This window comes from Pleurodeles waltl, chromosome 2_1 (assembly GCF_031143425.1).
Source record: "Pleurodeles waltl isolate 20211129_DDA chromosome 2_1, aPleWal1.hap1.20221129, whole genome shotgun sequence".
In the NCBI taxonomy this organism is placed as follows: domain Eukaryota; kingdom Metazoa; phylum Chordata; class Amphibia; order Caudata; family Salamandridae; genus Pleurodeles; species Pleurodeles waltl.
Window position 1 is genome coordinate 553,036,959 of NC_090438.1, and position 72,089 is coordinate 553,109,047.

The following is a 72,089-nucleotide window of genomic DNA, read 5'->3' on the forward strand; positions in this document are numbered from 1 at the left end:
AGTGTTTTTGATAGCAATCCTGTTAGAGAGCAAGATTCCAGAAACCTGCATAAGATAGTCCCCCCTTACAAGGAGGGGTATGAAATTAGCAAGTGGTTTGCTGCATTTGAGAGGGCCTGTATGGTGGAGTGGGTCCCTCAGAGGCAGTGGGCTGCTATCTTGTGGTTAACTTTCACTGGTAAGGGTAGATATAGGCTTCTTACTGTCAGAGAAAGTGATGCTAATAACTACAAAGTTTTGAAAGATGCACTCTTGGATGGATTTGGCTTAACCACTGAACAATACAGGATTAAGTTCAGAGACACCAGAAAAGAGTCCTCTCAAGACTGGACAGACTTTGTAGACTGTTCAGTGAAGGCCTTGGAGGGTTGGTTGCATGGCAGTAAGGTGACTGACTATGAAAGCCTGTGCAATCTAATCCTGAGAGAGCATATTTTTAACAACTGTGTGTCTGATTTGTTGCACCAGTACTTGGTAAACTCAGATCTGACCTCTCCCCAAGAATTGGGAAAGAAGGCAGACAAATGGGTCAGAACAAGAGTGAACAGAAAAGTTCATTCGGGGGTGACAAGGATGGCAAGAAGAAGGGTGGTAAGTCTTCTGACAAGGGTGGGGACAAAGATAAAAAACATTCTGAGTCTTCATCAGGCCCGCAAAAATCCTCTGGGGGTGGTGGGTCCAAATCCTCTTCTCACACTCAGAAAAAGCCCTTGTGTTATTTATGTAAAGTAAAAGGCCATTGGGCAAGTGATGCCACTTGTCCAAAGAAAAGCACCAAGGCTCCCACCACCACAACCCCAACTGCAACCTCTAGTGCCCCCAGTAATATCAGTGGTGGTGGGAAGTCTACCACAAATAGCCAATCCAAGGGTGTAGCTGGCCTTACTATTGGCAGTGTAGTTGGTGTTGGTCTTGTTAGGTAGACCACAGAGGCTGTTTTAGTCTCTGATGGTGGCATTGACTTTGCCACCTTGGTTGCTTGTTCCCTTAATATGGGTAAGTAAAAGCAACTACCCCTAATTAATGGTATTGTGGTTGAGGCCTACAGCGGCACAGGAGCCACTGTAACTATGGTTATAGAGAAACTGGTTCACCCTGATCAACACCTGCTTGGTCAGCAGTACCAAGTGACTGATGCTCACAATAATACACTTAGCCACCCCATGGCTGCTGTGAATCTCAACTGGGGGGTGGGGGTTACTGGCCCAAAGAAAGTTGTGGTAGCCACTAATTTACCTGTAGATTGCTTACTAGGCAATGCTTTAGAGACATCAGCTTGGGCTGAAGCGGAGCTGGAGGCTCATGCAGCAATGCTGGGCATTCCTGGGCATATTTTTGCTTTAACGAGGGCTCAGGCCAAAAAGCAAAAAGTACAGGGAAACTTGGATCCTGGAACAATGGACCAAGTGCTCCCAAAAGCTAGGGGTAGGAAGGGTAAATCCATGCCCACTATCCCTCCCTCTCCAGAAGAGATTCCCCTTTTGAGGAAGAGGAATCCTCTCCCTGTGCAGAACCTACTCCAGATGAGCTGGCAGCAGACACTGCTGAGCTTTTGGGTGCAGGGGGGCCTGCTAGGGAAGAGCTGAGTGTGCCACAGCAGACCTGTCCCACACTAGAGGGTTTGAGACAGCAAGCTGTCAAACAGCAGAATGGGGATGTCAGTGATAGCCATAAGGGGTATTGGGAAGACAAACTCTTGTATACTGAGTCAAGGGACCCTAAACCTGGAGCTGCCAGGAGATTGGTCATTCCCTTGCAATACACAGAGTTTCTTCTTACCTTGGCACATGACATTCCCTTGGCCATTTGGGCCAAAGTAAAACTTGGGACAGGCTTGTTCCCCTGTTTCATTGGCCTCATATGTCAATCAATCAAAATCAATCAATCAAAAAAATTTGTAGAGCGCGCTACTCACCCGTGAGGGACTCAAGGCGCTGGGGGGAGGGAAATCAGGGGGGGCAGGGAGGGTCACTGATCGAACAACCATGTCTTGAGGTTCTTTCTGAAGAGCAGGAGGTCCTTGGTTTTGTGGAGGTTGGTGGGGAGGGAGTCCCAGGTTTTGGGGGCGAGGTAGGAGAATGACCTGCCTCCTGTGGTGGTGCGTTGGATGCGGGGGACTGTGGCTAGGGCAAAGTCAGCTGATCGGAGGTTTCGTATGGGAGTGTGGAAGTTTACTCTTTCGTGAATGAGGATCTTGAATGTGATTCTCTTGTCTATGGGGAGCCAGTGAAGGGATTTGAGGTGTGGTGAGATTCGTTCGTGGCGGGGGAGGCCAAGGTCGAGGCGTGCGGCTGTGTTCTGGATTCTCTGGAGTTTGCGTTTGAGTTTGAGTGTGGTACCGGCGTAGAGGGCGTTAGCGTAGTCCAGTCTGCTGCTGATGAGTGTGTGGGTGACTATCTTCCTGGTTTCTGGGGGAATCCATTTGAAGGATTTTTTTAGAGTGCGGACTGTGTGGAAGCAGGAGGAGGTTAGACCATTGATTTGCTGTGTCATGGAGAGGGAGGGGTCCAAGATGATGCTGAGGTTGCGTGCGTGGTTTGCAGGGGTGGGTGCGGGGCCTAGGGCGGTGGGCCACCAGGAGTCGTTCCATGTGGTTTTGTTGGGGCCGAAGATGATGATCTCGGTTTTGTTTGAGTTGAGCTTGAGGTGGTTAGTGGTCATCCAGTTGGCGGTGTTGAGGAGAGCAGCGTGTAGGTTGGTTTTGGTGGTGGTGGGGTTGCGAATGAGGGAGAGGATGAGTTGGGTGTCATCTGCATAGGAGAGGATAGTGATTCCGTGTGCTCGGAGGATGTTGGCTAGAGGGATCATGTAGATGTTGAAGAGTGTGGGGCTGAGGGAGGACCCTTGGGGGACTCCGCAGGTGATCTTGGTAGTGTTGGAGTGGACGGGTGGAAGGCGGACTTTCTGGTTCCGGTCGGTGAGGAAGGAGGTGAGCCAGTCTAAGGCTTTGTGGCGAATTCCTATGTTGTGGAGGCGTGTGCGGAGTGTGTGGTGGCAGACGGTGTCAAAGGCTGCGGAGAGGTCTAGGAGGATGAGTGCTACGGTCTCACCTTTGTCGACTTTGGTCCTGATGTCATCAGTGCATGCGATGAGGGCGGTTTCCGTGCTATGGTTCTTGCGGAACCCGGATTGTGAGGGGTCAAGAGTGTTGTTTGCTTCGAGGAAGTGGGATAGGCGGACGCTGACTAATTTCTCTGCAACCTTGGCGGGGAAAGGGAGGAGTGAGATGGGGTGGTAGTTGGAGAGAATCTCCGGGTCGGCTTGTTTTTTTTTTAGGAGAGCAGTGATTTCCGCGTGCTTCCAGGGGTCTGGGTAGGTGGCGGAGTCGAAAGAGGAGTTGATTATGTTGTAGAGTATGGGGGCGATGGTTGGGCTGGCTTTGTTGTAGATGCGATGTGGGCAGGGGTTGGAGGGGGAACCGGAGTGGATGGAGTTCATGTTTTTTTTGGTTTCTTCATGTGTGGTGGGGGTCCAGGTGGAGAGTGTGGTGGGGGGGTCAAGAGTGGGGGTTGGGTTGGGTGAGTGAGGGGTGTGTGTGGTGGGTGTGTGTGGTATGAAGGTGTTGTGAATGTCCAAGATTTTGTGGAGGAAGTGGTTGGAAAGGGTGTCACATAGGGGCTGTGTGTGTGTGGGGTCTATGTTGCTGGCTTTGGGTTTGGCAAGTTCATTAATGATGGTGAAGAGTTCTTTGCTGTTTTGAGAGTTGTTGTCACGGCGTGTCTTGTAGTGTTCTCTTTTGGCAGTGCGTATGAGTTGCTGATGGGTGCGAATGGTGGTTTTGAGGGTGGAGACGTTGGTTGTGGAGGACACTAAAGAGTTTTGCCGCTCTTGTGTGACCTGCCAAGCCAGTGGCAAGACTGGTGGCACTCCGAAGGCCCCCTTAATTCCACTACCTGTGGTTGGGGTGCCCTTTGAAAGGGTAGGGGTTGACATAGTTGGCCCCCTTGACCCTCCAACAGCTTCAGGCAATAGGTTTATCCTGGTGGTAGTGGACCATGCCTCTAGGTACCCTGAAGCCATCCCCTTAAGGACCACTACAGCCCCTGCAATGACAAAGGCCCTCCTGGGAATCGTTTCCAGAGTGGGTTTCCCTAAGGAAGTGGTATCAGACAGAGGTAGTAACTTCATGTCTGCATACCTCAAAGCAATGTGGAAGGAGTGTGGTGTAACATACAAGTTCACTACAAACAAATGGTCTGGTTGAGAGGTTTAATAAAACTCTCAAAGGTATGATAATGGGAAAGGAGTGGGCTTCAGCCACTTTGAACTCTTCTTTAGGCACCCTGTAAGAGGTCCCCTTGCTATTGTTAAGGAGGGTTGGGAACAACCTTTAAAAGCTCCTAAACAGGACATTGTGTATTATGTACTTGGCCTAAGATCACGAATGGCTGAGTACATGAAAAAGGGCAGTAAAAACCTTCAGGCCAGCCAGGAGCTGCAAAAGCAATGGCATGACCAGAAGGCTGTCCTGACACAGTACCATCCAGGACAGGAGGTGTGGGTATTGGAGCCTGTGGCCCCAAGAGCACTCCAGGACAAATGGAGTGGACCCCACCTCATTGTTGAAAAAAAGGGTGAGGTTACCTACTTGGTAGACCTTGGCACTGCCAGGAGTCCCCCTAGGGTGCTCCATGTCAATCGCATGAAACCCTACTATGACAGGGCTGATCTCACCCTGCTCATGGCAACTGATGAGGGACAGGAAGAAGAGAGTGTCCCTCTCCCTGATCTCTTCTCCACCATAGAAGCTGATTGCTTAGTAGAGGGAGTAGTACTGGAAGATTGTCTTACCGCTGAGCAGAAAGATAACTGTGTAAATCTCTTAAGTCAGTTTTCTGAACTCTTCTCACTGATACCAGGTACCACTACTTGGTGTGAGCATACAATCAACACTGGAGACAGTTCACCTGTCAAGAGTAAGATTTATAGGCAACCTGACCATGTCAGGGACTGCATTAAACAAGAGGTTCAGAAAATGTTGGACTTAGGAGTGATTGAGCCTTCAGAAAGTCCATGGGCTAGCCCAGTGGTGCTTGTCCCTAAACCTCACAGTAAGGATGGTAAGAGAGAGATGAGGTTTTGTGTTGACTATAGAGGGCTCAACCAAGTAACCAAGACAGATGCTCACCCTATACCCAGGGCAGATGAGATGATTGATACACTGGCTTCTGCCAAGTATTTGAGCACTTTTGACTCAACTGCAGGGTATTGGCAGATTAAATTGTCAGAAGATGCAAAACCTAAAACTGCATTCTCAACCATTGGAGGGCACTATAAGTTCACTGTGATGCCCTTTGGTCTGAAGAATGCACCTGCCACTTTTCAAAGGTTGGTGAACACAGTCCTGCAAGGGTTGGAAGCTTTTCTTCAGCATATCTGGATGATATAGCTGTCTTTAGCTCCACCTGGGATGACCACCTGGTCCACCTGTGGAAAGTTTTGGAGGACCTGCAAAAGGCAGGCCTCACCATCAAGGCCTCAAAGTGCCAGATAGGTCAGGGGAAAGTGGTTATCTGAGCCACCTGGTAGGTGGGGAACAGATTGGACCACTGCAGGGGAAGATACAATGGGCTCCCTCTACAACTCAAACCCAGGTGAGAGCCTTTTTAGGCCTCACAGGGTACTATAGGAGGTTTATTAAGAATTATGTCTCCATTGCAGCTCCTCTTAATGACCTCACTAGTAAGAAGATGCCTAAAAAGGTATTGTGGACAGCTAGCTGTCAAAAAGCTTTTGATACGCTCAACAGGCTATGTGCTCTGCACCTGTCCTAAAAAGCCCTTGCTACTCCAAAAAGTTCATAGTCCAGACTGATGCTTCTGAATTTGGGGTTGGGGCAGTGCTATCACAGCTTAATACCGAGGGCCAGGATCAACCTGTTGCTTTTATCAGCAGGAGGTTGACGCCTAGAGAAAAGCGTTGTTCTGCCATAGAGAGGGAGGCCTTTGCTGTGGTCTGGGCACTGAAAAAGCTGAGACCATACCTGTTTGGTACTCACTTTATTGTTCAGACAGACCACAAACCTCTACCTTGGCTAAAATAAATGAAAGGTGAAAACCCTAAATTGTTGAGGTGGTCCATATCCCTACAGGGAATGGACTATACAGTGGAACATAGACCTGGGAATACCCACTCCAATGCAGATGGACTCTCCAGATATTTCCACTTAGACAATAAAGACTTATCTGGGCAAGGTTAGCCTTATTGTCCCTCGTTTGGGGGGAGGGTTGTGTAGGAAAGTACCATCTTGCCTGGCATGTTACCCCCATTTTTACTTGTGTGTATGTTTGTTTTTGCCTATGTGTCACTGGGATCCTGCTAGCCAGGACTCCAGTGCTCATAAAGTATGCCCTGTATGTTTTTCCCTGTGTGGTGCCTAACTGTACCACTGAGATTCTGCTAATCAGAACCTCAGTGTTTATGCTGTCTCTGCTTTTAAAATTGTCACTGCAGGCTAGTGACTAATTTTACCAATTCTCATTGGCACAATGAGAACACCCTCATAATTCCCTAGTATATGGTACTTAGGTACCCAGGGTGTTGGAGTTCCAGAAGATCCCTATGGGCTGCAGCATTTCTTTTGCCACCCATAGGGAGCTCAGACAATTCTTACACAGGACTGCCACTGCAGCCTGAGTGAAATAACATCCATGTTATTTCACAGCCATTTTGCACTGCACTTAAGTAACTTATAAGTCACCTTTATGTCTAACCCAAACTTGGTGAAGGTTAGGTGCAAAGTTACTTAGTATGTGTGCACCCTGGCACTAGCCAAGGTGCCCCCACATTGCTCAGGGCAAATTCCCCGGACTTTGTGAGTGCGGCGACACCATTACACGCGTGCAATACATATAGGTCAATACCTATATGGAGCGTCACCATGGTAACTCTGAACACGGCCATGTAACATGTCTAGGATCATACAGCATAGAACCGGGTACTGCCAAACTAACTTTCCGGGTTCTCCTCTGCAGCTACCGCTGCTGCCAACCCCTCAAACGGATTTCTGCCCCCCTGGGGCCTGGGCAGCCCAGTCCCAGGAAGGCAGAACAAAGGATTTCCTCTGAGAGAGGGTGTTACACCTTCTACCTTTGTAAATAGGTGTGAAGGACCTGGGAGGAGTAGCCTCTCCTGGCCTCTGGAAATGCTTTGAAGGGCACAGATGGTGCCCTCCTTGCATAAGCCAGTCTACACCAGTTTAGGGACCCCCCCAGCCGTGCTCTGGTTCAAAACTGGACAAAGGAAAGTGGAGTGACCACTCCCTTGACCAGCACCTCCCAGGGGAGGTGCCAAGAGGTCCTCCAGTGTGTCCCAGACCTCTGCCATCTTGGATGCAAAGGTGTGAGGGCACAATGGACAGCTCTGAGTGGCCAGTTCCAGCAGGTGATGTCAGAGACCCCTCCTGATAGGTGCTTACCTTTCTCTGTAGCCAATCCTCCTCTATGGACTATTTAGGGTCTCTCCTGTGGGTATCTCATCAGATAACGAATGCAAGAACTCACCAGAGTACCTCTGCACATCCCTCTTCGACTTCTGCCAAGGATCAACCGCTGACTGCTCCAGGACGCCTGCAAAACTGCAATAAAGTAGCAAGAAGACTACCAGCAACATTGTAGCGTCTCATTCTGCTGGCTTTCTCGGCTGTTTCCTGGTGGTGCATGCTGTAAGGGCTGTCTGCCTTCACCCTGCACTGGAAGCCAAGAAGAAATCTCCCGTGGGTCGACGGAATCTTCCCCCTGCCAACGCAGGCACCAAACTTGTGCATCACTGGTCCTCTGGGTCCCCTCTCATCTTGACCAGCGTGGTCCCTGGAACACAGGAGCTGGATCCAAGTGTCCGCGACAGTCCAGTGGTCCTTCTGTCCAAATTTGGTGGAGTTAAGTCCTTGCCTCCCCACGCCAGACAGTAATCCTGTATACTGCGTGAACTGCAGCTGCTCTGGCTTCTGTGCACTTTTGCATTCTTACTTTGTGCACAGCCTAGCCCATGTCCCCAGCACTCCATCCTGCATTGCCCACCTCGCTGTGTTGGACTCCAACGTCCTGGGACCCTCTTTTGTTGTTCTGAGTCGACTGTCGTCCTCAGATCTTCTAAACACCAGTTCAAGTGCTTCTGCGGGTGCTGGCTGCATCTGCATGGGCTCTCCATATTGCTGAGTGCCCTTCTGTCTCCTCCTCCAAGAGGTGACCTCATGGTCCTTCCTGGGCCCTGGCAGCACCCAAAATCCTCAACTGCGACTCTTGCAGCTAGCAAGGCTTGTTTGCAGTCTTTCTGCGTGGAAACAACTCTGCATCCTCCAGCACACCATGGGACATCTTCTGACCAAAGGAGAAGTTTCTGGCACTTTCCGTTGTTGTAGAATCTTTGGCTTCTTCCAGCTGGCAGCAACCCATTGTGCACCTTCCTCCGGGGTTTAGTGGGCTCCGGCCCACCTGGACACTTGCATGACTCTTGGACTTGGTCCCCTTCCTTTACAGGTCCTCAGGTCAAGGAATCCATCTTCAGTGCTTTGTAGTCAGTTGTTGTCCTTGCAGAATCCCCTATCTCGACTTTTACTGTCTCTCTGGGGTAGTAGGGTAACTTTACTCCTACTTTTCAGCGTCTTGGGTGGGGTATCTTGGACACCCTCAGTGTTTTCTTACACTCTCAGTGACCCTATAGACACTACACTAGTCCTGGGGTCCATTCGTGGTTCGTATTCCACTTTTGGAGTATATGGTTTGTGTTGCCCCTAGGCCTATTGTCTCCTTTTGCATTCTATTGTGTTCTACAGTGTCTGCACTACTACTCTAACTGTTTACTTACCTGATTTTGGCTTGTGTGTATATTTTGTGTATATTACGTACCTCCTAAGGGAGTATATCCTCTGAGATACTTTTGGCATATTGTCACTAAAATAAAGTACCTTTATTTTTAGTAACTCTGAGTATTGTGTTTCTTGTGATATAGTGCTAAGTGATATAAGTGGTATAGTAGGAGCTTTGCATGTCTCCTAGTTTAGCCTAAGCTGCTCTGCTATAGCTACCTTTATCAGCCTAAGCTGCTAGAACACTACTAATCTACTAATAAGGGATAACTGGACCTGGCACAAGGTGTAAGTACCATCAGGTACCCACTGTAACTCAGGCCAGCCTCCTACACCCACCACCTTGGAATCCAACATGGCAAAACCCAGGGCCACTCTGGAGGAGCTCTGGGCACCAACCCTTGGGTAGTGATGGACAGGGGAGTTGTCATTCCCCTTTCCTTTGTCCAGTTTCATGCTAGGGCAGGGACTGGGGTCCATGAAACCGGTGTGGGCTGAATTATGCAAGAAGGGCACAGTTTATGCCCTTCAGAGCATTTCCAGAGGATCTGGGAGGCTACCCCTCCCATGCCTGTAACACCTATTTCCAAAGGGAGGGGGTGTAACACCCCTCTCCCAAAGGAAATGCTTTTTTCTGCCCTCCGGGCTTTAAGCTGCTTGAGCAACAGGAGGGAAGAAACGGCTGTGAGGTGGCAGCAACTGGGGCTGCCTGGAAAACTCCCAAAGGCTGGGATGGCAGTACTGGGGGTCCACTGTGGAGCTCCCAGAGTGCGTGGAATTATACAACCAATGTAAGAATCAGCGTTGGGGTATAATTCCAAGATTTTAGACACCTTACATGGCCATATTCAGAGTTACTATTGTGAAGCTGGACATAGGTATTGACCTATATCCAGTGCACATGTAAAATACACTCACGAAGTCCGGGAGAATGGTCCTGAATGATGTGGGGGCACCTCTGCTAGTCCAGGGGTACCCTCACACACAGGTACTTTGCACCCAGCCTTCAGGGTAGGAAGGCCCTGTATATGGGTGACTTATAAGTGACCTGGTACAGTGTAAATGACTGTGAAACGGTGCATGCACAATTTCACACAGGCTGCAATGGCAGTCTTGTAGAAGCCTTTGCATGTGCTCCCTATTGGTGGCATAAGTAATGCTGCAGCCCATAGGGATCCTCTGGAAACCCAATGTCCTGGGCAGAAGCCCATGAAGTACTAAGTACTAGGGACTTATAAGGGGTGACCAGTATGTCAATTTTGGATGAAATACTGGGTTACCAGTATGCAGTGACAAAATTGAGAGGAGAGAGAGCATAAGCACTGGGGTGCTGGTTAGCAGGATCTCAGTGACACAGTCAAACATACTGACGTCAGGCAGAAATTGGGGGTAACAAACAAAAAAGAGGGTACTTTCCTACACATATATGCAGAGAGTGAGAGTGATTGCATGCAGTCAAGTCCGAAACGTATTCATGGAACGGACAAATATCACCCTTGCCACATTGCTGCATAGACTTCCACATGTAGCCATACCCTTTATACTACATTGCAGCACAGCTCAATTCATATGTTTGGTGAATCGGGGTTCAGTCAAGGAAAATGCAAAAAAACACGCAAACAAAAAATGAGGCACAAAAATATGACACAAATGCATCAGAAACATCCACCAACGTAAAGAAAATGACACATGGGCCATTAGCGGGAATTCAACTTTCACACTCCTCTTAATGCACCCTTGTGAGAAATCAAAGGATAACCGTTGGCCTTCGTTATTTTTCACGTATACACATGGTCAATACAAGTACTATCACCAAAGTGATGCCTAGCCCCAGAAACTCATTCGGACGTCCACAGGCTTTTTGATGCCTGGACCAGATGGAATCACCACATTACCATCATGCATCAATAAAAATTACTCATGGCATCAAGTGTCTATAAAATGACGCATAAGTCTAATGCATCAAATAAAAAGACGCAAATCTGAAAAACGTGACGCACACACCCAGGAAGTGATGTAACATGAAATCCTGTCTACAAGCATAATACAGTGGTTGTAGTTTTTACTTTCTCTTTACTGTCTGTTTCTTTGTGACTGTGTGTGGTTGTGATTTGGAGCTGGTGTTCGATTGTTGAGTGTGTTGTCAATTTTGTAGTGTCCAATGTGCTGTGTCCTGTGTTCTTTTTGTGGATTTAATCAAATAAGTTGTATTTTGTGTAGTGATTGTACAGTTTTGTCATTGAGTGACTTTATGGGGTAGTTGAGGTAGTTGGGTTTAGTTAATGGGTTTAAGTTTCCTTCAATTTTTCTCATTGTAAATTTTGTGAACTCCATTCATCAGTGGCCATGCCCGGCAAAGGGAGGATGAGCAGGATGTCTGCGGTTGAGCTGGGGGGGATTTATATGGCTCGTGGCCCACTACCTGCCAAAGATACTGCAAATGGGTGGCCAGGTGATCCTCGGCTACGGGACGGAGGCCAGATGGTTGCGGTGGGGCAAGGTGCTCCACCAACTGAGGCGCATCTATAACTCAGGATGGAATGACCACCAGATCAAGCATCGCTGGGCAGATCTGGTGGCCAGGAAGCAGGATATGCTTGATCACTTGGGGATTGAGATTGGCGGAACTGTTGGATAGTTTCCCATTTGCATACAATTGACTGGTTATTGCTTTCGAATGACAGTAGCAGATGAGTTGGAGTGCTGCATGCAATGCTTGTGAACAGGTTGTATGCAATCTGTATGAAGAGTCTCTGCGCCAGTTCAAGCCTGGAGTTCACATGTCCAACAATGAAACCAATACAGGTCACATGTTTAATGAGTCCTGCACAACCATCACAAAGGCATACATTTCAGACCCCATAGCGCCACCTGTGCACTGGCATTGTGTCATGTATGAAACACTAAGGGACCGCTACCCTACCATTTTTCCCAGGATTGTGTCAACAAAGTGGCACAACTTTGTCAACATTTCACACACATGAGCCCTGCCCTAGGCATAATGTTTGCAAGGGGGGGGTCTTCCCTCTCTAAGGGGGCAATGAATATGACGCAATTGATTTAATGAGATAACTTTGCCACATTAGTCACAAAAGTTTTACAGCATGATCATTGGAGACATTCAAAAGAGCCACACTTCAATTACAAAGTGCCTCTGGGTGCCTTGCAGGACTAGCATAAGTACTTGAGATGTAAGTCTTGCAAAGCGCCAGATTAGTGTCAGGTATTTGCAGCACAACTCCCCCTATCACCATGGTGCCCTGTTTTGTAAAGACGGCCCACTCATGGTGTTGTCAGTGGTGTGCTAAGGGGCACTCTTCATGTGGGGCAGCACGAGTGGCCGGATTTATGAAAAGTTAGCGCCGCCCTTGCGTCATTGGTTGACGCATAAGCGGCATAAACTTACAAATTACACTTATGATTTGTACGTTTGTGTTGCTTTTGCGTCTGAAAATGCTGCAAAGGCAGCTCTCAGTTTTCATTAATCAGGCCCTAAGTGCTGCACCACTGTAATCCTATAGGCCCCTTCATGTTATTAGGCAAGGCCATGTAAGGGAGCATGAACATGAATTGGGAAAAGACTACTGGCAGTTCAGTGTTTCAGTTCATTATCTATCACAGACAGCCTCTACCACCCCCATACCACACACGTGTGCACAGTCTGTTCCATTGGCCTACAGCTCCTCACTGACAGTATGGGGCTCCACTGCATCAGCTCCATCTCTGCCACATCACTCACTAACCTGCAACACCAGATGCATCCTCCGACCACAAAGCATGTGTGTCTGTGTTGAGCACTATTTCTATGCCCATGTACTACCTCACTGGATTAACAATGGTATACAATGGCGACAATGGCAGGCTACCCACTATTTGCAATACATATGTGTTTCAATTCAGTCAATGTGCAGGTAGGTAAACTAACTGCACATGAGTCTGCAGACATAGCAATTTACAAAGTGTGTCTGCCTTGTGATGGAACTTTGTTCATGTCAGGGTATATAATGCCAATCCTCAACACCTTGCAATACACACACAAGCCCAGGGTAGTAGCGTCTCTTTGAGCTATGATAATGATGTAGATATTTTTTACATCTTTTTCAGGCAGAAATGCTATGTGTGTGACAATGCTCCTGCCACTACAACAAGCAATGATGGCTATGGGTGTGACAATGGTCCTGCCACTACAACAACTATAACATGGCCCTCAGATGGAAAATACATGATCAAACAGTCCCATTTGGTAATGGAGGTGTTGTGTCCAGTTTGGCTGGGTCCAAACTGGAATGGCATTGGTGGCAAACAAATTATGGAATTAGGCTCAGATCTCTGTACTTGGGGTGAATGTTTGACATTGTTCAGCATTCCGTCCATCACTTGTTCTTTTTTGCATTTGTTACCGCAAGTGGGAAGGGTATGCCCAGACATGGGTCCCTTGCTCCCCATGCCACCAGTATGGGTGATGAAGGGTGATGCCCTGAAACTGGTCCTAGGATGCTTGTTTCCGGTCCAGGGAGGACCTGGCTTGGCAGTTCGGGATGAACAGTTCCCTTGGGGAACAGGGTCAAGGCTAATTTGCATATGGCTGGGTCGAAACTGGAATGGCTTGGGTGGCAAAAAAAGATGGATTTAGGCCCAGATCTCTGTACTGGGGTTGAATGTTTTGCATTGTTCAGCATTCCATCCATCACTTGTTCTTTTTGCATTTGTTGCCACAAGTGGAAGGGTATGCCCAGACACGGGTCCCTTGCTCCCCATGCCACCAGCCTGGGTGATGAAGGGTGATACCCTGAAAATGGTCCTAGGATGCTTGTTTCCAGTCCAGGGAGGACCTCCTTGGCAGTCCAGGCTGGACTGTTCTCTTGGGGAACGGGATCAAGGCTGATTTCCATTTAGCAGGGCCCAAACTGGAATGGCATGGGTGGCAAAAAAATTATGGATTTAGGCACAGATCTCTGTACTGGGGGTGAATGTTTTGCATTGTTCAGCATTCCGTCCACCACTTGTTCTTTTTGCATTTGTTGCCACAAGTGGGAAGGGTATGCCCAGGCATGGGTCCCTTGCTCCCCATGGCACTGGAATCAAGCTAGCCTGGCTGATGAAGGGTGATACCCTGAAACCGGTCCTAGGATGCTTGTTTTCAGTCCAGGGAGGACCTGCTTGGCAGTTCAGGCTGGACTGTTCCCTTGGGGAACGGGGTCAAGACTGATTTGCAATTAGCTGGGCCCAAACTGGAATGGCATGGGTGGCAAAAAAACAATAGATTTAGGCCCAGATCTCTGTACTGGGGGTGAATGTTTTACATTGTTCAGCATTCTGTACATCACTTGTTCTTTTTGCATTTGTTGCCCCAAGTGGAAAGGTATGCCCAGATGTGGGTCCCTTGCTCCCCGTGCCACTGGAATCAAGCTGGTCTGGCTGATGAAGGGTGATGCCCTGAAACTGGTCTTAGGATGCCTGTTTTCAGTCCAGGGAGGACCTGGCTTGGCAGTTCGGGCTGGACTGTTCCCTTGGGGAACAGGGAGAATACTGATTTGCATATGGCTGGGTCCAAACTGGAATGGCATAGGTGGCAAAAACAACGATGGATTTAGGCACAGATCTCTGTACTGTGGGTGAATGTTTGACATTGTTCAGCATTCCGTCCATCACAAACAGCCTCATGACAATGCCACATATAAATGTTACAAAGTTTAGCACCGTAGGAGTATCTGGCCTAGCGCTAGTGCTTAGATGCGTGGCTCTACCTCATCTGAGTGTATGCGTTACCGAGTGATCACAGTGGTTTGGTGATCTGTTGCTCTGATCTTCAACTAGGATGACCAGCTCACTCCGCTTAACTAGTTTACACTAAACTTTGTTGTCCACTTGCAATGACTTTGCATTTATAGTAAGCATGGTTTACCATTCATGTCTTAAAGATGGACCAGCCCCCCCTACACAATTTGTTAAAGTGGCACGTTTTGAAGACCCCAATGCATCCAGTAAGTAAAGAATGTGTGTTCTGTGTAGTAATCCAGGGTTTGGTGCGAGTCATTTAGGAGTGTGGAATGCAATACCAGATGTTTCAGTCTTTCCAATGATCAGATATCACAGTAGACTGGATGGTGACATAATGGGCCATTTTTAAGAGCACCAAGTACCACCAGAGGGTCACATCTTGGGAGACTTGTGGTGCACTATGGCCAGCACCATGTATACAAGGTGGTGTCAAGCCACATTTAGGCCCACATGTAAACAAAAATGATGTGTGTGATGCTGTGGCAAAATTGGCAGTGCTGCACTCGTCATTTTCACAACGCAGGGATGCGCCATATTTATTTGTATAAAGTGCACCCCTGTGTTGTTCCCTGCATTGTTGCTAAATTTGCAGCCAAGCCCCAATGTAGCCACACTTGTGCCATGGTGCACGGATGGCTGCAAATTTAATTATGACACAAATGCATCAGAAACATGTATGTTTCACTTTTGTGGAATGCCATTGGCTTACATGCAGGTCAAGGCCCAATGTGTGCTGGCATGAAACTGTGTATAAAAGAAATGGTAATGGCAGACCACATATTTATGGGTGTCTACATCTGGCACATGAATGCAGATGTGATTGACCTTTGGATATCAGCTCTCTAGTTGGCATTCCCCCTATCAAATTGTTCACTCCTTGAGTCCAGGAATAAGTGGCCAGGCCTTGGCGGATGACCAGGACTGTTGAGATGCTCAGACAGAGAGGAATACCAAACTTGTAGAAAGACATGATGCTCACATTGTAGGTGACAGTTATGTTAATCATGCTTGCATGTGTTCCTATCAGCTCTGATCCCTTTTGGTTACCACCATTTCCCCTCCTCCCACTGACATGTACAAGATACTGGTGATGTATGATTGGAAACAGACACGGATGAGGAGGAATGTTGTCTTTGCTAGAATGTGTGTTGGAGTGTATGTTTAATTAGCTGTAGCAGTGTATACTGGTAATCTGTACAGACTCCACCCAATGCTAACACTGATAGTTGCTTGTCTTCATATTACAGCTGCTAACATGACAAATGAGGAGAGACCTGACTTCCACAAGAGGGCAGTACGTTACCACCACATCCTGGAAGTAGAGTGAGGATGCCGCCACCTGGCTTCCTGCTTCTGAACAGAGAAGGCTACTGGGGAATGGCGGGCATTCCCACATGGGGCCCCCACACAGCCTCCAAAGGTTCACCAAGGTTCAAGCTCCTCAGAGGTGCAGGGGTGCACAGCTGTCCCCACCCCAACCACATTATCTGCACCAGTCACCACACAGGCACAACTGGTCACACCACCTGCTGCCAGTTCGTCACAGTTGATGGAAGATCTATGTAGGGAGGTGTCCCTCATACTAACACATTTGGACAAGTTGGAGGGGGAAATAGCGGACAACAAAAAATTGTTGAAATACATCAAGAGATAAAATTAAGAAGGCCAAACTTTGACTTTATTTGTCACTTGACTACCTCCCAGTTCATTCCCCTCCCTTATGAAGTTGCCATATATTTTATTGTGGGTGTTAGAGAGTTAGTGTTAGGTTAGTATACGTCTATAGATTAGTTAGGATAAGTATAGTTGGGGGTGAGTTTTTTCTTCTAATGTGTTTACTGGTGGGTGGTTGGGTGGGGGGTCATGTTGGGCTACATATGCATTTTTTAAAAGTAAAAATATCTAAAAAAATAAAAAAATGAAAAAATACAAAAAATATATATTTATTTAGGATTAGTTAGTAAATGTGTAGTATTAGTAATTGTTGTCCTGCTTATGTCCTGTTTCTTAGGAGTTGGAGGGCCAACGTTTACAATTTGGTGTTCAATCTGTAAGTTAAGTTTAGAATGGGGTAGATAGCTTTAGTTGTTGGATAAGTATAGTTAGTATAGGTTAGTTTAGGATAGGATAGGTTTTAGTTGTTTTTAGGTTTCTTGTATTTAAAATAAATATTTTTGCATTTTCATATACAATTTGTATAATATGCTTGAGTCTCCGGGTCTTCCCATGAGTGTACAGGGCAAATTGGGGGTTGGCCTAGGGAATCTGTCCTGCCTTCAAATCCCTCTCTTCACATGTGTGTCACCTATTGACAATGGAGCTGGCACATTGGCTTCAATATAACATCTACTAGCCAATGCATCTGCCATGCAGCACATCCACCATTCATTATGTCTATGTATGGTTTCTCTTGGACAGGTAAGTCTGGTCCTTCAGCTGTCATTGTTGGGGTCATGTTTGGACAATGTTGAGAATTGTGATAGATCTGACATCAACCCCCAATGGTACTTTATCCTGCAACATAGACCAGTGTTGATCACTGTTGAGGTTAGCTACCTCTGTACCACACCAGTGAGTTATTCAGATATTCCCAGCTGGCTACATTGCCTTTTACTTGGTTTTCTGCCTGACCTGCCGTATATCTTGACCAAAGTCTATATGTATTGATCAGTTTATGAGGAGTCTACATCATACACCATTGTCATGTTTGGATCCTTGTGTGTAGCTGTGTTGCCCCAGAGTTCAGCACTCATGTACTGATCTTCTGAAGTCATTGACATGGATTCACACAATAGTATTATTTCACTGAGTAGATGGATCACAGAAAACATTGAGATAGAAAATGTGTACAAGGTGTTTATTTACAGGTTAAAATGCCTAAGTGAAATATCAACAATGTCCAGGTGTGAAACCCCATTTGTGAATAACAGTTTTTTGACACAATCAGAGTCCAGGGTTGAGGGGCTTCAGAGTAGTGTAGATAAGTGTGGAGGAACACAGATTGCCTATTGGTAAGTGAGAGACAATAACAGTCCAGAGCAGACACGTCAACAGTGGGCGGGTGAAGAGTGCACATATCCTACTGTGACAACACTGGCATGATCTTTAGCCCAGAACTAAGGAGAACACTGCCCATGTGGCATTGACTGGTGCTACTGGGTATGTTTCTGAGCAAAAGTGATCTGTTCCACATCCTCCAATGTGTGTGGTGGCTCCTGTGCCATTGGTGGTGGTGGTGGAGAGATAGAGGGGGCCACACAAACTTCAGTGGTTAAAGATGTGGAGTCTCAATTCCCATTAGCTGCCATTTGTGGTATTGTTGTGTAGCCGTTTTAGTTATGGCTCCATGCACATTATTTTAGCACACTAGGCCTGCCACTGTGCACTTTAACCTAGATATATTTTATTCAGATTTATTTATTATTTTAACAGAAGCCACATTTGTGGTCTTGTTTTATTTCTCTCTACCTGTTTGTTGCCTAGGCCAGCACTGTGTTCTTTAACAAAACATTTATTTCACTCTGTGCTTCTCTCAAGGCTACAGTAAGATAGGTTGCCGGTAAACGTGGTAAATGTTTTGTCTCTGGTATTCCTAGAAACACACATATCCTTACGTAGGGACATTTTCTCAGAACATCAATTGTTTTATTATAAAAACACTTCCCTGTCCCATACACATTAGAGGGAGATTCCAGCCAGATGACCACAACCGTATACTGATTGCTGAAGCTTCGCTACCGCTGCTTATGCAGACTTCAGGCCTTTGCTCAGGTATGGGGGATGATGTCTTCCCTGAGGAACCTGAACTTGACTCTAGTGACAATATAGTAGCATTATTTCTATGCTTTACTCTCCTTGTCACAATTTTATTCTTGTCAAGCTTTATTGTCCTGGTTATTGCAGTACATGCTTTATTGTCTAAGATGTAGTTGCTTCATTAAAAACTTATTGAAACATAAACTGCCTATACTCGCCCTTGTATATGTGAGACTAATGTAACTGAGAAAAACGGATGAGATCTGAGTGACCACGATTTCCTTGAAGAGTCAATTGTATCATGCGCTCGGCTGCCCAATCATCCCTGCTTTTGGGTAGAGGTGAGGCACTGCTAGTTAGCCGGAGCAAAACCTGGATTGGTGTGACAGGTGTCACCTGTAGTGGGTTAAGACTCAGTCTCCCACACCGCAGGCGATTCTGCCACTCAAATCCAGAAGTCTCATTAGAATAATGAAAGCCTACCCGACATGGCACCGCCAACGTTTGGTCAGGCTCTTAAGTATCTCTGTCTCACTACATACAAAGACACCTCAGTAATATATACGGAGATGTCCACGTGATTGAGGATTTTCCTACTCAGCTAAGTAGGGAACACTTTTCTGATGCTGTAGGTTGTTCAAGCTTGAACTCTAAAAGGATAATCCCCATTTGGTGTGCTTATCTCTGAACAAACTTATCATTCATTATGGCGAATCCACAACAGATAGCAATTGAAGTTAATAAGAGACCACCCCTTACTGCACATTTACTGGCACATGGCCTAACAGCCCAGGGGGGTCCAGTCACATTTGTTGTTGATGCACACGCAGCCTATAGAACAGAACCTTTTAATTTTTGGGTCACATTGCCAGCAGTTGATGGGAACACAAATACATTTAATCACTATACACCTGCAAACGTACCTGCACAATACAGAGCATATGCATATTTAGAAATACCTCTATCTTATTAAGACATAATAATTGGCTTGATGACACCCTACCCCACACAATTTTACACGTAAGGTTAGGACCTCTAAGCAATGAAGGTCCTTCCTGGCCTTTATTGGCCTCTTATACACCTCACTCTACTGCAGCAAACAGAACGGTGGCTGAAGTCTGTCGCTTATATGCTGACCTGACGACAATATACAGACGATTAGTACAGTTTGTAATACAAATATTAAACACAAACCCAACACGTGCTGCACCAGCGCAACCACATGCAGTAACGGCAGGTATTAACCCGGTGACTGTACATTCGATCATGGGTAAAGTACCCGCCAAACGAGAAGAAATTCTGTTTTGGTTAGCTAAAAAAATGAATGCACTGGAAGCATAAGGGACCTCAGGATAAACATAGAATATTAACAATGTAGAATATTAACAATGTGCTTGCCATTTGGGATGGCTCCCACAGTAGATAACTGTAATACATGGGGTACGGTATTTATCACGCTCTATATTACCGCACATGGTGCACCGACACTTGCCAATTTGCCAAAAGTGTTAAAACAAATTATTGATGAATACAGGGCTGCCCCAGCCCTGGACTTGGGGATGCAATTAATGGGGAATTTCACCACAGTATCCTCAATTATATTAAGTAGCCTGAAAGGGAAAGCGGTTGCACTAGCGCTGCGCATGTTCCTCCACAGGATCAAAAATACAAGCTGCCAAAGATTATCACATAGACCTACTCTACCATTGGTCGAGATAGTCTGGGGGCCAGCCCCACAAAACCACAATTTCAAGGTAAATCTAATAAAGATTCTACCAAGCAAGCTCCTGAGGGTACTAGAAAACGCTGGTATAAAACACAACAAACATCTAAGAAAGAAAGGGTAGAATCTCTGCACACGGAGACCCCACAGATTACATATAATCCCAGAAATAGATATAATATAAAAACGCCTGACAGATATCAATATACTGATCCATGCCAATCTCATTCCTTTCAGGACTCATCGTAAAAACGCAGTGAGAGAGGTGGGCGGTCAGAGCGAAGAACTGAGTACGTGAAACGGAGACAGGAATCACAACGCTCAACAGAAGCTTCTGTTAAAAAAGTAGAGAAACTTCCCCAGCAAAAACACAATTTAAAAAGAAAAAGGTGGCAGTAGTTGCAGGTCGACATGCCACTGAAGAAGAGGGCTCTCTTGAAGAACACGGAGTGGCACTAGTGCTATTAGATGGCCCGGCAGAAGTCACAATAGTTAACCAGAATCTTCTAGAGCATCTGGAGGTGAAAGCAACTGATGACTTCCTATAAGTAGAGGACATGCAGGTCTCCATATCTGACAGGGTGTACAAAGTAGCGTTAAAGTTAGAAGGAGACATTGAGCGCAAAATAGATGCAATCTTTTGGGACTGCATTGTAAACATATATGATATTTTCCTGGAAAAGAATTGGCCAACTGAATTTATCCATACATGCTCATATGGGGAAGATGCTATTAAACCTTCTTTCTCACCCCTTGTTCATGAGGAGTTTGCAGAATCCTATGCCATCGATTGCGCATTGGCGCAGGCACCTGCATTATATCGCAACCACGTAGGGTGGGATAAAGATTCCCCCTATTATGTAATACCGATCAAAAATCAACCCCAACCTCAACCCCAATATCCAATCAAACATGATGCTATCCTCACACAACTGGAATACCAGGGCGTAATCGAACCCTGTGTCTGACCAATGAATAATCCCTTATTCCCAGTAGCTAAACCGGACCATTCGTACAGAATAGTTTCAGACTACAGACACTTAAGCAGTCATACACGCACATATGCTATACAAAACTAATATAGCACAGCACTTATGAACAACATAGTGCACAAAAAATACAAAATAACACTGGACATTTCCAATGGGTTTTTCTGCCAAAACATAGTACCTGAAAGTAGAGACGTAACCAGTTTCAGCGCACTGGGCTCCCATTAAAAAATTCTGTTGTTTACCCCAGGGGTACAAGAACAGTACAGGGCTGTTCGCGGCTCGTGTGACTTCAATATTGCACAACAATGACCCTGAAGCAGTGTCCTATGTAGATGATACCTATCTAATGGATGATGAATTTCTGCAACATTTGAGACGGGTAGCCCACATTGTTGTAGAATTTGCCAAGTTCGGCTACAAACTCAATTTAAAAAAATCTAAAAAAGGCTTCCATAGCGTCCTGTTTTTGGGATATGAACTATCCAGTGAAGGAAAGAGCCTAGCGGCACAATTCTTGAAAAATGCGCACAGTTATAATCTCCAAATACAATAAAAAAACTCCAATCCCTATTGGGTTTCCTAAATATTGGCAGAACATACATTCCAGATTATGCATCACGCATAAAACCTTTACATGACTTTATACGTCCTAACTTTTCAAGTAAATTTTGGACAGTCAAACACACATGCATACTTAGAGCTTTGCAAACAGACATGCTTGCAGCAAAACATTTTCACACAATGGACAACAAAACACATCTGGTCATCAGAGTAACTGCTGGTGCCGTTGGTTTCGCCTATGTAACTTTCAACGAGGGTGAGACAGTCCTGATAGCATACAAATCACATTTGTACTCAACAGCAGAACAATGCTTTGCTCCCACTGAGAAAATTCTCACTGCTGACATTAAGGAAAGAACTCTGGCTCAGGGCAAACACATTATTGTTGTTTCTCCAATTTCAGCCCTTGAGGTTGTTACCAGAGCCAGAGTTCCAAATGCTAAAGTATTATATCCACGTTGGATTCAATGGGCAAGGTCTTTGATGGCCACTGATGTTGACTACGTTGTTTTACCTAAAGTTACAAACTGAAGAATTTTTGCAACATGAACTGGAAAACCTCAGTTCCAAAAAACCCACTGCCTATTGATCAATATCAAAGAGTCATGTATTCCGATGGCTCAGCACAACTTGCAGTAGGCACGAAACATCAATACTCCACTGCTTGTGCAGTCATAAGTGGCTACATGGAGGATAATAAATTCTGCCCCCAGCATACAAACCCTAGGGGATTGCACAGCACAGCTAGCAGAGCTAAAAGCTCTGGTGATGGCACTGAAACATATGGATCCTGCACAGTTAACACTGATTGTTTGTGATTCCTACTACTGTGTCCAGTCCTTCAATGAATACCTGCATTACTGGTTCCAGAATGGGTTTAGAGATTCTAAAGGCAAAACAATTAAACACAGACTTCTGTGGGAGAAAGTAGCGTATCCAAAGGAAACTCTACCCAACGTCCATGTTGTACATACACTTGGACACAAGCACGTTGGAATACAAGTTGCTGGAAATACACTGGCTGATGAAGCCGCGAAATCAGCTGTAGCTACGGCTACTGTTGCTGCAGTAACCCGCTCAGGAGCGATACCGGACGATGACAAATGGGCTGCCGTGAAAGCTACAGCCTAAGGCACTCCTTATCCAAAATAATTTCCTGCTAAATATTCCTACGAATGGGAGGCTGCCTAGACGCTGAAGTAATGATATTAGGCGTAGGGGTTCGGGTAATTCCCAACAAACACATAAGATCAGAGTTGATTTAAGCAGTGCATGAGGGGGTAGCCTCTGCTGATGCTGGTTTGGCGGCTACATTATCATTGTTGCAAGCCCATTATTGGTGGCCAGGTCTATGCAGACAGGCCAAGCAATATGTCCTTAGCTGTGACATCTGCCAACAAATTAAGGTTTCCACTGCTAAACATCCAACGCAGACACCCCTCTTAATTTTCAACAAACCATTACAATGTATGTACTTGGAACATTGTGGTCCCCTAACACCGGATAGCGCATACAAATACATGTTAGTCGCTGTTGACTCCTGCTCTAGATTTCTATGTGTGTTGCCACAATGCTCAGGTGACGCTCGGACTGTTATTAAAGATTTGCGAGTCTTTATCAGTACATATGCAGTTCGGCTTTCTATCAGACCAGGGCCCTGCTTTCACCTCAAGGTCATTCAGGAAAGCCATGGCCTTGTTAGGGGTCCAACTCCATAATTCGTCTCTTTTTCATCCCGAGAGAAATAGTGTTGTGACGCAACAAAACCGTAATTTAAAGCAGTCATTAACGGCCAAAGTCTTCGGTACCAGTCGTAGTTGGCTTAACCACCTGTATGGAGTCGATAGAGCATTTAACAATCTGCCTACAAGGTCCCTGAGGGGGTCGTACTTCATATGAGTGCCTGCTCGGAACTCAAATGTATGTTCCAGATCTTGATGGTCCTGGTGTGGAGGTGGCAGAAACACCCTTCGACATAAATGAACGTGTCACTGTCTTACAAGAATTACAACAGTTCAGTGACGACAACGCTTGTACAAGTGCTGCCTCCGCAGGAATTAAGGATGTACCAGACACACCTACAGGTTGGATTCCTAAAGTTCGGGATCTAGTATGTGAAAAGGTTGCTGTGAAAAAGGAGTTCAGACCTTCTTATCGTGCACCAGTCCCAGTCTTGGGAATACACAGAACCAGAACTGTCATTCTGCCACCGTTGGCGGGTGCTAAAGAAAACTGCTTCGTATCTATCGATAATGTCAAGTTACACCATGTGGCCGATCCTGCACAGCAGACCAAGAGGAACAGCCAGTAGTTTCCGAATCCCTCTTACTACTGGTCAAGAAGTCCGTTTACAAGTTGTGAACAGCAACACTAACACCTCTCCGAGTTTGGGGAGGGTGGAAAATGATCTTGCATTAGTTCCACTTACATCTGTTTTAACAAATATTACAGAAATAATTGATCAATTTGACACAACCTTCACACAGACGGGGGCGTGGCCAGCAGCCGATGAAACTGCACGTGTAGCATGGCGCTCCGAGGCTGAGAACGGGACCCGGTCAAAACCTAGCTTCAAACAAGCCCAGACAGCCCTAACAACAGAGGCCCCAACCTCAGTAGACCCCCGAGCAAAAGTGGGAGCAGTAACAACATCACCGACCGGACAAGCAAGGAGAAAATTGCGAGCTCTCCCCATGACCCCAAAGATTCAAGATGGCGGCCGCGTCGGAAAATCAGCCCCGCTGAGGTGAGACAGCGGAGCGCCCGACTCGGAGTCCCAGGACGGGGAGTACGGCACCACTTCCCAACTAGAAGGAGGGGAAGAACTGTGCCCAGGTCGCCGACCTGGGCAAGAAGTGAAGAACAGAGGCGCGAGCATGGGATCCAGACGAGGACGAGGAGCGTAGCAGATTGGGGGTAGCAAAGCAGCAAATAGTCTCCGGAGCGGCAGAACACGCTGAGGCCCGCAAACCCAGACCCTATGAGGTGAGGAGCCGCAACAATTCCTGGACTTCCCCATTGGGCACAGCGGGGAGTTCGCAGCCACGGTGAGGAGCTTTTGGTCGTATCTACGGAGGGAGCTGGAAGGGGGAACGGCGGGGGCCCTTCCCCTGAGAGCGCTGCACCACTGCCCCATCGGGGGGGTGGAGAGAGCCAAGGGCGCCTGACTCCTACTGTGGTGGAGGAATGATGACGAGAGCAAATGCAGAGGACACGGCGACTAGCGGCAAAACAGAGCAGTTAACCAACACTGGAGCTCCAGGAAGCAACTGAATCGGACATCATCAGGCCTCGACGAGGGCTCCCCGCAGGGCTCTATCGGAGAATTCTTAGCCAGAAACCACAGAAGCTGGAGTGCCATAAATGAACACCCAGCATCGCATACTGGGCCCCACCTCACCCACATAAACCCACTTGGATTATCACCCCCACTACCAAGAGCAAAGATACAGTCCCCAGACGCATGTTCACTACCACCCCCCGGCCCACCAAGGTGCCGTGCACGGACAGGAGTCTACCTCGGATCTTTACAACCCGACGTCACTTACACCCCCCGCGGGGACCCCCACTGCCCTAGCCGTCGAACTGAGAGCTGACCCCCACTCATTAATAACCCTTCTTCTAATCAGACGCTCGACGTAAAGTTGCAAAATGCACAAGGTGATCTACCCTGCAGCAGTACCTGAATCCTAGAACACCAGATCGCCACAACTGTAACCCTCTGCCTCGGCCAGCCCACGACGGGCCTCACAAAATGGGCAAACCCAAAAAACGCGATGGACAGGACCAAGACGAATTGGTGGCCAGCAAGATGCCCGGACAACCTCCACACTTGTCATCCCAGAATGCACCTATTCCGCAAAAAAACAACCCTAGACACTGTCCTACATGCCATTAGAGAATCCAGTGAAGCACTTGAACAAAAAATAGACAATCTGACAGTGGACTTATCACTGCTGCGAGACGACCATCGTAAGCTCACAGAAAGAGTGGGGGGCAACAGAAAAAAACATAAATCTGGTGACATCTACACAGAAAACAATGGCCATCGAAACAGCCGAACTAACATCCCGAATCAAAGCACTGGAGGCCAGAGCGGAAGATGCGGAAAACCGCTCCCGTAGAGGCAACCTGAGACTAATCGGAGTACGAGAAGGTGTGGAGTCCTCTGCGGCAAATATGGAAACATTTCTGGAAAACTGGCTCAAAGAAATAGTTCCACCTGAAGGCCTCTCAGCATTTTTTGCGATAGAAATAGCCCATTGAGTTCCCGGCAGACCTCCCCCACGAGGATCCAGGCCGTGCCCGATAGTGGCAAAACTATTGCACTTCAAGGACAGGGACTCTATCCTCTCGCAAATTCGCACAAGAGGTGAAATCACACTAAACAACCAGTGTATCATGATATTCCCGGACTTCACCAAAGGAACCCAAACCCAGAGAGCCTCCTATAATGACTACAAACGTACTCTAAGTGAAAAAGGCATAAAATATGCAATGCTCTTCCCGGCCAAACTTAGAGTACAGCATGAGGGCAAGACACACTATTTTTCAACCCCACAGCTGGTGGGAGTCTGGCTGGAGACCATAAACTTTACACCTCCAGATCCCCGGATCAGAACCTCCCATACACCAGGCAGAAAACGTAGTAGATCCACCAAAAGGATACTGAAAATAGCGCCTCTTAAACATCAATCCCAACAAGAAATGCGCAAGGCAGTGGATGCAGCAGCGGCCTTGAGCGGAAGGACTTTTTGCCACTCGCAAACCTCAGGAGATGCCTCTGAGCACGACTCGAGTTGCGGGAGTTCCTCAATTTCATCGCAAGACACTTGTACTAACCTGCCAAAAGTAACTCCCAGAACAGCAGAAGAAATCATTTAATTCCCCATGAACAGAACAGAGAATACCCAACTAACCCATCGAACATTAACTACATACAACACTTGCCAGAGGAAAGTACCACGTAACCACAAGGAAAAACCAAACCTCTAATGCACCTCCATGGGCAGCAGATATGCGTCCGCCGAGTCCCCGGAGCGGCCTGGAGTGTAGGCTCTCGGTTCTGACACGCCACCCACCAATAGGATTTAAGATAAGTTAAAATGGTTTGGACGGGGAAAGTTTTGGTATCCGGTCCTGGGGAGAGGGAGTTGGGAGAAGTTTTCATTAAGATGAGAAATGGGACAATTCATGAACATACAATCACTAAAGTTGACAGGTCTCAAACCAGAGCTTTTCCATTAATCCAGACTTCTAATATCGCAAAGCACACACTTAACCCTGTCAACACAGTTAAGACAAACCAAGATAATGACTACACAGTATAAAATAATAACCTGGAATGTAAGAGGCTTAAATAATATGTCCAAACGATATAAATTGCACAACTATCTCAAATGCAGAGGGATACACATAGCCCTCTTACAAGAAACCCATTTGATAGAGCAGGAAGTTAAAGCCCTCAATAAAAGATGGAGAGGCCAAATAATTGCCACTAATTACTCAGCTTACGCTAGGGGAGTGCTGGTGTGGGTTCGCCCCGGGGTCCCTTTCCAAATACTCCACAAGATCATTGACAAGGAAGGAAGATACGTGGTGATAAATGGAAGACTAGGAGGGAGAGAAGTGACCATAGGTGGTGTATATGCACCGAATCACGACCAGGGGAAATTCTTAGATAGATTATCTCTAGAAATAGGCCCTTTCCAGCAAGCGTAAACATTATTGGGGGGGACTTTAACTGTATAGGAAGCAACACCCTAGACAGATCACACCCACCAGTGTTGCAATCCCAAACTTTAAAAACCGCTAAACTGTTCACGGAATGGCAACCACACTGGCAACTAATAGATAGCTGGAGAACAACCAACCCACACTCAAGAGACTATTCATATTACTCACCTGTGCATGATTTACATGTTAGGCTTGACACCTTCTTAGTATCCCCCAAAATTCAAAAGGACATGATAGCAGCTGAATATCTTAGCCGTACAATATCCGATCACAATCCCTTGATATCGTCCTTATCTTGGGGCAGGGAGAGACCGACAATCCCAACCTGGAGCCTTAGTGCTAAAATGCTCGAAGACGAAGCATTCAAACACACTTTACATACAGCTATAGCTGAATTTTTTAAACACAACAAGGGAACTGCATCTACCAGGTCTATCGAATTGGAGACTTTTAAAACTGTAATTCGGGGTAAGTGCATTACCAAAAATATGTAGTGCATTCCGAAAATCAATAGAAATAGAACTCCAACAATTACAAGATTCCCTTAGAAACCTGGAGAGAAGACGCCCTACACAGCCTGATCTACACCCCATTCTAGCGGAAACCAGGACGAAAATACACGAGGTTAGCAACAAGCTAGCACGCTTCGATTACCAGCAATATTTAACTAGGCAACACTCGGAAGGTGACAAAACTAGCGCTTTACAAGCCTGGCTTGCGCAACTCCCAAAAAAACAAACCGTTGTAGTTGAAGTCGAAGACTCTCAGGGCAAAACTGTATGCAACCCAAAAAGAGATAAACACCGTCTTCCATGAATACTATGCAAACTTATATGCACCTCCCACTGAAACACTGAGCACCACCCAGATATGTGAATTAGAGGCCCTCACTCTCCCCAACCTGACATCAGAAGAGAACTCGGCCTTAGCATCACCAATTTCGAGCGCAGAAATAAAATCCGCAATCCAAAGCATGGCAAGGGGTAAGGTCCCAGGGGCGGATGGGCTCCCATTAGAGTTTTACCATCAGTACCAAGACTTATTAGCTCCCCACCTTAGCACACTATATGCAGAAGCATGGAGTAGAAATACCCTCCCCCAAACAACCAATGTAGCTATCATGATCCCCCTGCTGAAACCTGACAGACCCGCTACAGATGTCCGCTCCTACCGCCCCCTCTCCATGCTTAATATTGACTACAAAATACTGAGCCGGATCCTTGCTGATAGATTACTCCCCCATATGCCTTCATTGATACATCAAGACCAATCAGGCTTCAAACCCAAATGCAGCACATCTCAAAATATTAGACGCCTCATATCAATACTCCACTCCTTACCCCCGACTTTGCCACAGGCGTGGATCATCTTGGTCGATATAGAGAAGGCATTCGACAGCCTAAGATGGGACTACTTAGAGAATTCCATGCTAAAACTGGGACTGGGGGAAGGGTTTGTGAGATGGACCAAACTACTATATTATGCCAATCCCACTGCAGGAGTAAGAACAGGCAATACCATATCACCCTCATTCCAGGTTGGAAGGGACATCAGACAAGGATGCCCACTATCCCCCCTTCTCTTTGCAATCGCAGTAGAACCCCTAGCCCAAATGGCGAGAACCGGCCTACACTTTAAGGGTATCCCAATTAATAGTTGGACCCACCACATCGCTATATACGCAGACGATATGCTGCTCCTTCTACAAATTCTAGAAACAGATCAACCAGGGCCTATGAAGATGCTGGAGAATTACGGAGCAGCCTCCGGACTCCGGATCAACTGGAGGAAATCCTCCATTTTCCCAATACATAAGGACACCCCTGAGCCTAATAACACAAGAGGTCTACCCTGGTCCCCTAGTACGTTTAAATACTTGGGAGTAAAGATTTACCACAAAATAGATGATCTACTAGAAGGAAATATACAGGGAGCACTCAGAGGGATTAGAGCTGTATGCGCTTCTGGGAGACTTTACCCCTGACGGTCACAGGAAGAATTGGCCTACTTAAGATGATAGTGCTGCCCAAATTGCTATTCTGTTTTTCAACCATCCCACTCATAATCCCGAAAGCGACGTTCAAAGAGATAGAGTCCATGTCAACAAATTTCATATGGGGATCGAGTAGACACAGAATAGCGCTAAGGTCCCTTCAAAGACCTACGACCGAGGGAGGCCTAGCCGCTCCAGACATGGAAATGTATTATTGGGCAGGGCAACTGCAATGGATTGCAAAATTAATCAGCAGCCCTCCAACCGCAGCTGAACTATGCCTCTCCTTAAATTGCTCAATGGACAGAATAATGGGCATACTACTAAACCCCCGGAAATCTAAACAACAGTTACCAATAGAATGGGAGTCATCTAGACACTGTTGGGACCAGTACCTAAAACGTTCTCGCACTAAAACACTGTATGCACCAGAAGCCCCACTGTCCTGTCTGAAACATATTTCGGGGAATCAAACACTCCCAGGTCTTAATAAACTAGTAACACACAATATTACAAAACTGGGAGACCTATACGGCGGAGGGAAACTTCACACCTATACTGAACTACAAACTCAATACGATCTCCCCCCTGGTTTATTCATCACCCACAATGCCATCATTAAGGTCGCTCAAAAATCATGGAGAACTGGAACTCTTGAACCCCCCACTCATAATAGCTGCAATATTATCTGCTCAATAGGGGATCAGAAAGGAGTGGTTTCAGGAATATATAAAGCACTGCTAGCTAGCACACGCTTGCCTCTAACAAAACTTAAAACCAAATGGCAATTGGAATTAGATATCACATTGGAAGAAGCTCAGGTGGACCAGATCACCTCCCATGTCTACTCTGTATCCAGAAATGCCAGATTCAAATTAATAAATCTATACATCTACCACAGGGCCTATCTAACCAGGCAATTTATAGCTAAAATCTACGGCACACACACCATAGGCTGCCCTAGATGTGCTGAACGTGCAGCAGGCCTCGTACATATGCTCTGGAGCTGCCCCCAGCTTAACTCATACTGGGAAGAGGCACTCAAACAAATCTCAACCTGTACTGATAGAACACTGAATAAGTCTCCAACAATGGCCCTATTAGGGGACTTCCCGCGTCCTGCAGCCCTTAAAATCCTTAAATATCCAATAAGTTCATAGATTAGCCCTGATCCTTGCCAGAAGAGAAATCACCTCAAATTGGAAGGCCCCGGCAGCCCCACAAGTAAACAGATGGCAAAATGCATTGGAGAAATGGGCAGATACAGAAGGAATAGTATTGCTACAAGAAGCACTACGAGGGCAAAGCCCCAGAGACGATGCCTCACAATGGGACTCAATACTTGAAAAGCTGAAAACACCCAAAACATCCGATGCAGAAGCGAACACAACCACCTCGGCCTCCGAAGCAGAATCTGACACTACACCGAACCCTAATGCTTTGCGAGAAGAGAATGTAAAAATCGACTTAATGAGACTTGTCAACTGTGAACCATATTATACAAATGTAAATGCATGTGGGGAGGGAGGGGGGAATGGGTGTACAATTGAAGAATTTACTATATTATTGTTACTGATAAGTTCAAAACTATAATAAAATATATATTTTTTTTAAGTTGTCTCTTCTACATCTGAACTGTCAAAAACACGTAAGCAGATAAACTGGCTTTATGCAACATACTTTATTCTCGCATGGAACTATCTGTGGCTTTCCTTTACTATACTGGCTTTCCTTCTTTGGATTGGTTTTGTTATAACATGCTTTTTATTAATACATGGTAATTTTCATCCTGAAAGATCAAGTTGAACTGGTGGATGAGGTCCTAAAACCCAATTTTTCTTCTCACACGGTCCGCAGAGACTTGTCTTTTGTGAACAGTTCTGCTATACCAATTCCTGATGGGATTGTTTGGGATGAAGTAACATTTGATATATATGGCCCAACAGAGGTCATTCAAATACCATATGTGTTTAAACTTTAAATGATCAATGTAATAATACCCGTAGTTGTTTCTGATGACTGGGATGTGAAAACAGTTGATTCTATGATGACTGAATTGCAGTATTATACTGTATTTGAAAGTGAAGATGTTTATCAATCTAAAGAAAATTATGATGATACATTTTGCTATAATTATTATTGACACTGTTTCATTCACAGAGCATGTACGGCAAAGACTATTTTTAATTACACACAATGGGAACATTGTCCAACCCCACCACAAGGGAGTTCTAAAACATACTCTGCAAAGTTTGGATATTTTTATGGGCATGATATTAAGAATGCTGTGTTGTATTATTGTAAATTGCCATCAATGGAAAATGTACACATACTATTGACAGATAAGAAATGTATTTATTTGCATTCCTTTTTTACTGGTTGGCTATAGAAGGCTATGAATATTGGCCGAAGTCGACTGACTTAAAAAGTGTGTCAGGAACTAGAAATTGGCAAATAAGAGGGAAGGAAGCTTTATTTAGAGCATGTCTGATACCTGCTCAAATTATATGAACAAGTTGTTTAGGCTTAGCAAACATTAAGGAATTGAATGCGCCCAATATTCCTGACCCTGCAAAATTTCACAAATGGCAAAAATATATAAATGCAACTGAAGACCAGCTCAGCTCGATGAATGGGTCCAGAATGGCATGTTTAATGTTTCACTCTCACGTCCTGGCGGGTGGTTATTGTAGCCAATAGGTACCAATGGGTGTCATGAACGTTTTATAAACTCCATGGGTGGTTTTAGAACTAATAGGCTGGACCCTCGCTATGTATCATCCGAACATGCGGGCATAGTAACAACATACAGTGTAGGGAAACTATGCCAGCAATGGTTGAAGAGTTCCTCAGTAGATGCAGTTTGAGAACACCTCACTCTCCTGTCTAATAACACTGACTTACAGGACTTCTTGTTAGGCTCCAGAAAACAATGCAAAAATCAATTCTTATATGAAGTATATAATGACAGTTGGGAGCTTTCTCAACAAGAAGCTGCTGCCCGGTTAAGACAACTAGACCAGGAACATTTACAAGAGGCATTAGCTGTTGTAGACAATGGGATTAATACCCTGTCTGACCGGATATACACCTTAACTAACATCGTCTCTTCTGCAATAGACATAATACAAAGTGATATGTCTTCTTTACAACATAGACAGAGTCAACTAAGATCCATAATGCTGTTGGGTTGCACACTTCAAACATTGAAGGCAGGTCGCGTTCCCTGGCAAAACGTTAGCGCAAGGGACATATTTTCAACATTTAACTTAACGCGACAACAACAACTAATGCTAAGAAAGAAGCAACTTATGTCATGTTAAACATCGAAAAGTTAGAAAAGTTGACTTTTAATGTGGCCGAAATACCATCTGCTGAATGCTTAATACATGGGGTCAATAATCTGCCTATTTAAACACTCCAATTTTCATCATGTTTAAAACACATTCCAGTAGGCAGATATGAAAGGCTGGGAGATAGTTACATCCATGAGGTGTGGGAGCTGCCCTTCTCATACAAATGTCTCAGTGGCATGAAAGAGGTCTTTCTTAGCAGTGGTGAATGTGAGACTTCTGTCAGCCATTCAATGGTTTGTAAACAGCTGTCCTTGCATGGGGCATGTAACGCTTCGGCAGCAAACTTGCTTGTGATCTGAAGGGAGTTCCAGTCCCCTTGATTAGATCAGTGTTCTAGGTGCTTTCAAATGGCAGCTATGTTCTCCTCAATAGTGAAGAATGTTGTGGGATGCGAGCTGGAATAGTTTATGCTGTTTTGGTCTCTAAGATTGTTACATGCTGTGGGAACATACTTTTTCCTCCCACTAGACAAAAAGAGGTAGCTGACATTTGGCCCTATATTGCTTGTTCAAATGTGAATTTTGACAAGTTGAGAAGACTCAAGGCTTTATTGTTTCAAAAACATGTGGCGCTCACATCTGCACACGAGACCTACGCACTTCAGGTGGCAAGGTCATCAGCTAAGATACAGTCCCTTTTAAGTACCAACTTTCTGAGACACTATAGTGAACGTAAGGGACGAATATTTAATGAGTCCAGCACTACTTGAATAGCAAATTTCTTTAAGGCTATTGGATCTGGTTTCGTTCACACCTTCTCCTTCATATTCAGTGTAATACCATCAGCCATCCACTCAGTATTCTCCAGTATTTTCAGGAGATTTCCAATAACTTTGGATATAATAGGCGGCATTTTGCTATTGCTACTTTTTTTGCCCAATGGCTGACCGCCGCAACAAGGAGGAATGAAAGCGCTCCCACCAGCACAGCTGTGTCATGAGCACATGATGCAGTACTTCGGAGCAACACTCCTGGAGGAATTGGAGTGTTACTGGTCTCTGTCATTCAGACCAGTTTTGGATTGTGTTTCGGTGTCTCTGGTGCTCATTTGAACATGCACTGAGGGTTTGTCTTTCTACGCAGCGCTTGCTTTCATTGGACGCTGATCTGTTGATGTTCTCGCTGAGGGCTCATTACTGGACATGAACGTTGAGGGTGCGTTTGTTAAGGGAATCTGCTTATGAGTCGCCCTTCATGGAGGATGGGGCTCTGACCTCATTATTGGGCACATCATGAATGCTCCTGCCTTGGCTGAAGCTCAGGCTATGGAACACAAATGCTTCTTGGTCCTTCTTGATGATGCATTCCCAACTCTAACACCTGCAGAAGTGGAAGATTTCCTTTCTTCAATTGTCCTGGATTCTATTGGCAACTTCCAAAATGACTCTGACTCTTGAAATTCCGCCTTTTTACGCCACAAGTTAACATTTTTAAATTGTCCTTTTATATATGCTCAAGTGTCCTTTTTAACTTGTCATTATTGACATGTTTATATATATATCTTAAGTTGAGGTTTAGTAGCTTTTATACATAATTAGGCTTTGAGCTACCTTCAACCGGCAATCAGAGGGTGTTGTGTAGCCTTTTTAGTTATAACTCCATGCACGTTATTTTAGCACACTAAGCCTGCCGCTGTGCACTTTAACCTAAATGTATTTTACTCATCTTTGTTTATTATTTTAACAATAGCCACATTTGTGGTCTTGTTTTATTTCTCTCTTTCTACCTGTTTGTTGCCTAGGCCAGCACTGTGTTCTTAAACAAAACATTTATTTCACTCTGTGCTTCTCTCAAGGCTACAGTAAGATAGGTTGCTGGTAAACGTGGTAAATGTTTTGTCTCTGGTATTCATAGAAACACACACATCCTTATGTAGGGGCATTTTCTCAGAACATCAGTTGTTTTCTTCTAAAAACACTTCCTTGTCCCATACACATTAGAGGGAGATTCCAGCCACATGACAATGGCTGTATGCTGATTGCTGAACACTTCGCTACAGCTGCTTATGCAGACTTCAGGCATTTGCTCAGGTATGGGGGATGACGTCTTCCCTGGGATACCTGAAGGGCATAACTAGAGCTTAACATGCTGTGCTCTAATATAGCCTAGGTAGGAAATAGTCTATTGACTCTAGTGTCAATATGGTAGCATTATTTCTATGCTTTACTCTCCTTGTCACAATTTCAAGCTTTATTGTCCTGGTTATTGCAGTACATGCTTTATCGTCTAAGATGGAGTCGTTTCATTAAAACCTCATTGAAACATATACTGCCTCTACTGTACTCATCCTTGTATATGTGAGACTAATGTAACTGAGAGAAACGGATGAGATCTGAGTGACCACAATTTCCTTGAGGAGTCAATTGTGTCATGGGCTTGGGTGCCTAATCATCCCTGCTTTTGGGTAGAGGTGAGGCACTGCTAGTTAGCCGGAGTAAAACCCGAATTGGGGCAACAGGTGTCACCTGTAGTGGGTTAAGACTCAATTTCCATCATCGCAGGCAATTCTGCAGCTCAAATCCAGTAGTCTCATTAGAATAATGAGAGCCTACACAACAGTATGACATATGGCATCACTGCAGCAAGGAGGAACTGCTGATCTTTCAAAAAGGCAGCAACATTCCGGTGGTTGGCAACTGTGTCTTCCCTGAGGGGGGCCACTTCACGTTGAATGGAGTCTTGTACTCTATCATGCTGCCGCCAGTTTGGGAGGGCAGTTGTCGTGGCCTCTCCGTCATGGCAGCAGCTATGTCCACCAGCTACAGCTGGACTCCATGCAGTGGGGAGTGTGAGCCTCAGTTGGCAGCTGTGTGTTCATTACCTGTCACAAGGTACATGCGTATTCCCTCTAGGCTGTCTGCCACAGTCTCCATCCCCACCCACACCTGCTTAGCCAGCTCCTGCTGCACTCCTACCACTGTCCACTGGAAGCTTGTCCTTGATCTGTGAGCTGTGTTTGTACTGACAGGTAGTACATTTTGGGTGTTGGCTGGGTCATCTGGGATGGCTGCAACATTGGTTGTCCTCCTTGCAACTGGAGGTGGTATCTGGAGGGATACCAGGACATCCTGGAGAGTCTGTTGGCTGATGGTTGTCATCTGGTCATCCAGGTCATCAGAGAACTCCAGAACAGGAAGATAAGCAGGAGAGCCATCATCCTCTACAATGAGATGGTGTCAAATCAATCAGTTGACATGTCACAACATTGAATTGCTATTGGAGTCTCAGTGACAACTTACACCCCAAACATTGTTCTTGTACATTATGGGTGGACTTTGTCAGCCCTTTGCCCCACCTGAGTGTCACATAAAGGGAAGCTCAGGTAGCGCAATAGGCTGGCGTCATATTTAGAAGGTGTGATGTACTCCCTTTAGGTGGCTTGACACCATCTTGTGATTGTGGCCCCTTCCCATACATCAATTTGCATGGTAGGACCTTGCAATGGTTGTTGCAGTGGTCAAGCCACACCAACACACATTGCAATTTTCCCTATCCCAGTTGTATGTGTTTTTCATACACCAGGGTGGCACCAAAACCTTACACCGCCCCAGGGATGGCATTACCAAGGCACAATATTGTAGTTTACTTTGATTGCTCCTCATGTTGATGTATGTGTACGTGTGCTACATTCTATAGCACACATGGACCTAGCAGATTGCCATTTCAGTTTCTGGTTGTGATGGAAGGTGCTCCTCCTACATTACTATTGCCTCCCGCTCAATGCAGTCAAATGTGCACTATGGTGCAAGGGGTACAGCATTGTGGCAGTGCAGCTAATTTACCACTAGCACAGGGGTGGACCCAGGGATGTCCAGCATGGGTATCATTTGTTGATGTGAACATCATTTTGTACATGGCAGTGCCTGATGCCAATGAGTTATGGACATAGCCAGTTGACTCATTTTCAACTTTGATCAGGGCCTCAAGCTAGTTTGATGGAGATTTTGAAGCTAGTTTTACTGGTACATTAATGGTCTCTCATTACAAGTCTGGCAGTCTATGACCACCAGATTGCCATTGGCACTATGACCATCGCCAACAGCGCAGGTGGAAGTGGGACATGTTGACCATGGGGAATGCCCCATGGGCAAATGGCCTGGCTCTAGCAGGTTGCCGGCAGCTTACAAATTGGCAATGCCCCTGTCTTGTGACACCAGCTCAGTATTACGATGAGCTCTACCCTCCAGGTATGTTCCTGCTTTTCCGCTAAGCCTTTGCATGGCGGTCCAACCACAAAGGTTGGTGGTAATGTGGTGTTTTGTGACCCTGGGTGCCCCTGCTCAGCCCATGAACCTGGTATAGGCAGTTCAGGGGGTCCCATGCCCAGGCCTTTTGCACTTTCCACTGCCTGATTTGCAGTGGCAAGTGCAGCGTGTGCTATCACACCCAATCCTCCCCAAGATTGGTGCTGCCTCTTTTTGATTCAGCAACAATGTTGTGGTAACTGCCCCACAGAGCTGACTTGTGGAGACAGATTTCCACCCGCCATCCCAGCACGTAACTCATACTGCCAACCGTCGAGGGTAAACCGCACTAGCAGTCTTCCAAACTCCAGACTTGCCCATGCGCCATCCCCCAACGGTCAATGTGATATTGTGCATCATGATGTTCACAGACATAAATCCATATGTTGTGTTTCTGTGATTGTTTCCACATTCCTATGTGGCTCACATGGTTGTGTCAGAGTTGTTGTGGGCTCCGCCTGTATATGTTGTGTCCTACAGATTCTATTCTATAGTGCATATGTTCTCAAGTGGCACAGTTCTGATCGGCCGTCAATATGTATGGCTATACACTGCACCAGGTTAGTTATACTGGGTAGTGTCATGTTTTCTGTGATATGGACCACCCTGCAATTCCCCCAGCAGCTGCACAGATTGGTTCTCCCTACACCCAGACAGGGATTCTTGCTGCATGATGGAGAAGTGGCTGCCTTATGAGGATGTGTTGTTTACGTGCGGGGTGGTGTTACTTCCTGCGCATGTATAAGTCATGTTAGCTAAGGTGCCATTTTAATGTGTGCTGTAAGATGTAGCACACATGTGTTTCGGCAATGGGACATGGCAGTTGCAAAGTGTTTCTGCAAGAGACACCACCATGATGTAACCCCAGGAATAGTATTGACTTACTTCATAGTCTCTGATGTCTCAGATATGTGGGAAGGGTAGGTTTGACTGTATACAAGGGATGTTCTGATGACACAGACACAGTAATTAGACATGCCTTCCATCCAATGTGCTGCATATGTACATGTTGGTATATAGCCCTGGTGATTGACGTATGTTCAGGTTGTGTATGTGTTGTAGTGCAGGGCATGACCAAGGCATGTGTACATGTGTTGCTTATGTTTGAATGGTGCAACTTGATTCATGGGCAATTTGTCCCACTGCACTCCTTTTGCATGCATTGAGTGTGTCCTCTGTGCTGCCCCCATTCTGGCATTTGTAAAATTGGCAGTTATTTACCCCATGCAACTTACCCTGCATTTGTGGTGGTTGTTCAAAGTCTGTGCTGTCCTGTCTTTGTATTCCTGCAATCAGTTGTTCCGGGATGACCACTGCAACCATCTCCTCTATCTCATCCAGGCCCTCCTGTGGTGCAGGACTTCCACCTCCAGTTTGCAGTTCTGCCTTTCTGTTCCTGGCCAGTTTCTCCTTAGTTCTTCGCTTACAATCATGCTAGAGTTTCTTGCACTCCTTGACAGTTCACTTCACCTCTGCCACTCTGTTGAATTTGTCCACTATTTGCTGCCATATTGCCTCTCTCTTGCCAATTGGCAATTTGGAGGTGACGAATAGCTGGTGTTGGTGCTCCATCACCTCTCTCACAAGGATCTCATGCTCCTCCTCACTAAACCGACACTTGCATTTTTTCTTCCCCTTCTTCTGGCTGTTTCGTAGGTGTATGGGGTCACCCTGGGGTCTCTCCTGGCCTGTTGCTTCCATCATCCTTTTGCTTTGCAACCTTTCCTGCTTTAGCATCTAAAGTGGATGCAAATGCGGTGTTAAAATTGTGCATATCGTTTGCGACATGTTTACGTGCCGCAAAACGGAATAGAGTCAGTTTTACAGCACTGCCATAATTTTTCCTTATGACAGGGCACAACAATTCTTTACCATAACCATTTCTTAGTATAAATATGATGCCCGAATGACGCAGAGAAATGACACAAGCCAGCGCTAAACCTTTTGACACAAAACTGCATTTGCACAGTTTTGCATCAAAAAGTATAAATATGGACCTTAGTTTTTCAATTATAGCTAGCCATATGCTAGAAAGGTATGTAAACATTTTTTTTTTACTATTTATCAGAAATCCAGATCAGCGGGAAAGGTATATGTCTGATATCTACATTAGAACGTTAATGTTTAAAATCATAGTTTGTGCTGCCCTGTTGCTTAGCAGTAGTATACCAGTACTGCTCTTTTTACTATCCCTCCTATGTTCATAATACACATCCTGATTAGGTGCCTCCCCAGAAAATAACTGATCAATTCTCTTGTCAGCAAGACTTGAGGGAGGGGGAACACTTGAACACTTAGCTGGTATCTTCCGTTTTGCAGTAGATATGATCAAATGACATCACAAACAGCTCAGACAGAAACCTGGCTTTTGATATGAAGATGCAAGGGAGGGTCTGGTGTGGAAGAGCCCTTTCATCATTGGACCCTCTCAAGCATTTGTCTCTGCTTCCAGTGATGGATAAACAGGTACCCAGATCAGTAAAAGGGAATGGGTCCTCACTTCCATGTATATGGTATTTAAGGGGAGAAGAAAGGATAAAGATGATATTTGCTCAACATGTTAGCGAGTTACCAGTGCATAATACAGTTTCAGAATATTCATGTAAAAAAGATAAGCATGTTATGCATCCACATACAAGTTGTTCATAAGTGTGACGTGGTTTCAGAGTACTTGCAAGTAAGAGTTAAGCTAGGAATTCAGGCACATACAATACACTTGTGAGTTTCTGATGTCAATTAACATTTCTGTGAGAAAACAACATGAAGTTACAGAAATAGGAGTATCAGGAAAATGTGAGGAAATGGGCCTGATTAGGAGTTTGGCAGATGGCTACCTCCCCGCTGAACCCATTAAGAGTTTCCCAGTAGGCTGGAAAGCAGTAACCTAGTTTCCGCCCACCAGCCTAGTGGGAAACAGGCTACAGTATTGTCTATGGCTCATAATTGAGCTGGCTGCAATGCTGTAGTGAACATTTTGATGGTGCTGAGCAGGGGGCCCCTGCACTGCCCATGTCAAGTGCATGGGCAGTGCAGGGCCCCCTCTGTGGCCCCCTGCACCTGTTCTCCACCAGCCTTTATATGGTGCAGTTACCGCCCAAAAAATACTGGTGGAGAACGAGGTTGTAGCGCCCTGGCGGATTAGGATCTCAGTCACTGCTAGACAGCTGGGATCAAAGATTCTGGTATTTCCCTGTCGGTCGGACCACTAGGGTTGTTGTGTGGTGGTTGGGCAGCCTCATAGGTGGCGGTCCAGACCGCCACAGTGAGTGTGGTAGTCGTAAGACACCCACATTCGTAAAGAGGCCCAACGTGTGCAAAAGATAAGATTTGCAAATTCCTAAGTGTAATATGAAGTTCATCACTACACATTGAGCCGGGATTAATGTTCATTTATCCGTAATATATTTTTTGATATTCAATGTAGAATGCTTCTAACTCTCATTTTCATGTTTCTTTACCTTGTATCAGACCATTTAAAACTGATTTCCAGACTATAATGATACTAGTCTTCTTGTTACCCATCCTGCTGTAGGTCTGTGAAACCTCTTTGGTGAGCATGTAATGATAAATAATTAAATGCCACATGATGTAGGGCGCAAGGATAGTAATGTCACTAGTCTACACTAGTTGAAGGCATGCTGTCAAAGAATGGGATATTCACCAAGGGTGGCAAACAAATGTGTTACTGCTTACATGCACTTTCGTGTGCATGGCAGACTTTGAGAGAGCTGTGCTGACACCTACCCTTCTATTTGAGTGGTATTGTAATAGCACCTAGAATTTAGGGTGGGCCTGAGAGCTCTGCAAGAATAGCTGCAGACTCTCAATAGCTGACGCAGAAGCCCACTGAACATAGTCAAGCTGAGTAGTCATGTTTGTTTTTCTTTCGTCTCTGCCTGTTTCTAATATTTTCCTCATACAACTATTGCAGCATGCAGGGACCCTCATGCAACTACCTTTCTATGTTGCAGGAGAATGCAGCTGTGCTCCAAATTTAAAGCAGGAGATAATATGCTGCATGTAGAACATGGGTCACAGGCTTTACATGTGTTACATACATGGTGCACATTGTTAAACTACACTCAAAATTTGTACTAATGATTCCAGCTTGCTTGGACAACAACATTACAAAGAGAAGTACTTTAGGAATCAACATTGTACTCATGGCGCTGGACATCGTTGTTGCCACTTGTGGTACCCTCTCACTGGTGAGTCATCCTGTCAATGTTTTGACTTTTGTGTCTGGATAGGATTTTTCCCATTTGTTTCTCTACTTTGCAAACTTTAGTCCTCATTATGAACTTGGTGATCGAGACCGCCATGCCGGTTGCGGCGGCACTTGACATGGGCAGTGCAAGGGCCCCCGCCGCACATCTGCGCACATTGGCATTGACAATGGCTCCATGTAGAGCCATTGGCAATGTCCCGGCCCAGCAGAATGTTTATTATTTCGGCCGGCGGGGTATCAAGGGGGCTGACGGTCTGTGATAAGACCGCCAGCATGAACATGGTGGGGACTCCTGCCGTGTTCAGAATGACCCCCTTTGCATTTTTTTTACTTAGTTAGCTTTGCATAAATTTATGTCTGAAAATTTAATTTTGTTTTTCCTATTTCTGTATTCTTAATTTCTATTGTTTATTTGCCGAATTACACCTCTTTCTTGTTTAATAATTTATTTTGCTTTTCTTCTTGAAGTTTACATTGACATTCGTCTCACAGCTAATATTAATTAGCTTGACCTCATGCTGTTCTTCTTTACCTTTCGTTTCTGTTAAAAGATTATTTATTTGAACATTATATTACATAGTTTTAAGAATTTCATTTCCACCTCTCATGTTATACTAACTTACAGTTTTATCTTGTAGTCCTTTTCTATTATACTGTTTTTTGTTACCCATAATTTTAAGCTATTTGTAAATGGTTTCCCTTGAATGTCAAGGTGGTTAAATTATCCATTAAATTCCAATATTATATTTTCTGTCATGGAGTAGTCTACAATAAATCTGCAATATTAATTGGACTGTTTTTCTTCACAACACCACCATATATATTCAACTAAAATTGCACAGTGAACTTTTGTAATGTCAATATTTTTTCCACTATAGTGTGTAAAGTTAATATTTATGTACATAGGTATAGACACAAATGTATATAGATTTTAAAGTTTAACCAGATACAAGATAGTGTACAAATTTAATATATTGTTTCAGCAACTGGTAATAATAGATCAATGTAAATAAAAATTAATAAAAATGTATATTTTCAAAGAATTCTCAGCTCACTTTCCTTCAAACCCAACAATTCCCTCACAAAATATTCAAGTTAAAGTAATTAACAACTATTTACACACCTAATAAAAGCGAACAAAAACATTTCCCATCCTGATCTCTTACAAACACAACCAAAAAAGTAAAGTAATATTAAAACAAAATAATTACTTTAAATATTATATGGATTTGTTTTATGAATAATAGTTTTCTTAAATAATGTTGTACAAAACTTTTTATAGTTTATTCTCAGCTAACATATTTTTTTATGAGTGATTTCCATGCCAAAGCTACTTTTATAAGATGTCTTACAAAATCTTTGAAAAATTCACAAAGGATAAAATGTTTTGAAAATTCTTCCCAAAAGATGAAGAGAAAAATCTTCTCACATTGTCCATTCCTATCCTGTACAGAACTAGGAGATCTCTATATTAAGCTATGATCCTGTTTGATGTGACAATGATTTCCATTGCAACCAGCATGATTTTTGTCTTACTCGTTTTAAGAACAATTTTAAACCATAACTTTATAATCAGTGATTGTTCAACCAGAATCACATTAGTTTTTAGTATCCTTAAGACTAATCTATGACATTTTGAACATAACCACATCAAGAGGCATGCAGTATGTTTTAGCTCAAAATCTAAACTAAAACTAGAATAATAATTTACATAGTGAATTATACATTTTCTTACAGATCTCAAAGTGTATTTGCAACCATTTCTATGCTCCCACAACAACTCTGCATTAATTAATTATTGCAGCTGCATATTCCTTCTCTTGTTGATGGGTATAGCACTGGGATAAATGTAGCATCTTTTCCATGATCTGTGCCCATTTATTTTGGAGAGCACCCCATGCTCTTCAATTTACCAAAAAAGCTTGCTTATTTACATTTTGTAGACACTTAGTACAAAAATGTCCAGGTTAAAGAAAACATTTATGATACTTTCAATTTCACGTCATTTTGAGCAGTGTCAAATAATTCAAATTATGAGTGATATGAGTAACACATGAATCAATTTAGCATTCAGCAATAAAATCATAGACTCACCACATCCTGGGCAGTCTCTGTCATCTGTGAAAGCAGGTTGGGGTGCCCATGAGAAGTAGTGAAGTAGGTCTGTGAAACCTCTTTGGTGAGCATGTAATGATAAATAATTAAATGCCACATGATGTAGGGCACAAGGATAATAATGTCACTAGTCTACACTAGTTGAAGGCATGTTGTCAAAGAATGGGATATTCACTAAGGGTGGCAAACAAATGTTTTACTGCTTACATGCACTTTCTTGTGCATGGCAGACTTTGAGAGAGCTGTGCTGACACCTACCCTTCTATTTGAGTGGTATTGTAATAGCACCTAGAATTTAGGGTGGGCCTGAGAGCTCTGTAAGAATAGCTGCAGACTCTCAATAGCTGAGGCAGAAGACCACTGAACATAGTCAAGCTGAGTAGTCATGTTTGTTTTTCTTTCGCCTCTGCCTGTTTCCAATATTTTCCTCATACAACTATTGCAGCATGCAGGGACCCTCATGCAACTACCTTTCTATGTTGCAGGAGAATGCAGCTGTGCTCCAAATTTAAAGCAGGAGATAATATGCTGCATATTACCCAATATGTATGCCAAGACTCCAGCCCCAAGGCTGAGAAACCTCAAAGCTTGAAATCCCCCATAAGGTTTCATGAAACTGTAACTGTTCCCACTATCAACAGGGCTTTTATTTCTCTGTTCATAGAGCAATGTCACCTTCCCGCAGACAGGTTAATCACAACTCTGTGATTTTGTGATGTGCCTTTATTTTACACTGTCACTGTGCTTTCTCTACCACAGCCAGTACAGCTTAAGGTCTTCTGCTTTGTGCACCTTGTTCAGGTACACTCAAGCACAAACTGGGATTTTGTGCCTCCTCAATGATATAGCCCTAAAAGTTCAAAGAAATATGTGTATATCTGGGTGTAGTGTTCACATTCATGTTTAAATTTTATTTGTGGTTTTTATTTAGACTTTGCAGCAAAGTGTGCCTTACAAACAGTGTAATTAAGCACCTCCCTTCCTTTCTTATATCCTCTTAGGGGTCCAAGTCAAAATTGTGTTCCATACTTCCCACTGTAGTGAACACACTTTCACATGTGGTGAAAAGAAGTCATAGACATGGTGTAGTCGGTAAGCAGTTTATTTTACAAGGCAGTACGAATGGGACCGCTGGCTACTGCCATACACTGTAACTGTCACTTTCAGATAACTGACACACATAGAACCTTCCCTTCCAACACTTGTGCATCATGCATTCCATCAAACAAACAATCCAGAAGACTGTATATAGCCATCTTATTTAAAAACAGCACAGAAAAAAGTAATTACATGAACAAAGTATAAATATACCAAGAAAAACGAATGCCTTAGGGAAAAGCACAACAACGTGCTAACAGATTTGAAGCAGCATAAGATAAAAAAAATTGTAAAATAATTACATGAAAAGAATAATAAAATAAACACTGTACAGTAATTAACCAACAGCATAATCTTTATCCTGATCTGACAAATGTCTGGAAACTAACAAACATGTTGAATGTTATATCGCTTTGAAAGTGCTTACTACTTAACCTGCCCCAAAATGTGTAATTTCCAGACTCACAATTTCAACTTTGTTACTTGGAATCAATGCAGCTAAATCTTTATTCCAAATTTGTCGACCATTGGTGTGTATGGCATGGGACATCACATATCCAACACACAGGGAAAAGATATTTGAACTCACCCATCACAGCATGCCCTGGTTTTTTTAATCTTACTCAACACCCTTCAATCACATTTGGACTGTTGTTACACCCCTTACATGATAACTGTCTTGCACCTTTTTTCTTGCATTCACAACTTCCCCATAGTGAGAAGGGTCATGGAGTGATGACCCATCAAGTCCCCATTCAATTTCGGCCCAGGAACATCTTCTAAACAAAATAAAAGGTATAACTCGAGTTGGTACTTTGGGTATTGACTGCAGAGCCCACAAAACGTCTCTAAGTACAGACTTCCAATCTAGTTTGTTGATAATTACTTGCTGCAATAGGACTTTAAGGATATGGTTGAACCTCTCTACCAAACCATTATTTCCAGGCTGCCACAATAAAGTGCTGGTATGCACTATGTCATATTCAGAAAAGAACCTCTCCATTTCTTTTGCTATCAACTGTATACTATTGTCTACTAAAAACTCACAAGGGCACTTTTCCCTACTGAAAATACTTTGCAAAAAGTCAATGATGGTGTGTGTCTCAATGTTATTAACAGAGGCAACTTCTGACCACTTAGACATGTATTCTATCAATACTAAGCCATAATTAGGTACTTCCCCAGGAATTTAAAGTGGACCCGTAACATTCAAACCAAACTTGGACCATGGAGTCATGTCAACCTCTACAGGAATCACAGGAGACAATTTGACAACTTGGCTCTTATCTTAATGCAACATCCACAATCCTGTACAAAGTAATCCACAGATTTATCAATCCTAGGACACCAAAAATCCACCCTGATTCTCCTTTTCATTACTTGTGTTCCTGGGTGTCCATCATGATCTATTTTCTCTGTCTTAATTCACTTGGCACAGCTAATTGGTCTGCCCCATGTGATAGACTTTCTTGGCATGTCAATTCTGATGCAAGATGCACAGGAGGTATATAGTCAGTGCTTACATTTTTTAGTTTTTTTAGTTTCAGGCCAACCTTCAGTTACCCTATGCTTAATAAGTGTCAAATTGTATTTCATTCAAGGGCATCTCTCCACTCCTTCTCAGAAATAACATTCTTAGTTATCACCAGAGTTAAATTTGCAGCACACACTACAACTTTATTTCCATCACACATTTTCTTATTTGCTTCTAATGGCATTCCGGACAGATTATCAGCAATGACATTTTTCTTACGAGGCATGTACTCTACACGATAATGGTACTCTTGCAGGAGATACTGAAACATGGCACCTCTGGGCATTGCCATTCCACTTCCTTTAGTACTGAATAAGTCGACCCGAGGTTTGTGGTCTGTAAGTAGAATTACAAGTACTCACTATACAAGCATTCCAAAGTGTTGCATTCCAACACAACAGTGCCATTACCTCTTTATTCTGTTGTAGAAACTGTTGCATTAGATGCATGTCTTGCTCTAGATGTGAATGCTAAAATGTCTTCCCTACCATCTCCCCTGGTCTGCAATTGTACATCTCCAAGGCCAACATTGCTCACCAGCTATTGCAATGCTGAAATCATGTGGTTCAAAACGTGTTTGATTTTGTGTACTGAACTCTGGCACTCCTCACTCCAATCATACAGAAACCCCTTTTTAACTAAAGCCCTCAAAGGTGCTGTTTTTTCTGCAAAAAGAGTAACAATTGTAGAATAATATTCAATGAAGCCTAACTATGATTTAAGTTGGTCCTAGTTCTTGGGATACTGAGCTTCATCTATGGCCTTCAGGATTTTCATCTTAAATTCTACACTTTTACAGTGAATGTGAAGGCAAAGGTAGTTTACAACAAGTGCTCCAAACTTACACTTGTCAAAATGCATAGTCAAACCTCTCTCTCAATACCAACAAAACACTAGTTAACCTCTCATCATGTTCACAAACACTACTCCAAACACCAAAATGTCATCTTGGCAGCAGAGAATTCCTTTTCAACCTCCAAACATCAACCCTGTGAGCCTCTGAAAAACTGATGAAGCTAATGCAGGACAAAATGGCATGTGTTTATAGTGAAACACTCTTAGAAGAGTGATGAATGACATGAGATATTTACAATCATAAGTAAGCGTGATCTGATGATATGCCGCAAACATGTCTAAGGTGGTAATTACAACACCAATCTTCAATGTCCATTGCAGTTTATTGATGTTAGGAAGTGGTTCACAATCCACCAAAATGTTATGATTCAAAATGCGTGAACCTAAGTATAATCTCAAATTGTTGTCACTTTTATGAGCAGGCACAATCGGAGATAACGATTCAGAACTTTCAATCAGCTCAATATTATCTTATTCTATCAATCGGTTTAACTCAACTTGCAAATCATCTCTCAGACCCAGTGGCACTTTACAAACTTTATGAACAATGGCTTTGGAACTTTCCTACAGCACAATCTGCTGGAAACACAGCAATTTTCCAAGTTTAATTTTGAATACCTCAGGAAACCTTTCAATCCAGTGCACATCAGTGGAAACATTCATGCAAAATTCACATTTGGTTTCATTATATTGATTCCTAGATGTAACCTTGTCAGGATGATTGAGGTCCAATATTATATCTAATTTCCCTTGATCTTCCCAGCCTAATAGGTTCAACATATACAGTACCATTAGTCTTTTCATTTTTAATTTCATGTGTTCTATCAAATTTACCATCAGCGTCTATCCTAGTACCTCCATAGGCAAATTTATTTGCATCAGATGCTCTTAAATTCAGAGGTTAAACTTTTTTGAAAACATTTGGTCCTATAATGGTACTAGGAAACTATCAACCATAACTTAGATTACCACACTATTCACTGGAATGCCACACGTAGGAGGTTTCCTCCTTACATTACATACTTGACTTACGTCAACATTCCTCATCACACTTAACATCACATCACCATCTTCTTCACTAATGACACTATCCACAATGTTGGATACTATAGAATTGCATCTCAAGCAACAAACTCTGGAATAGTGCCCTCTCTTGTTACACTTGAAACAAACTTGGAAAATTGCCAGACAATGTTTGACATAAGAAGTGTGGTTTTTATTTCCAAACCTAGAACACAAAATGGCACTACTGACACACACATTGCAGGTAATTATGAGTTTGGAGGTTCCAGGACTGCCATGTCAGCTGTTGAACTGCCAATAGGCTGGCAGGCAAGACTGTCAAAATAAGACCATGGCAGTACTTCCAATAGAATACAGCCAAACCACTGCCGGCACTGCCACTGGTCAGGCTAACACGGACGACAGTAGCCACTTACCGGCCGGTGGAGACCATGTTTCCACCAGACAGATAACGCGGTCGCACACCGCCATGGTTTCTGCTGCAGTCGCACCACTGCAGAAACCGACTCGTCCGGAGCTACCATTGAACCAGAACTACACGTCCTACCACTGCTCCTGCTCGCCCAATGATTTTGGATCCCGTGACAATGATGATGACACCAACCGTGAGTACACACACTTACCTGTCATAGTTGTAAATTGTCAAAGTACCTACGCGCACAACATACAAATCGGGAAAGGCTGGCGAGGGCAACACTTACATGTAACTCCACACCGACACGTGCACTCACACACAGCCACATGCACTCCTGCACAGACATGGTACACACACTACGGCCATCACACACACAAGTCTAAAACACAGCACGGTACAGTCACACACCACACACCACCACCAAATGACACAACTACTGCTCAATCGCTACATCATCAAAACATTGTCAAGGACACACAATAGACAATACCCCTTGACAAATCACACATATAACACCCAGTACCCCCACCAGGGAACGAACACACACAACCACACATCCAAAAAAGGCAGCGCATGACATACCCCACAAACACACTTTACAATGTACCTGACACACCATTCTCCACGCACACTCATGCACACAATCCAAGCACACAAAGGCACACAACACTGCAACTAACACATGACAACACAAACACCACACAATACCAGCACTACAACATGTCCACAGCATACACATGGCCATCACACAACACACCCATTGCTTGTAGACAAATGCAATGTACAAACACGCTGCCCAAACAAAACAGGTAGAACAACCACCGCTGTCACATGAATGCTAACACACAAACAACGTCAGCCAAGACCAAAACTGCCCTAAGTAAAGAAATGCAGAACAAAAATATGACGTAGAAACTAACAACAGGTTGGTCCTAATATATATTTTCACCATAAATGCAATATCAGTGTCCAAGGCAAGAACCCAGTCCAACAAATGTGTGTGCAACATTTATAGAAAGTGCAATAGTGCCCCCAACCTGACCGCCATGAAACCTTCACAGGTAGGGGCATCAACGGAGCAGGCAGGCACCTCAGGGATTGGGGGACAGGACTGGCCTTAGGATGGCGAGGGGGACCTTTGGTTTTAGGTTTGGGAGGGGGGGCTTAGGTCGAAGCTTTGGGGAGGCTTGGGTAATCTTGGGAGGGGTTGACTTCTTGGTGGGGGAGGGGCATGGGTACTAGCAGGGAGGCAGGGGAGGTATTTGAGGTAGAAAGGCCGGACTTGGGGAGGGACACAGAACATTTAGGGGTATCAAGGGATGGGAGAGAAATAGGGAAAAGGGAAAAGGGAAAACTCTGAGAGGAAAGCTTTCTTTGATATACGGGGACGGTCATAGCAGAAGGGTTTCGGTGTGGAGGGAGAGGGAGTTTTTGTAAGAGGTGTAGTTGTAGATGTCTTGGGTGCATGTGTGTGCAAGGTATACTTGTGAGTATCTGTTGGGTGGGTGAGTGTGGACATTTCTGTGTTTTGGAAGGAGAGGGGGTGGTGGTACTGGGAGATGCCGTGGTGGATTGGTGACTGTCTGTGGCGGTGGTGACTGCAGGTATGGTGGATGTGCTACACGTAGTTGTGTCTGTGGTTGTGGTGTCTGTGGATGTGGTGACTGGGATGGATGTCTGAGGGTTTGCTCTTGTGATGTCTGTGGGTAAAATAGGTGTAGTGGCTGGATCTGTGTATGTTGGTTTGTTGTCTGCAGGTATGTCTGGTGTTGTGTCTTTGATGTTAGGGGTGTTGGAGTATCAGGGCAGGTTTAGACTGTTGAAGTGTCTGCAGGTGGATGTTGCTTGTGTGCATGCCAGTGGTGTCTCCTGTGGTGCTTGTGTTTGTCAAAGCTACACTTGGATGTTGTGGAGGATGCATGCTTGTCTGTCTGTGTGCTTTGGCCGGGTCAGGGAAGAGGGATTTGATTAGGAAGAGGAAGGTAGAGGGGGGACGGAAGACCGAGGGTGACTGGCTGCTGTGAGTGTGGAGGCCAGTGCCTGAAAGGATCTCTGTAGGCCAGCCAGTGCATAGTGAACGCCCTCCAGGGATGTATTACTCTGCATTTGGGTTGCCAGTCCCTGGATGGCATTCATGATGGTCAACTAACCCACAGAGATCGACCTCAGGAGGTCAGTAGCTTCCTTACTGAGGTCAACAGGGCTGACAGGTGCAGGGGCAGAGATGCCTGCTGCAAAGGAGATGCCCACCTGCTTGGGTAAGGGGGCATGGACCACTGGGTGGGGAGCTACAGGGATGGTGGTGGTAGAAAGGGGAGTGGTGGACAAAGATGGTGCTGGGGTGGTCCCAGATGGGTCAACCACCGGCAGAAAGTGGACACAGGAGGAGGGCTTTGAGGATGATGATGTAGATCTTGTTTCCCCCTCGGCAACCCCCTTTCCCTCCGGGCCACTGTATCCCTCACTGTTGGTGGTCTCAGCACTCCGGGTCCCGTGGCTGGCAGCATCCCCACTTACCTGTGCCCCGTCTCCTTGGCCTACCAATGCTGATGCACACAGAGAAAGAAAGAGGGAGAAAGAGAGTCATCACATCCTTCATACACACATTACAACATGTACAACTGTAAGTGTGCATCTCCTGGCAGGGAAGTCGCAATTTAAGACCCTCAGATTCCACATCATGTCCAAATATGATACTTCAAACTACCCCATTTGTCAATTGTCCATCTACATCGTAAGCCAAGTATCTGAACACTACTTTACAATTCCATTAAATCACTTGTAACTCAAAGGCAGTATGGTCATCATGGTCATCATTGCCTAGCCAAAGCATACCATACAGCACATCACTGTCCTTCAAGGTATCAGTCAAAGGTAATGTAGTTGGCAGATAATACCATATCATGGCTACTCCAACTACACACCAGCCTAGTCCATCACCAAAAGTCATGTTACATGCAAGGAATGTCATTTCTCATCACATATGACACAGTACCTAGCCCTCAAATCACATGCCTAGCTGATCCTTGTACACATACCAGACACATTTGCAACATACATTGATAAATACACAACATGGGGCAGTCCCCTACAATGTCCATCTCTATTTGATAATAAGGGTGGTATTGAAGTCCCTCAGCATCCCTGCAATGGTAGCCACATGGGCATGTTGTGCCTGCCACTGCTTCATGACTTCCTGGTGGTAGTCCCTCGGAAGCCTATGATTTCCCCCCAACATTGTGATGATTTGGCCCATCCTGTCTTAGGAACTTTGGTATGCTCCCAACACCTGGAAGATGATTTCCTGGTCAGTGGTGTCTCTTTGAGACCCCATCCTCTGGTCCGCAGCATCTGTCCATGCACCCAACCCCTACGTGCCTGTGCCCCTGGCACAGTGTGCCCACTCACAGTGGTTGCAGGTCCATCATTGTCTGGAGTCACAACAGGAAACTCAGGTACCCATTCTGGGGGGCATAAGATGGAAGACACTGCCCTTGGAACATAGGTTAGGGGGCGAATGGTTGCCTATGATGTCGAAGCAACAGGGTTGGTAGGAGCTGCTGTGGTGAGGCGGAGAGTCATTGATGGACCAGCTGTCCTGGATGGGCCAGGTTGTTTGTCCGCGTCCAGACATCCAAAGCTGTTGTCCTCACCGGGGACTTCATCCTGAGGGGGACTGACAGTTCAGTATATATTGTGTTTAGTTGCATTTGTGTGAGATGCAAACAGTGGCCTAACATGATTTCCTGCAATGACATTGACAGCTGCTGCACAGCATACCTTCATTTTACATACAGCTCTGTGACTAGGGGCCAGATGCAGGAAACGATTAGCGAGTCGCAAACGGCAAAAATTGCTGTTTGCGACTCGCTAATCGCATTTCCCGATGCAGAAATGCATATTGCGAGTCGGGACCGACTCGCAATTTGCATTTCAGAATTGCAAATAGGAAGGGGTGTTCCCTTCCTATTTGCGATTCGGAGTGGCATGCAATACCATTTGCGACCGCATATGCGGTCGCAAATGGTATCGCAGTTACCATCCACTTCAAGTGGATGGTAACCCACTCGCAAATTGGAAGGGGTCCCCAAGGGACCCCTTCCCCTTTGCGAATGGACCCAAAACCATTTTTTCAGGGCAGGTAGTGGTCCAAGGGACCACTACCTGCCCTGAAAAAATACCGAAACTAAAGGTTTCGTTTTTTTTTTTTAAGTGCAGCTCGTTTTCCTTTAAGGAAAACGGGCTACACTTAAAAAAAAAAAACTGCTTTATTGATAAAGCAGTCACGAACATGGAGGTCTGCTGACGACAGCAGGCCTCCATGTTTGCGAGTGCCTAGACTCGCTATGGGGCCGCAATTTGCGACCCACCTCATTAATATTAATGAGGTGGGTCATTGCGACCCCATAGCGACTCGCAGACGGTGTCTGAGACACCGTTCTGCATACCAATTTGCGAGTTGCAAATTGCGAGTCGCAGGGACTCGCAATTTGCAAGTCGCAAATTGCCATTTTCCTACATCTGGCCCTAGATTTCCATGCTCTGTATTTGGAGTTGTTATGTTAGGATGGCACAGATTGCACTGCAGATAGGATATGGTTATTTGATTATTGACATGACTGTTCACATCTGCTACCTAGTGAATATTCAGGCTTGCAAGATGTCACACATCAAAGCTGCACAATGTACAAAGGTATCCTAGTGGGAAGACAGATATGCAAGAGAAATTGGGCCAGATGCAGGAAACGATTAGCGAGTCGCAAACGGCAAAAATTGCCGTTTGCGACTCGCTAATCGCATTTCCCGATGCAGAAATGCATATTGCGAGTCGGGACCGACTCGCAATACGCATTTCAGAATCGCAAATAGGAAGGGGTGTTCCCTTCCTATTTGCGATTCGGAGTGGCATGCAATACCATTTGCGACCGCATATGCGGTCGCAAATGGTATCGCAGTTACCATCCACTTCAAGTGGATGGTAACCCACTCGCAAATTGGAAGGGGTCCCCATGGGACCCCTTCCCCTTTGCGAATGGACCCAGAACAATTTTTTCAGGGCAGGTAGTGGTCCAAGGGACCACTACCTGCCCTGAAAAAATACCGAAACTAAAGGTTTCGTTTTTTTTTTAAGTGCAGCTCGTTTTCCTTTAAGGAAAACGTGCTACACTTAAAAAAAAAAAAACTGCTTTATTGATAAAGCAGTCACGAACATGGAGGTCTGCTGACGACAGCAGGCCTCCATGTTTGCGAGTGCCTAGACTCGCTATGGGGCGGCAATTTGCGACCCACCTCATTAATATTAATGAGGTGGGTCATTGCGACCCCATAGCGACTTGCAGACGGTGTCTGAGACACCGTTCTGCATACCAATTTGTGAGTTGCAAATTGCGAGTCGCAGGGACTCGCAATTTGCAAGTCGCAAATTGGCATTTTCCTACATCTGGCCCATTGTCCTGTATGTAGAAGTTGTGCATATGCATTGACTCAGCCATCTTCCTTTCCAAACCAGGTCAGTCTATTATTGGTTTAGGATATTTGATCTGTGGCCAGTAGGAATGGTCACTCAACTGTAGCTGTATTTTGCTTTGGTTGTGAGTGTGCCATTGCACTGCTGTCATTGCCATTTACTGGTCCTCACTGGAACAATCTAGATGTTATAGCTAGTAACTGAGTTATACGTGCATCACATGTAATGTGTTGTTCACATTCCAGGTTTTCACAATGATGGGTTCATGCATTCTAGGAGTTGTAGTGATATGATTAGCCTGCAGTTCACGTGCCATTTCCAAAGGCTGTTAGGACAGTTGGGCTCAGTGAAGAGGTGGCATGCCAGAGAGGGGTATTTGGTGATTTGGTGAGAGGTGTAGTGGCTTAGATAGTACATTTGGGTGGGAATGGGTGGTGTGGAAGCATGCAGAACAAGACAATTGTGTGACATAAATGTTGTGGGTACTTGCCAGACTCTAGCTGCCTGGTATGCCTGTGAGGCCCTCTGGTTGCAGTATGTCCAAGACCTTCTTCTCCCATGATGCAAAAGTAAGAGGAGGAAGTGGGTGCCCACCGCCAGTATTCTGTACAGCAAGTTGGGACCTGGTTGCCACAGAACATACCTTCCCCCGTTGGTCATTCCACCTCTTCCTGATGTCCTCCCTTGTGTGAGGATGGCTGCCTACAGAACTGACCCTTTTGACTATCCTTTGCCACAACTCCATTTTCCTGGCAAAAGGTTTGTTTGACCTGTGCTCTGAATAGGTGTGGCTCTATCCTTACAATCTCATCCGCCGTGACCCTCAACTCGTCATAAGCAAAACATGGGTGTTTTTGTGGGTAAATGGTTGAACGATGTGAGTTTGACATGGTTTTAGCGGATTGTGTGTGCTAGTAATGTGAATATTGTGATAGTTGTGCTGATGTGGGTTGTGTGCTGAATGAAATGTGCCTTTGTGCCTATGGTGTACCATAGCTAAATCTTATTATTTTGGCTTCTTGCTGTATGTGTATAGTGTTTTGGATGCAAAGGATTGCGGGATGTATAGGGGTGTGTTATATGGTGCTGTGAGTAGGTGTATTTGGTGTGTGGATGTGTGTCAGGTGTGGGGTATTCAAACTATCCAATGTGGTGATATGACAGACGTGAGTGGTGACCACCGCTTTTTAGACTGCCAATGGTTTTCCACCATGGAAGAACCGCTGTGGTGATTTGTGGATCGTGATTTGGTGGGAGGAATTGTTTTGGGCTGGTGGTTCTGGTGGTGGGACCAGCTTTTTTTTGTCCTCCAGTGTACTGGTTGTTTCTGAATGTTGGCTGTTTTTTGGCAGACTTCACAACGGGACTCTTAATACGGTGGTTGGATTACCGCCAACATGGCGGTCTTTTGGTAGCTGCCACCACGGTGATCTTGACAAAAGCCTCCCAAAGTCATAATGAGGCCCATTGTCTCTATTCAATTTGCATTTGACTTCCGTTCTACACTCAGCGTAGTCTTCCTGTGCTCTCCACGAGGTGTTAAGTTGTTGAATGCGGATTTCATTAAACTGAATCACGTATCACTGGGCATAGATAATTCCTTGAAAAGGGCATTTGAATTTTCACTTGTCTTAGCAATCAAATTGCTACTTCAATATCTGGGTTGACAGTAGAGAGTACATTTTCTTGGATTTTTCCATTTTAAGTTCTTTTAATGAACTGGTCACAAATGATCTCATCGTGCGTGTTGTGGTAATTGCAACTCATAGCTAAAGTACTTAAATCTGGGGAGAAGATGTGGCAAAGGATGTGGCGTAACGGCCAGAGCTGCTCACTTTGGTGCTGGGAAACCTGGTTCGGGTCTTGGTTTCAGCTCAACACCCTGTGATTCTAGGCAAATGATTTAAGCTTCCGAACCCTACTGAAAATGAATGTGTCCTTGTGTAATTGAGTTTGTCCTATTAAAAGAACTGCAGAAATTAAAGTCATCAATGTACTTGCCAGATAGTTGCACTCTCTGTAAAAATGAATGTCTCTTTAATGCTGCACTTATGCTAGATGAAAAACATTTGTCAAACGTGTCCATGATGGTAGCAAATCCATCTACAACTTCTATTAGTTTTCCAGACTCCTGGTGAGATTGTCACATGGATTGAAGGTAATGTCCTAAAAATAAAACAACCTTCACAGCCCAACTTGTTCACTAATAATGTTTTTTTCATTTTTTTGGTGAAAGTTTCACCATCTACTGTGGCTAAATAAGCTTCATACACATTTTTTCATCTTGACCATTCTAGGGGTGGCTACCCTGAAACTGATAAGACCTGGTCAGTGACCTGCCCAGCCTCCCGTGACTCCACCTTGCAAGTAAAGCCCTTTCCCTGGCTCCTCTGAACTCCTGACCCCTGTCAGGAGTTCGAGGCCCTCCTCCACCCACATGCTTCTGCCTGCACCTCATCCCTGGTGTCTAGTGGGAGAGCTCCGCTTTCCTACTAGGCTACTTTCTGCCTCTCTCCTCCTTTTCTCCTCCTTTCTCTGCTTTGCTTCTCTTCTGTCCCATTGTGCTCCTTTTGCTTCTCTACTCTCTTTCTCGTTTTTCTCTCACTCCGCTCTCTCTCACTTTCACTCTCCCCCTCTCTCTCTACCCCAACGCTGCTGCCCCTGCTGCCCCGTCCCCTTTTTGCGGGCCACCAAATGCAAGCCCGTCTGCGCCTGTCTGCGCCTGGATCGCGCCCAGCACCAGAACCTCTGGCTCCCATCCCCCCACCACTGCCACGCACGTCTTCACTATGATGCCGACACACTCTGCGCCCTCAACACCGTCTGCTCTGCTACCTGCCTTGAAGCCTCCCCCAGACCACCCACGGACTCTTCTCCTGCCGGAACTGCACCTTCACCAGTCTCCACACCAACGACCCACCCACCAAGGCAGGGTGCAACCATCTCAGATGTATCCTCCTCAACACCTGCTCTGTCCACAAGCATGCAGTAGAGCTATGGAATCTACTTGACTCAGCCTTCCCCGACGTCCCCTTCCTGACCGAGACCTGGATGAACCCCTCCTCAATGCCTGACATCACCATACCCATACTAGACGGCTACAAGATCACTCTCAGGGACCGTTTCAACAAACCAGGAGGAGACATCACCATCATCCACAAGAACACCCTCAGGATCACGACCAGCACCGTAGACACCCACAGCACAACCGAACACCTTCAATTCCAGATCCACACTGAACCAAACACCACCCTCCGAGGGACCCTCATCTACAGGCCCCCAAGCCCCTGACAGTAGTTCAGCAACTCCATCACCAACATCATCAGCATGCACGCTCTTGCATCCACTGACTACATACTCCTCGGGGACTTAAACTTTCACCTCAAGAACACCAACTACAACAACACCGCCACTGTGCTCGACAAACTCTCCAATCTCGGCCTCAAACAGCTCGTCATGACACTGACCCACTCCGCAGGACACACAACACACACTCAACCCTATTTTCTCCACCAACAATCATATCTCCTTCAGCCACACTACTGAACTCCACTGGACAGACCATCGCTGCGTTCACTTCTTCTTCAAGAAACCCACAACACACCACAACCCACAACGGATCCCCCACTGCAGTTGGAACAAGGTCACTGAACACCCACTTATTGCGACCCTCTCCCGGAACCCACCCATCGATACCACCGACACTGATGCGACTGCCCGCAAATTCAGGCAATGGGTCGACACCTGCGCCAATACTCTTGCCCCAATCAAGAATCCCTCCAACAGATCCATTGGCAGAAAGGCCTTCTGGTTTACTGACGACCTTCACGAATCTAAGCAAACCTGCTGAAAACACGAAATAAAGTGGTGCCAAGATCAGACTCTGTACAACCACACAGCCTTCAAAACCAACACCTGCAGACACCACCAACTCATCCGAGCCGCCAAAAGATCGGCCTTCAAAGACTGAATCAACAATAATGCACACAGCCACAAGGAGCTCTTCAACGTTGTGAAGGAACTCTCCAACCCCAGCTCGAACGCCAATGGCATCCTGCCATCCCAAGACCTCTGCAACTCCCTAGCCTCCTACTTCCACCGCAAGATTACAGACATGCACGACAGTTTCAAAATCCAGACCCCCCCTGCAACCACCAACACCACATATTCACCTCCTGCTCTCCTGAACCCCCGTCAATGACAACAACACCATTGAAATCATGAACACCTTCCAATCCGGCTCTCCATCTGACCCCTGCCCTCACTACATCCTGAACAAAGCAAGCTCTGTCATCACACCCCAACTACAGAATATCATCAACAGCTTCTTCGAATCTGCCCCCTTTCTGGAAAGACGCCGAGATCAACGCCCTCCTCAAAAAACCCAAGGAGGACCCAAAGGACCTCAAGAACTTCTGGCCTATCTCCCTGCTCCCCTTCCCGGCAAAAGTCATTGAGACGGATGTCGACAGACAACTAACCCGCTTCCTCATGGAGAACTGCACCCTGGACCCTTCCCAATCCAGATTCCGCAACAACTACAGTACTGAAACTGCCCTCATTGCCTCCACCGACGACATCAGAACCATACTGGACAATGGTGAAACCGTGGCCCTCGTCCTCCTGGACCTCTCAGCTGCATTCAAAACCGCCTGCCAACACACCCTACGCTCACGCGATGCTGAAATCTGCGACAGAGCCCTGGACTGGGTCACCTCCTATCTCACCGACAGAACCCAGAGAGTCCGCCTCCCCCCATTCCTCTCAGAGGCCACCAAAAGCATCTGCGGCGTACCCCAGGGTTCGTCCCTCAGCCCAACCCTCTTCAACATCTACATGGCCCAGCTCGCTAACATCACCCGATCCCACAACCTCAACATCATCTCATATGCTGATGACACCCAGCTGATCCTACCTGCCTCCACGAAGGAATGAAGGCAATCACCGAATGGATGAAGAGCAGCTGCCTCAAACTCAATTCTGACAAGAAGGAAGTCCTCACCTTCGGCTTCACCCCCTCTGCATGGGATGACTTCTGGTGATCTGCCACTCTCGGAGCCGCTCCGACTCCCACCGACCACGCACGCAATCTAGGATTCATCTTGGACTCATTATCTATGACCCAGCAAGTCAACGCCATCTCCTCCTCCTGCTTCAACTCCCTCAGCATACCCCAAAAGATCTACAAATGGATACCCACCAAAACCAGAAGAACAGTCATCCAAGCCCTCGTAAACAGCAAACTAGACTACGACAATGCCCTCTACGCAGGAACCACGGCAAACTCCAAAAGAGCCTGCAACTCATCCAGAACGCATCTGCATGCCTCATCCTGGACATCACCCACCACTGCCACATCACAGACCACCTGAGAAACCGGCACTGGCTCCCAGTCAACAAGAGAATCAACTTCAAACTCATCACCCACGCTCACAAAGCACTGCACAACACCGGACCAGAATACCCCAACAGATGGCTCTCCATCTCCACCTCGACGTGGCATCTCTGCTCCTCCGACCTCGTCCTCGCAACCGTCCCACGCATCCCAAGAGCTACAACTGGCAGTAGATCATTCTCGCACCTCGCCCCAAAAACGTGGAACACTCTTCTCACCCACCTGCGCCAGACCAAATACCTCTGTACCTTCCGGAAACTTCTCAAGACCTGGCTGTTTGAGCAGTACCAGCATCTCCTCCTGTTTCTCCCCCCCTTTGTCCCCACCTACTCAGCGCCTTTAGACCCTCACGGACGAGTAGTGTGCTTTACAAATTCCTGATTGATTGATTGATTGATAAGAATGGTTGCGGAGAAGCTATTCCTTCTATGAAGCATGGATGTAATCATAGTATAAAGCAGTCAAAGAAGGAAGAAATGAGTTTGATTTAATGTATCCTGAATTATTATATATCCAATACAGTGGCAACTGTGTTTACCACAATACAGAGCTACTCAGTATAGTTCTAGCACAATCGACTACATTAAAGATGTCGGCACTACAATACTTCAAAGCAGATGTCTCAATGCTCATCTGAGTAGCTCCAAGATGGTGGATATAAAACATTCCGACACAGCGTCACATACACAAACAGCCAATTAGCTCCAAACAAGACTGGGCGCTGAAGCGACCATACAAGCAGACCTGCAAACATGCCTTTGCGGGCCGCCTCCTAGAGAAGCCTTTGCGCTGGACTCCTCATTTATATTGATCCAGGCTTGGCTATTGTACAAAAATGTCTGGCTGACAGTCGCGATGATGACTGGGAGGCTGAGAGGGTAGCACAGTGGTATCAACACCTCCTTCTTGCAATAGAAACTAAATCACAGACCAACCATAGTCTGCAAGTGGTTAGTTTACAAGACAGTACAAATGTGACAGCCTGCCACTGCCATACATCACATAACTGCCACAATTAGAACCTTCACTCCCAGCCCTGGGTATCATGCATTCCAGGGAATGCAAGAAGCATAAGACTCTACAGTGATCAAGAATAAAATACATTGTGGCCTACCATTTGTTCGACCTGGCCCTTTTTGCAGGGTCATCCCCAATCTTTTTGCCTCCTCCCTTCTATTTTTTCTGACCTGTTTTTATTGGCTTTAGGACTCTGGACTAAACAGTGTTAAAGTACATAGGCTCAATGTGTAAATTGTATTGGTGATTGGTTTATTTCTGATTGGCATATTTGATTTACTAGTAAAGTGCACTAGAGGTGCCTAGGGCCTGTAAATCAAATGCTAAATGCTTGGGCCTGCAGCACTGGTTGTGCCACCCACATTAGTAGCCCTGTAAACATGGCTCAGACATGTCACTGCAGTGTCTGTGTGTGCAGTCTTGCACTGCCAATGAGACTCGACAAGTGTACCCACTTGCCAGGAGTAAACCTTCCCGTTTTATACATGTAAGGCACCCCTAAGGTAGGCCCTAGGTAGCGCCATGGGCAGGCTGCAGTGTATGTTAAAGGTGGGACATGTACTTACGTGTTTTACATGTCCCGACAGTGAAAAAACTGCCAAATTTGTTTTTCACTGTTGCAAGCCCTATCTCTCACATAGGTTAACATGGGGGCTGCCTTTAAATGCTATTAAAGTGCAGATTCCCTTTGGGAGCAGATACAAATTTGGAGTTTAGGATCTCTTAGCTCACAATTTAAAAATACACCTTTTAGTGAAGTTGGTTTTTAGATTGTGTGCCTGAAAATGCCACTTTTAAAAAGTACACAAAAGAAACAAGAGCCAACAATGTAATTGACTTGGAAAAACATATTATTTACAATGAGAAGGAAAAACCAATTACCTCTCCTTAGTATTAATACATGACATTTATCCAGAAAAATTGCAATTGAATATCATTTATCACACACAGAAGAACAAATACAAAACAAACAATTACCTCATATAAAAAATGTTTTTTGGCACTGCGCACACATTACATACATCAAAAACATATGACAATATACAAATTGAAATACACAAATTGACCCAAAAATCAACCTAAAATTCAGGTTCTGCACCAATTTGAAAGAGAGGGAATTCAGAGCCTAACTCATTCGCAACATTTTTAAGGCTCCTCCTTAAAGAGCAGAAAGGCATGGAGGCGTTAATTAAAAGTCTTTTTGGTAGCTCAAACAGGGATTATGTGCAATATAAGACAATGATTTGAACTCTCCCTGAAGGCCACATCTTCATAAATAGCTCTCACCACTGCTTCCTATTGTCGGAGCATTTGAAACCCACTGGATTCAAGGGTTCTCTTCAGGCTACAGAACACCAACACTCAACAGTTAACAAATAAACGGAAATCTAATATACTGCTAAAAGAAAAACGGAAATCACATTACTACTAAAAGAAATAGTGCCAACAGATCTCACCACTCTGCCCATAACACATTCCATTATAAATACCTGCTCAGAAGGAACTGCCATTTTATGAATGGCTTACCACCAAAGCAAGGGGTCTCACGAATCTGTGTAAAAAATAGATGAAAAACAAAATGGATGAAAAAAATGGATGGCCTCATTGTTACTCATTGCGACAAAATACTAATATTGTAACCAACCATGTGTGTTTTCAACAGAATTCACTCAATTGAAAACACAAATTCAAAACATAACTTGCTAAATTGTCACCAGCTACATGTGAAATCCATTTACCATGAATCCAACACCAAATTCACAGTTAAAAATTAACAGAGATAAAATAAATTACAGCCAAGGAACTTTAAGGCAACATTTTAAACCTAGCTGGATGAAAACTAAATCACAAACAGATGTCACTTGCCATAAATCAAACAACTAAACCCATAAAATTAATCCATCCTGGAAAGCAAAAAAAAACCATTTCAAAATGCATTTCTTCTGCTTATAAACATGTAATGTCAATCTACTTTACAGAGTAGAGAAACACTCCTCCACTTGCTGCACTGAAGTACAAATCACTTTAATTGCTTGTCCTGAAACAAACAAATTAACAAAAGCATATCATAACAAAGCAACCATGAAATCTCCAGACAAAGGTAATAACACCATCTGACAATGCCAGACATTACCTTATGCTTGCTCACGATGCACTTATCCAATGTTAATCCAGCAAAAGGCATCTTTAGTTTGGGAGAGGGTTAAATAGTGTGTGACCCTGACTTATGACATAAAAATACTGCGCCTTAACTTCCCACTGAAGAAAGATTCAACAGAAGGGATACTAATGAAAATAAACTAAAGCATCAAATTACATGAATGTTAATGCCAGCAAATAAAAATCACTTTCATGGAAAAAAACTTTAAAGAAAAGAATCTAAATGCATTTCTCAATTCAGACCAGACCATTCCATGAACAAATTAGGTGGTTCTGGGAACTAAAGTCCAATTACCCAACAGTACTCTTTACTGCAAAAGTAAAAGGAAATAAACATTATGAAAAAAGCATTTACTACGCTGTACCGGTAAACACTGTAAACCACTAAAATACAGATTTGTGAGAGCTGGAAAAAATGTATCCAACATCTGCCCATGTCATCAAACCGCCAAACAACTGAATGAATGAGATAGATTGATAACACTCAAGAAAAAACAGAGCCGTACTGAGTTACATGGACATTTCCTGCTAGAGCATTTAAGAGCAGGCACTATCCCTCGGAGTCTACAAATAAAAAACATTCCTGTCATCTTTATAGAGGATCCAGAGTACCGAAAAGGGTACAGGTGCCCTGACATCCAAGGGATCGACTTTGCATCTGACGCCGCTTCATCTCCACCGCCCTGTAGTGAGGACCCGACACTGCTGCGCTACGCCACAGTCATTCTGCCCCATGGCACCGGAACCGACGTTGCATCAGACCCAGCGAAGCCACTCTCCCCAACTCCGTGCACCAGCCTGTTTGTGACAAACTTGCAGTATTTGTGCCTCAAGGCACTGTTTTCTTGCTTTTCCGTACTAAATTTGTATTTTTTAGTGCATATTGTGGATTTTTATTGTATCTGATCTTGTTCATTTCGATAAAATATTTACTATTTTTCTAAACCTGTGTTGAGTCATTTTGTAGTGGTTCACTGTATTACTGTGTGTGTTTGTACAAATAATTAACACATTGTCTCTGATTTAAGCCTGCCTGCTCGTGCCAAGCTACCAAGGGGGTGAGAGGGGGTTAACTGAGTGTGTTTCTCCTTTACCCTGACTAGAGTGATGGTCCTTGCTTGGACAGGGGGTAACCTGACTGCCAACCACAGACTCCATTTCTAACACCTATGTATTTTAAAGTGTATACATATTGTCTGACGGTGGACATTGTGCCTGTCATAGGTGAGTATCTTATTTACCATGGCAGATGTTGTTCCCACTCAAGTTTATTAAATGTTGACCTGATTTATAATAATGTTTGAGAAGAGTTATTCATTAGAATGAATTATTGTGATTAAAAAATAAGGTAGCATAATATTCGCCTCCGTGTCTTTAATAAAATTAAGACTTTCCTTCCTAAACTATTAGGAAAATCTGCATTTTTCTAAGGCTCCCATTATGCTATTTTAAAGCCAATCAATCACATTCAAAGAAGCATGTTGAACAGGTTTGCAATAAAACACCTTGAAAACATTATCATTAGACCAGTCCCCTGATCTGAGAATATCCTCCAGCTGGGAACCAGCCCAAAAAGATTTGGAAGCCATAGCTCCCCTAGCCGAATGGGCCCCAAAGGCAGAAGTATTGATGCCCGCTAAACACATGATCCATTTAACCCAACGGGCTAAGGTAGGGAAGAAACAGGTTTGAAAGGTTTTCTGAAAGAACTAAGGAATTGGGATGCTGAGGAAGCTCTCAAATCGGCTGTCTGTTGTTCATAAACTTTCAAACATTGACCCACACATAACTTAGGGTGGCCAGGAAAATAAGGATACAAAATTGACGAAAGGTTAGTTTTTGTGCGCCTGCAAACATTAAACAGAACACCTGTTGGAGTAAAATGACGAGAGGCAACACCCAAAGCTCTAACAGAGAGACATTTAAAAGAAACAAGACATAACAACATGGTAAGTTTAGCAGATAATTTTTTCAAAGGAAGCATAGTATTGTCTGGCTAAGAAATAAACAAATTAAACACAGCATTTACATCCCACAAGGTACTATATCTAGGTTTTGGCGGATTGGAAAACTTTACTCCCTTTAAGAGACGACACACTAACAGATGTTGTCCCACTGGGTTGGCGTTGATGAATGTGTGTGAAGAAGAAATGGCGGACCTATATGAGTTAATAGTACAGTAAATCTTACCTTTGCTGGCTTCTGTTGCCAGAAATTAACTATGAAGGTTATATCTGCTGTAAGGGGATCAATGTGTTTTCCCACACACCAGCTATGCCAAATGGACCAGGCTGATTTGTACACCTTTTTTGCTCCTGGGGCCCAGGAAAGTTCTATGGGAAAGGCTGGGATTCCCTGAAACTTTCCAGGCCGAAAGAGTTAGGAGATCGTCTAGGATAAGATTGTGATGAAGGCCGAGAGGATTTAAGAGTACATCCGAAAAGGAGGGAATAAGAAAGGGAGAGTCTATTGATAGTTCGATAAGAGAGGGAAACCACATTTGGGATTGCCAAAAAGGAGCGATAAGGACCAACGTAGCTTGTTAATGACATTCTTGAGCTATCACTCGGGCTATCATGATGAAAGGAGGGAAGGCATAATTGAGGGAGGTTGACCAATTCTGAGAAATAGAATCAAAGGCTAGAGCTGAGGGATCCAGATGCCAACTGAAAATCTGAGGAAGCTATGTGTTGAGACGAGAAGCAAAGAGACCTATGTGAAAAGACCCCATTTGAGATGAATGGTGTGTAAGACTTTGAGATGAAGCTTCCAGTCGCTTGAGTCTCGAAAGTGCCGAGAGTGCCAATCCGCCACTGAATTGAAATTGCCTGGTAAGTATTCTGCATGGACCTAGATTCTGTTTTGAAGACAAAAATCCCAAATCCCTTTCGCTAATTCCGGTGAAGGTTTGGACTTTGTGCCACCTGAATGGTTGATGTAACGAACCGCTGAGATGTTGTCCATCCTGAGAAGAACTGAACAACAAACCTTGTCTCTTGTGAGGCTTTTGATAGCAAAGGAACCAGCAAGCATCTCTAAACAATGGAGGTGCAACGTTGACCTCTCTAGAGACCATGTGCCTCCAGTCAAAAATGGACCACACCGGGCTCCCCAACCCAGCAGGCTTGCATCTGATTCTAATGCAAGATCTGGGGCTGATGTAAAGATAGTCCTGCTGTTCCAGGCGTCTAAATGGTCTATCTACCATTGTAGTTCTGTTCGAGAGTCTTGATCTATAGCGATAGAGTCTGAATAAGCCAGCCCTTTTTAGAGATGACGGATCTTTAATCTTTGGAGAGCTCGATAATGTAAAGGGGCTGGTAATATGGCCTGGACTGAAGAGGACAGAAGTCCTAATATTCTTGCTAGAGATCTGATGGAAAGAAGAGAACTGCGCAAAGTTTGCAGAATTTCTGACTTGATAGATTTTATCTTTCCTGATGGCAGAAGAAGGGTGGCCAAAACGGAATCCACTAGGAAACCTAAAAACTCTATTTTTGAACCGGAATTAAGAATTAAGAAATACTTTTCTTCGTTGATAACGAAGCCTAGATCTGTGAAAAGAGAGAAGGTTAGATGAACGTGAGAGAGAAGAGACAAATGATTTTGGTTCATGAGGAGGATGACGTCTAAGTAAATGATTAATCTGACTCCTCGGACTCTGAGAAAGGCTATGGCCGGTTTCATGAGTTTTGTGAAACACCAAGGGCAGAAGACAGACCGAAAGGAAGAGAGAAAAAATGATATGTTTGAGTGAGCCATTGGAATTGTAAAAATGTTTTGAAGCTGGATGTATGGGGGCTGTGAGATAGGCGTCCTCAAGGTCTAACCGAACCATCCAGTCACCTTGGAGTAGAGAATCTCTGAGATGGAGGATGGTCTCCATTTTGAAGTGACGGTAAACTACAAATTGGTTGAAATGTTTTAGATTGATAACCGGACGCATCTTTTTGTTTTTCTTCTGGACTAAGAAGACCGAGCTGACAAAGCCTGAAGGGTCGAGGGGGCAAAGGACAATAGCTTGTTTTTGGAGAAGTGATTGAATCTCTGCGGAAATTAGATGCGTCATTTCTAAAGAAAACTAGGGAGGATGAGGGAATATTGATTGAAAAGGCTCTGAGTAGAGCTCGATAGTGTATCCCTGAACGGTGTTTAATACCCAAGGATCCGATGTGAGAGACTGCCATTTTGGTAGGAACAATGAAAGACAACCACCTACAAGAAGAATGTGAAAAGGTTGACTTACCGGGCTGGGAAGAGAACCTGGAGCCTCTGTTGCCCTTGTTTCTAAAACCTTATTTCCTTTGTGGGTAAAATTGAGGTCTATAATCTTGATACAGTAGGTGCTGGAATATGCATCACAGGAACCTTGGTTATTATTTGTTCAGCCGGTAAAGCGGTTCCTGCCTCTACCGGCCCTGGTGAAAACCCAACTGGTGAACATTTTCTTCAGTGATTGTTGCGCCTTGTCTAGTAATGCAAAAGTAGCATTATATCTACTGAGTTCCTTAATAAATGAATCACCAAAAAGGAAAACTTCCGCTTTAATTCCTGGATCCGAGGTTGCCAGACTGACGAGGTTGGGATCCAGCTTGAGTAAGAGCCCTTTTCTGCTCTCATGGGTTATAGCACAATTGGCATTGCCTAATAAGCATACAGCACGTTGTATCCATAATGATAGCTCTGCAGGATTCACACCTGCACTTTCTGAACAGGCTGACTCTGCCATATCAAAAATGCGGGTTAAGGGGCCCACAATATCCAATAATTTGTTCTGGCAAGTCGACCAGGCCTTATCGACTCCTTTGCGCGGGTCTTTACCAAATTTGCATAAAAAAGTGATGAGGGAAGTGTCAATAACTGGTGTTGTCGTGATTTTCAAACAGAGGGATGGACAAGGACATTCTGATTTCAACTTCGCTCTGACTTGTTTGTCAGGGGGGGTGCGCAACCTGGAGGTCATATATTCAGCCACATGATCTGCGAGTGACCAATCAGTAGAATGCAGATGCTTAATGTTATTGGGGTCGAACATGGGTTGCCCATCTGCATCTGTGATTTTGAATGACTTTGAAAGCTCGTGGGTATCTGGTTTGGCTTTTTTAGGAGGAGGAGGGGAGGCAAAGTCTCCATTATCAATGCTGAAGTGTCCGAATCCAGATCGTTGTCGTGCAAATCATCGCCATCAGTGTCCACATTTTTTAAAATTATGATTGGCGAAACATGTTTGGTTTTAGCTACACATTTTCTAGACGATTTATTCAAAATTAACCCCTCCTTTAATGGAGGCCTTTGAGGAACAGCATCCTCTGTCTTGTGTGAGAAACCCTCACTGCTCAATAGTGTCGTTTTGGTATTCTTGGAAGCACAAGGACGCTTTCTGCTATCCCCCGCAGATTGGGCCAAAAACGCCTTGGACACAATTTTTACCACAGAATTTTCAAGGGTTTTTGACAATTTGTCTAAAGAAGCAGAAACTGCTTGCTCAACTGAAAGCTGTATGAAATCATTTAAGTTTTCTTTATTCTCCTCCTCCTCAATGGCAGCGTGAGAAATAGGGGACCTGCCCATTGTGATGAATTCAGAATTAGTGGGAAGTAAAAGGCAACAGAAATGGTGAGGAAAGGGTTAATTTTTTCTTCACCCGAGGCAAAGCAGAGAAAGCTCCGCCTACGGGTGGGGAATGCAGCCGAAGGGACGAAGGCTGGGGAGTGGTCCAGAAAAGGAGAGCTGTCGGAAGGTCTAACACAAAAATAATGGGCGTAAACGGTAAGTTATTTGAAATATGCAGAGCGCTGTGAAAACTTGCCGATCCCTCACCGCGACCGTCAAAGGAAAATGGCGTTCGTGCTGAGGGGAAAATGAACAAAGTTCAGAATGGGCGCGCGCGCCGCGAGGGAGACGTGCAGCTACAAGCCGACTAAGAGCACAGAAGCTCAATACACTTAAGCGCGAGGAAACGCGCTGAATAGATACAAACTTAGGCCCTCATCACAACCCTGGTGGTAAATCCCACTTTCCGCTGTGCAGAAGACCACCAACATACTGCTGCGGCCGCGGGGTTCAGCTATAGGTATTACGACCCACAGCTCGGAATCCGTCACAATACAGACATCCACAAAAGTTTGCCACACCAAAGGTCAGTGATAAACTGGCGATACCAAAACCGACACCGGCACGCCAACAGGAATACACCCACACTATCTTTACCCATGAATCAACGCAGCGGTCTTTCAACCGCGGTAATCCATTGGCGGTACACACTGCTGTGCTCAAAATACACACACACTTTCAAAACACAACCACATTGGACAATTTGAAATACACACACCTGATACACATACACACACCACACCCACACACCCAATCCAATATAAAGCACACACCCACATCACCCACAAACCCTTACAACCAAACATTTGAAAGGTCAGACAGAGAGACTACATAAAACAACACCAGCATCCACAGACACAAAACACCATCACTTACACAACATCCACGCACCTTTAACAACACACTATGTCACCCTGTCCATCCTTAAACTGCCATTGCTCCACTTCCTATGCCCCTTTGGACAATGCACCTGTGAAACAAATAGACTGGACTCTGCCATGGACATACCTCCACCATCACCCCAGCACATTTTACAACCCCCTACACTTATTTGCACAGGAATAAACACACTTCAATCACAAAACAATCTGGAGTCAGCCTGTGCTTTCACAAATGTGTAATTGCAATATCTATGGAATATAGCAACGTCAATGTACTTGTTCACATACCAATGTAACACAGCTGTAGGCCAGGAGTAAACATAGCAGAGGACAACCTATGTCAACTGTATTGGGACCTTGGCCTCACCTATTAGCCACACATGGTGCCTCTGGAGCTGCCCCATCACATAAGGGATGCTGCTATTCCTCAAAATGTAAGCGTCATGCACAGAGCCAGGATACTTGGCATTCACATGGGAGATGTACTGGTCTGCCAAACACACCATCTGCACATTCATCGAATGGTAGCTTTTCCGGTTTCAGTATACCTGTTCATTCCTGCTGGGGGGACAAATGCAACATGTGTACCATCAATGGCAGCAATTATGTTGGGGATATGTCCCAGGGCATAGAAGTCACCTTTCACTGTGGGCAAATCTTCCACTTGAGGGAAAACGATGTAGCTGCGCATGTGTTTCAGCAGGGCTGACAACACTCTGGACAACACGTTAGAGAACATTGGCTGGGACATCCCTGATGGTATGGCCGTTGTTTTTTTAAAAGACCCACTGGCCAGGAAATGGAGTAGAGACAGGACCTGCATTAGAGGGGTATACCTGTGGGATGGCGGATAGCTGACATCAGGTCTGGCTCCAACTGGGCACACAGTTCATGGATTGTTGCACGATCAAGTCTGTAAGTGATTATGATGTGTCTCTCTTCCATTGTCGACAGGTCCACCAGGGGTCTGTACACTGGAGGATGCCGCCATCTCATCACCTGCCCCTGCAGACTTGACCTATGGAGGAGAACAGCGAGCAGAGAGTCATCCAACACTGAGGTATCACAATGTGTTATTTTCAGAAACGTTAGTGATCCGGAATGTGCTGGTATCTGTCTGTATTCCGGGCATAGATAGGTGTCACGCAGTTTTCATCCATCCCATGTGGCCCCCTGAAATGGTGGCTGCCTGACCTGTAAGGTGGGACAAGAGGATATGAGGTAACTGTGCTGATGTTGTACACCGTCGCAGTGGGTGGTCGAAGACCGCGGCACAATTCTGCATTGGTTAATATTGGGCCCTATGGGTCCCAGGAGCCAATGATGATGTACGCCGGCGGTGACGGTACGCTCCACCGCGGACGTGACATTTTCTGTCTGTTCACTTACTTGATACCTGACCTTCAACAGGAGAGGACCTACACTGCAAGCGCTGCTGTGACCTGTGTCTGGAAGCGACAATGGCTACAGTGTCTGGGGAAAGGGCCCCTGCCTTCACTTCGGAGGGGTTGGAGAAACTAGTGGATGGGGTCCTCCCCCAGTGAACGCAACTGTACAGTCCTCCAGACAAACAGGTGAGTACACTGTGAGCATGCTGCATAGGCAATGCCTGCTTTGAGTGATGTGGATGGAAGATACATGGGGGGTGCTGAGGCCTGCATGTGGGGATGGTGAGTGTATGTGCGTCAGGGCATGGGTGGGAACTGGTGGGCAATGAGTATGATGGTCCGGACGGGTGAGTAATTTCCTTTCCCCCTGTACCAGTCCTCTAGGTCAGCGCCCACCAGAAGAAGCGTATTTGGCTTGCCATCGGGAAGGACGTCCGGACCCTCGGAGTCTACCACAGATGGAGCACCCACTGCCGTAAAAGATGGGAGGACCTGCGCCGCTGAAGCAAGAAGCAAGAAGACAGCGGAGGCCCAGCTGGTGATGGCCTCCCAACGTGGAAGGGGTGCCCATCGCACCATGACCCCCCTGATGTCCCGGATCCTGGCGATAGCCTATCCGGAGTTGGATGGGCGCTTGAGGGCATCAGAGCAGCCACAAGGGGGTGAGTACACTCTCATTCAACTGACTCTGCGTGCATTACGAGGTGGCTGGGTGGGGGAGGTAGGCAGTGTGTTCCCCTAGGCCAGGGCGAACTTGGTAGGTAAGGTCCGTTGTGAGGCAGGCTATGTGGCACCCCAACCACACTAGTGGTAAGAGCCATCTACACCTAGTCAGGATCCTTTGACTTCCAGGTGTGCAGAAATTGGGCTTAGGCCTCGTACCACATTGTCAGGTGAATTTTCTAGGAACTGTTAGTGCATGGCGTAGTGCTGAGGGCTGCTCCCTGTGTGTTGTGTCCGCCAATGGAAGTGGTGTTGCATGCACTGAACATGTTTTTCTTCTGTCTTCCCCCCCCTTTTGTGGGCTCCCTGTTCTTGTGTGCATTAGCATCATCAGGCGGAGGAGCAGTGGCACCGGTGCAGGATGGAGCTACAACCCACTTGGCCCTGGAGGGTGAAGCAACGGAGTCTGAAGCCACCAGTGAGACGGAAGGCGAGGGGAGCTCCACAGTGGGGACAGGAGCATACACCAGTGACAGCGACTCCTCTTCTGATGGGAGCTCCCTTGCGGTCGCAGGCACCTCTGTGCCCACTGCATCAACAGGTACAGCTGCCAACCCCCCTACCAGCACCTCCCTCCCAGCAGCCCCTCAGCATGACTGATGTCACTATCTAATTAATTGAAATCTGTTTCTGTCACACAAATATTATCACTGCTTGTTTACATAATTTTGCTGGAATGTTCAATGGTGTTGAGTAGATTACACTTGTTTCACAGATTTGGTCAGACTTTGGTTTTCATTTATCTTTAAAAATTAGATTTACACACTATTTACATGACATTGGCTTTGTTGTTGTAATAAAGCTCTGGGACTGCTCCTTGGTTGGAGTTTTGTTTGAATGGCCAAATTGGTGACGGTGTTTAATTTATAGTGGTATAGATTGAGATTTGATTGAATGTGTTTGGTTTTACCATGCTCTTCAATGGGTTCAAAGATTCCATCGACCTTACACCCTGACCTGGAGGAGAAAATGCACCCTCACAGTACAAACGTAACAGCCTGCTACTGCCATACTTCACATAACTGCCACAATTTTAACTTGTAATCCCAACACTGGACATCATGCATTCCATGGAATGCACAAAGCATAAGACTCTACAGTGATCAAGAATAAAATTATTTGTGGCCTACTTTTATTGTCCCTTATTATTATATGATCACTTTCTTGAATGGCAGCAGGTTTGTGTTCTTTCTCAAATGAACAGACACAGTAATAGAAAAGCCCATGTCC